The 72,089-nt window shown below is 38.8% G+C and overlaps 4 protein-coding genes across 4 annotated transcripts; 2 read left to right on the forward strand and 2 right to left on the reverse strand.

Annotated features, from left to right (window-relative positions):
* Positions 1 to 1,581: 1,581 nt before the first annotated feature.
* Positions 1,582 to 8,941, reverse strand: psen1 (presenilin 1). Its single transcript, XM_057343833.1, has 11 exons — positions 8,876 to 8,941; positions 8,002 to 8,065; positions 6,412 to 6,683; positions 4,595 to 4,736; positions 4,453 to 4,520; positions 4,070 to 4,290; positions 3,513 to 3,611; positions 3,318 to 3,404; positions 3,004 to 3,171; positions 2,724 to 2,842; positions 1,582 to 2,564 (listed from the first exon to the last, which is right to left on the reverse strand). Exons 2-11 carry the CDS (start codon positions 8,035 to 8,037, stop codon positions 2,409 to 2,411), a joined length of 1,368 nt encoding a protein of 455 aa, XP_057199816.1. The 5' UTR covers positions 8,038 to 8,065; positions 8,876 to 8,941; the 3' UTR covers positions 1,582 to 2,408.
* A 346-nt stretch (positions 8,942 to 9,287) lies between these two features.
* Positions 9,288 to 11,000, forward strand: adi1 (acireductone dioxygenase 1). Its single transcript, XM_057343834.1, has 4 exons — positions 9,288 to 9,461; positions 10,052 to 10,171; positions 10,240 to 10,419; positions 10,646 to 11,000. The coding sequence occupies exons 1-4, from the start codon at positions 9,336 to 9,338 to the stop codon at positions 10,760 to 10,762; spliced, it is 543 nt and encodes a 180-aa protein (XP_057199817.1). The 5' UTR covers positions 9,288 to 9,335; the 3' UTR covers positions 10,763 to 11,000.
* Positions 11,001 to 11,002: 2 nt separating this feature from the next.
* On the reverse strand, positions 11,003 to 29,578 carry trappc12 (trafficking protein particle complex subunit 12). The gene is made up of 12 exons (XM_057343832.1): positions 29,507 to 29,578; positions 27,097 to 28,322; positions 26,437 to 26,553; positions 19,232 to 19,345; positions 18,508 to 18,646; positions 18,070 to 18,182; positions 17,875 to 17,947; positions 15,518 to 15,591; positions 13,365 to 13,463; positions 12,407 to 12,510; positions 12,211 to 12,298; positions 11,003 to 11,890 (listed from the first exon to the last, which is right to left on the reverse strand). Exons 2-12 carry the CDS (start codon positions 28,300 to 28,302, stop codon positions 11,648 to 11,650), a joined length of 2,370 nt encoding a protein of 789 aa, XP_057199815.1. The 5' UTR covers positions 28,303 to 28,322; positions 29,507 to 29,578; the 3' UTR covers positions 11,003 to 11,647.
* A 133-nt stretch (positions 29,579 to 29,711) lies between these two features.
* On the forward strand, positions 29,712 to 52,518 carry eipr1 (EARP complex and GARP complex interacting protein 1). The gene is made up of 9 exons (XM_057344094.1): positions 29,712 to 29,845; positions 30,441 to 30,524; positions 36,625 to 36,757; positions 38,506 to 38,662; positions 41,625 to 41,724; positions 43,650 to 43,786; positions 47,914 to 48,081; positions 50,121 to 50,288; positions 52,339 to 52,518. Exons 1-9 carry the CDS (start codon positions 29,795 to 29,797, stop codon positions 52,511 to 52,513), a joined length of 1,173 nt encoding a protein of 390 aa, XP_057200077.1. The 5' UTR covers positions 29,712 to 29,794; the 3' UTR covers positions 52,514 to 52,518.
* Positions 52,519 to 72,089: the final 19,571 nt, after the last annotated feature.

Below are 72,089 nucleotides of genomic sequence, written 5' to 3' on the forward strand. Positions count from 1 at the left end.
CACAAAGTTATTACCCGAGTTTTGAAATTAAAACTTTAAATAGTAGCAGGTTTCAAATAATATAACAAGAGCGATACTTGACTTAAGCTGGGCTCAGACTTAAGGATTTTTGGCCCAATTTTTACTTGCCGATAACCACAGAAAAAAAATGAGCCAAGAAACTTGTCCGGTTCCAAAGTTCGGTTCAGATTATTTGGTAATGTGAAGCATTTACAGATCCAAATATGCAACTATTCAACAAACATCGGGGTCGCATTGATCATATTAAATATGTTTGATGCTTAAGATTTTAGACGATTACTATTTTCACAGTAGCCAATGAGAGACATGTGGTTTTAAACAAAGGGGCTGTTTTCCGGACAGGTATTAATACTTGTCCTAGACTAAAATAAATGTTAGAGCTGTCTAAACTAAAAACAAGTTGCACTGACAATACAAGTAATGTTTTTTGTAAGGCGTGTTTGTAAAAACTACTTAAATGTCCTAATTTAACAAAGGCTTAATCCTGTTTTAAGATGATCCTTTTTGGGAAACCGCCCCAAAAAGTTGTGAGCAGGAAAGTTGCTAGCGCACTAGCTAGCAAATGTAAACAATAATAATATTAAGTGGGTCACAATGTCAATTTGTTTACATCTGCTTCACCAAGAGACCACATGAGGCACCGAAACGATAATCTTGTTAATATCTTGTACTGTGTGATGCGTCACACATCTTCAACATTTTCAACTCTTGTAATGTGAGCAGGTTTGAGATTTACGAGAAGAAAGTTAGTAAAGATTCTACTTCAGTGTGTGAGATGCAACCAGATTTCATAATCGGTCTGAGCCAGGCTGTAGCAAGTACCACAAAAAAATAATAGAATCTACACATAGGTACTTCACCTTGTTTAAACTTGTATGTTTTTGTGGCAATCTCTGTTGCTTTTACCCATGGCATTACAGGACAATTGACAGCAGGCAAGACGCTGAAGTGGAATGCGAGAGCTCAGCTTGACGCTAATCGCTAAGATTCAATCACAAAGGAGAATCACCGTGCCAACATTCATCGCCAAGCAGTCGCTATGGAAATCACTACTACTATTAGTTCCAATTGCACATTGTTGGGGACCTGTAAGAGGGGCGACTGTCCAGATGATAGACATCCAAAAATAAATACTACATCAGAGGACAGAAAGAATGAAGAATAGATAGAAAACAACAGACACATGGGAGATTATGTGTGTGACCAAAACAAGCACTAAATATAATTTATGTCGATGTTATTTTGATAACTTCAAATCTCATCTTGCATGTCTCATGACAAAATGTAACTTTGACCAAGTAACAGTACATTTTTACTGTTTACAGGTTGATTTCACTTCCCTGAAATTTACATTACTTGCCTGTTTCAAAATGAGTTGCAGCAAATGTTTCTCAACTTTTAGTTGCCAAATAAAGCATCACTTTTACAAACCTTTGAGTTTCTTAACTGTTCTTTAAACACCCCGTATTTAGCACTGCCCACTTATGATTGGACAATCCAAAATGTTGTTAGTACAAGGTATAAATGGACCAATGTGAAAACAAAGAAAAGGTAACGAAATAGTCACAATTGCTCAAAACGAGCAACTTCTTTATTTGTGAATCTATGATTTAGTTACAAAATTTTTGCAATTCCTTGAATGACAAGCGACGAGTGTGCTATGAAATGAAACATCATTCATCAACCGTTTCCATGGTAAGTAAAAAATAAACGACGAAAAAAATGAACAAACAAACAGTTCTTGCACAGTCTCCTATCGTGCACGGACGTTAAACATGAAGGGAGTTTTACGGTACATTCCAAAATGACGCTCCGGCATGTTCTTGAAGAGCAAAACAGCAGCTTTTAAAAGCATGTAATTTCATGCTAGCTTAACCAAAACAGTTAACGTGAGATAGCTTTCATAAAAACATGGCTGGATTGTTTCACAGGAAGCAAAAGCAATCAGTACCTACCTGTGTGTTTGAAAAGCTGAAACATTCACCGAGCTGTGGGTTAATGCTCACTACATCACAGCCGGAATTTACATAATGCCTAGGGAGTGAATCCAAGATTTGAAGAAAGCAAGCTGGTCCCATTCCAAATACCAGAGTTCATCAAACTCATAATAAAGCGATAATGTCCTAATCATCGTCAAGCATTCATACACGTCAGATGACATCAGAAGGTCTTTGATTTTTCCGAACAAGTGATTGTTCGGCGTGTGTTCAAAGCAAATGTCCGGATCGGTTAAGTCACTGGAGAGGCACTGCAATTATAAAGAGTTATTCCATGCCAAATCGGCACATCCAGTCAAATATCCAGAAGCAATGGAGGTGTCTACAGGGTGAACTTTCCCTGCCGGGGATTGTGGGTATTTGCTGCAGTGTGGAGTGCATCTCTCCGGACTAAATGTAGAACTGATGAACAGCCAGCTGATCCATGAACGGACGAACCAGGTTATCAGTGGCGAAGTAAAACACCAGGCCGAAGGTTATGGAGATGGGCAGAGCCGGAAGGGCCTTTTTAAAGATGGCGAGGAGCAGGAGGGTTAGACATAAACCCTGAGGAGCACAACAGAACATGTTAAAACAATCAAATGGGTTGTCTGAAATCGTGTGTGTGTGCGTACTGTATTTATTGTCATGTGTATGTATAGTATTGAGAAATAGTCGATTTCAGACACAGGGAGGGTTTTCTCTGAACTATTCGGGGAAACTTACAATGAGAATGGCCACAAAGCAGGCAAGGGTTGTGTTCCAGTCGCCGCTAGCTGTGGCTGACGCTTTACCCACCAGCATACTGTAAAAGATGAAGTCTCCCAAGCCCAGTTTCACACCCCCTGTAAAACGCACACACACACACGCATACAAATTCTGCTTGAAAATAAATAAATAAAAGAATAGATCAAATATTGTTTGCACAATTTTGTGAACGATAAAAGGATGTTTGCACGTTTGAGCTGTTGTCTGGGCACCAAACACACACGCAACAGATACTCACTTTCTTCATCATCGTCCGCAGGTGGAGGACGTGTGGAGGGCATCTGCTGGATCTCTTGTCTGCTCTCCTCGGTTGACTGGATCGGGCCAAGCTGATGCTGCTGTTGATCGACCCATGAAGGCGTGAAACCGCCGTCATCTTCCGGCTGGGCTGTGGGTGCCATGCCGACTACAGGGGACAGATAGAGGAGTCAGAACAATACAGACGATAGGAGCGTTTCATTGGCCATCCGATGAACAGATGAAGACCCTCTTCATTGCCTGATCTTCTTAAATACGCAACAAATCAAGCTTTTTATTTGATTCTGGACTCACCTTGGCTCTCCTGTTGAGGAACTGGATGACTGGAGTTATTCCTGCTATCTGTAGTGTCCGCCATATTAAACAACCACACCATGGTCGCTAATCATAAACAATTGAGTGCAAATGAATCAAAAGCAGTCGATCAATACGCAATGTTAAAATGCAACGACGGTTAAGAAGACAGAAGGGTTGATGGACGTATCTCACAGGAATAGATGAGGGCTGGGAAAATGGGCTCGTTCCTCTCTTGAGCCGTCTCGACAAGAATACGCAGAGGTCCTTTCGGACACAGCACCGCCAAAAGATCTACAGAAAATAGAAAAAGAATTGGGCTGTTGTACGTAAAATGCGAGAGCAGTTCATAATAAATTTCTAGAATTATAGCTCAATAGGTTTGACAGTCGGTGTGTCGGATACGCCAACTTCATTTCCTTTATTCACTCTCATGTGGTTGAAAACCTGTATATGGTATATGTGGTACACAAAAGAAGATATTTTCTTAGGTATTGTTTCCATACAATGGAAGTCAATGGGGTCAAATGTCGTCTGGTTACCAACGTTCCTCAAAATACCTTCTTTTCCATCATACAGCTTTAGAATGGCTTGAGGTGGACTAAATGATGAAGGAATGTTTATTTTTGGGTGAATAAACCCTTTAATCTGTCTAGGGATTGGCTTACTGTATGTGCAAAAATACAGAAATTCAACAATTCATTTTTAAATCATACAACGGTTTTGTAACTTTCGTGAGTAATGTAACTGACCATAGACAGAAATAGCAGCCAGGATGAGCCAGGCGGTCCATTCAGGGAGATATTTGATGAAGACCAAAGCCATGAGAGCGCTGATCATGATGAGATACGCCTGCTGGAGCCGCAGCGGACCTTTCCAGTGGATACAGATCATTCCCACCACACCGAAGTTCCAGATGATCAACGCCAGCGTGAAGTAATCCAAGGCCACGTTGTACGTCTTAAACACTTCCCTGACGAGAAACAGAGGTGAACCGATACTTTCATAACTGTACGGCTGCCACGACAAAATGATAAATAGATGATGACATTAGTTCATATTTAATGATATAGTTGCAACAAACTGATGTCACAGAACATTTAAGAAGCCTAGAGCGAAAAACGATGCATCTCACCCCAAATAAATGAAGGAGAAGAAGAACAGGAGGAGAAGGTTGGAGAAGAACAGCCAGCCTTGAATCACCTGCGGAACACCACAGATTATAAATCTACATTCAAAAGGAATCAATGAGAGGGCGACATGCCAAGTGAACAGACCTTGTAGCATCTGTACTTGTAGAGCACCACCAGCACGAGGGTCATGACCACTATAACACTGATCATGATGATGGCGTTGAGCATGGAGTTGAGAGCGCGCTGACCCACGGTCTCGGTGTCCTCACGGAATGGAGTATAGATCCTGAATAAAAGAATAAAAGGGTCTTAGTTCCTCAATAAACACAGAGAAACTAAACGCAATGTCTCTTACCAACGAAAGCAACACTGTCTCCGAACAAGATGCAACGTAACGTTGCGACAATTTCTAAAAGGTACCGTATACATTCATGTGGCGCTGTGTCTGGTTAAGACACAGTGTAAGAGTATCATTCACTCATTCAAAAACATATATTTAAACACTAAAACATAATTATCAAGTATTCAAAAACAAAAGCACACAAATGTAAAGAAAAATATGTTTTGGGCTGTAATAAACAATCAGGACCTTTTCAAACATGTTTTGGGCTGACATGCTTTAGTCCAGATAAAAAGATAAATGATCTGACCTCTGTTTTACTATAATTTCATATTGAACATTAATTTTAAAATACGCACAGAATTGTGAATGTTTGTTCAATAAACAATATCATTACCGGCAAAATGCTCATAACAATGTTCATTACCACAATGTTTAGCATTGCTGAATGCAGACCATTTTTTGTGTCGTTGGTCATTTCATTGATGTCTCTATCCATATTAGTGTATTGTTACACTCCTACTAATAAGACCTGTTGCTCCGCATTAAGAATTCCATGGAAGACTTATTAACCAACACATCTGAATCAAGTCAGGACGTGACCGATTAACATTTTGTGTTTGGATCGGATGGGCATGAGCAACCCATCTCTGTCAGGTGTAACGCTTAAGGGTGGTCTTAAAACCACTGGTGCAGAAATCAGAAAAGTGAACAGCGACAGATGAGTTCAATATCTGATGTACAAAGCATCTCCTCTGTTAGCCAAAAGAAAAAAAAAACGAAATATCTATTATATCTATTATACTTTAAAAATGGACAGTTCTGGTCCTAGATGCAGATTGGTCATGACAACATTGCGACTGTTTTAAAATGTAATGATACCCTCAGCTCATGATTCAATACAATAAATAATTAAGAAACAACAGTGTCACAATATTTTGAACAAAACTAGATAAGATTTTTTTTGTATTGCAATATATCATGCCACAATATATTGTTTCACCCATTTAGAACATGATATCATGCTTATTAAAGTCCCCGTGAACCGGAAATTCCGGTCGTTTTTACTTCCGTATTCTGACACATTTCCGACTGAAAAGGAATTTCAAAGGAGAAAATGATTGGGCGTGGCTTGCGTTTTTCACTTGATTGGATGTGTAAAAACAGCTGACAGTTGAAGGGGAGGAGTTAACGGATGCTCCAGCCAAGCCGTATAATTTACGTCATTTGAGATAGATAGTCATTTCAGGGCGGAAGTGCATTTTCAGATTTTAACTGAAGATTATGAGGGAACGTGAATTTTTAAAAAGAAAATGACCCACATTGATAAGCCATTTACTATAAACGCTGCAATATTTCATAAAAAATTAAGAATTATCATTTTTTATTTCACTAGGACTTTAAGATAACGGCACAAAACACAACAGTCAACTTTTATTTACATATAATTTTATAGATACTTTTACATCTTCTCACAGAGAGCTAACACTGTTTTTTTTCATATTTGATGAAAATATGTGTCCTCATGTAAAACTTTTATATACTATATTCAATCAAAAAAATATCATAATATACAGTAACTCTTGCACTATGTCAGTGTAACCCCAGTGATGATACTCACAGCTGTTGTCCGTCTTTCTGCGTGTAGAAACTAACGGATTTGATTGTTGCCACGACAACCACCATACACAGCGTCACGGGGATAAACAGCATAATAACATGTTTAGCTCCGTATTTGAGAGTCAGTTCCTCATCTTCATCTTCCTCACTGTCATTGACCACCTGAGGTGGCCGTGGGGTCGGCGGCTGTCCGTTCAGCTCCACCTCATTCCGGCCGGGACCCCCTGCGCCGCCTGTCTCAGCGTGCTGGTTGGTCTCGACTCCATCGTTTGACTGCACAGAGAGAAATCCAAGAGTAAATGTGTGTGCTTGTGTTTTACTGTGCTTAAAGCACCATTTACACTCTTATGAAAGTGCCACGGGTCAGTGTTTACATTTACATGAGGTCTACCCGACAACTGTTTTACTTATAGCTGACTTTTAAACTGTGAAGTATTTAGCATTCAAATGAGGAAATGAAATTCCCTTTCTGATGAAATCTATGTACACAAGAGCAAGGGTCAAAGTCCTCTATCGTCTCAGCAGAAATCAGGAAACCGAAAGCATTTTTATAAAACCCTTCACGAAGCTGCAGCGGTGCCAAAGTTTTACAGCTGTGATTATTGCATGTACGCTTCATGAAGTCAGATAAGAGCGAGTGGATCAGCCTCCAGCTACAAGCTGTGATAAATACTGTATTTGACATGCCCCACCTCATCTCATTCTACACGGGTGCGGTCAGACGTGCATGTGCTTTTATATGGCCTTATTCAACATCTTTTTCTTAATTTGCTCATAAACTAGCGTAGAAATATCAGCTAGGACATTTTCTTTCAGTAGATCTCCATGCACACATAACAATAGACAGGAAACATCAAAATATTTACATTTACGCATTTGACAGACACTTTTATCAAAAAAGACTTACAGTGCATTCAAGCTATACAGTTCAACATGACGGTGTTCCCTGAGAATCAAGCCCATGACCTTTATGCTGCTCTACCTATTAAACATCAGGAACGCCTCTGGGCTACAGGAACGCCTCTGGGCTACAGGAACGCCTCTGGGCTACAGGAACGCCTCTGGGCTACAGGAACGCCTCTGCGCTACAGGAACGCCTCTGCGCTACAGGAACGCCTCTGCGCTACAGGAACGCCTCTGCGCTACAGGAACGCCTCTGCGCTACAGGAACGCCTCTGCGCTACAGGAACGCCTCTGCGCTACAGGAACGCCTCTGCGCTACAGGAACGCCTCTGCGCTACAGGAACGCCTCTGAGCTACAGGAACGCCTCTGAGCCACAGGAATAGCACAGAGCTACAGGAACATCACTGGGCTATAAGCTATATGAATGCCACTGGGCAACAGGAACGCCCCTTGAGCTACAGGAACGGCAGAGAGCTACAGCAACATCAGTGGGCTACAGGAATGCAACTGAGTTACAGGAATGCCAATGAGCTAAAGGAACGCCTCTGAGCTATAAGCTACAGGAACACCTCTGAGCTACCACTCAGGCAGAAAAACACTGTAAACGCAAAAATGACATTTCTCCGATTTTTTCCTCTTGAAATAAACTTTTTACATCACAGGGAGTCATACAACATACATACATACCACATTATTAACTGCATTCTCCACACTATCAGCCATGGGTGCAGAAACAGCAGGAGCTCTGGATCTGTCAGAATTGAGAACACAACACAAATCATACAAAGAAGCAGGTGAACTAATGTAACATTAAAGCCTGCGAATAAACTGAATACGCATTGCAAAAAAAGACTGAGTAAAGCAAAAAAATAACCATGGTTTTATTATAGTATTTCGGGCAGATAAATTACCATTTGTATAACCATAGTTTTACTACAAACTCACTGTTAAACTATGGTTTATGTAACAAAATGATGGTTAATTTGTGGTCACAGTGGTTTTATAACAAATAAAAATGACTGTTACTAATATATAGTTAAACCACGGTTCATTTCCTTAAGGGATGATGGTGTTTGAATATATACAATACAATGGTACAGAAGAAATACTTTCATATACCATGGTAAATGCCTGGTGGCAATATTTATTTAAAGTACATAATGCTTAAATACCATGTAAGTCATAAAACCATGAATGTCATAAACACCATTGTACCATGCACGAAAAAAACATAGTTATTCAAAGAAAAGGCTTTGCACCAATCTGACTGCAAGGGGAAATAATATAACATAAAACTGGGTGAAGTCAACTTCATTGTGTGTTTGTAAAGAAAAGTTGATCATGAAATAAACGAGAAGAGTTTAACAGATTGATAACAAAGCAGCTTCAGGCTAGTTAGCCGCCCGAATATCTCTTTAAATCAATATAAATGAAAGAGATCAGTTATAGGGTAATTACATTAAAACGAAGAAAGGTACGGTCGTGTACATAAGCGCCATTAAATGTAAAAATACGAAGGGAATGTCTATTAACATCACATAAAGGTGAACGTAAGACAAACCTTGAGTCTGGATTCACACCGACCAACCCCGATACTGTGAAGACAGCCGCGATGAGAGCGACTTAAAGGTCCTAACTGTAAACCTTTCAAAATAAAAGTCATGTTCAGGGCAATAAAAATCTACTACTACTACTCGCGCTACTTAAATGTGTCAATACATTTAACAATATTAATGAATGTGCTAAGAAGATGTTATGCATTTGTTTTATATTTAAAACATATATACATATGGCTAACAATAGACATATGGTAACCACACCATTTAATTTATAATGAAACGGGAAGCAGTGGAACATCAATAAATCCTACTGGACAAACGTCTAAAACACACTAATAAATAGTTACACAACTAACGTCTTTCTTCGAGGAGGGGGGACATTGAATACATTTGAGTACGGACCCTTTTATTTTGAAAGCACTTCTCAACTCAGACTTCACGCATGTCGTATCAACTGTAAACATGAGCGGGATAGAAGCATGGTACATGGATGAGTCTGAAGAGGATCAGAAACTTCCTCACAGATTAAACCCGAACCAGCCCGTGTCCCTCAAACAGCTCGAAGAGATCGGAGTTTATTACTGGAAGGTTCGTGCATCAGAAATCACACGCACACCACGTGACCTTACCTGACGTAAAGGGCACCAGCGTATTAAAGAACGTTATCTGGGTGAATTGAAAATGTCAAATATCTAATGAAATAGACGTTTGGAATATGGTTACCACGGTAAACATAGTTTTCACCAAAATACCACAGCATCATGTCATGAAATCAAAATCGAAGTACTAAAGTTTCAGATTTATGCGTAACCATGATTTACAGTATTTACAGTAAGAGTGTAAACATGGGCTCATTGCAATACAAGTGCAGTAGCCATGGCTTTTTACAGTAAGAGTATAGTTATTGCAGTAAAAGTAATTATTTTTGTCAGATTCACAGCTAGCAATTTTTTTGTTCCCACATGTAACCCAAAAAAACCCGAAAACGAACATAAGTGGAACGTTATGTGTTTGCTGTGACCGCAGTAGCCTACTCATAGTTTGCCCATAAGGGTGTCTGTAGTAAAACTATACAAATGTTAATCAACCCAGCAAACACAATATGCTTCTCACAATACTTTCCATTTGATTATCATACGTAAAATACATATTTTCAATGGTTTCACTCTTCTGTTTAGTTGAATGCTGATATTTATGAAAATGACCCAGAACTGCAGAAGATCCGTGAGGAGAGAGGTTATTCCTACATGGACATCATAACTATTCACCCCGACAGACTTCCCGATTATGAGAACAAAGTAAGCTATTTTGAATGAAATAAATTCTCTTACGTATTCTGTCTAAATGTATAATTTCTTCAATCCAGGTAAAGATGTTTTATGAAGAACACCTCCACTTGGATGATGAGATCCGCTACATTCTGGACGGGCAGTCTTACTTCGACGTGAAGGATAAAAATGACCGATGGATTCGGATAGCTGTATCGAAGGGCGACCTCATCACACTCCCGGCGGGAATTTACCACAGATTCACCGTGGATGAAAGCGTAAGACTCGAAGATCAGGATTTGACATGCTTTTTTGTTGCGGCTGCCTGCGAGACAGTTTACTAGTCTGATGGTTAAAATCAAGTCCCATCATTGAAAATAAATCACATTAAAGACGTGAAACAGGTTGTGCTTTAAGGAATGCTTTGAAGTACCCCATATAACCCGTTGAAACATTTGTTTGTGATCAGATTTACTCATGTTTCTTATTTTTCATTCACTGTAGAACTACACCAAGGCAATGCGTCTGTTTGTGGGTGAGCCGGTGTGGAAGGCTTATAACCGCCCGGCTGATGACTTTGACATCCGCAAGGCCTACGTGAACTCTCTGAAGGGCTCCTAAAACTTTCAGAAACATTAACACTGACAGTGTTGCTAACACACTACTTTATCAATGATGCCGAGGAGAAGTGTCATTCACAGTCCTGATTTACAATCATGAATAGCATTGTGACATTCAGTTTCAGTTGTGACTTCTTATGTCGTATCTGTCAATACTAATGGTAGAGACATGATTTTTTACATTTCAGTGGGATTGTGTGGAAGGTGATAGTTCAGTAATTAAAAGAACTTGAGAAACACCTGTGCTTCATTCATGTTTTATTTTTCTCTGGTCAATATCCCCTGATATTTACTCATTTCAGTGTGAGTCACTGTTATACTGTATATTACAGACGCATCCATGTATACAGTATGCTGCCAATATTTATTGACTTGTTTTTGGATCAATTTAAATAATAAAAAATTATAATGATAATACAGTATTTAATGAATTGATTATTGATTAAAATATTTGCACTAAATAAAATAATTGGCCAAAACGCGTATAGCACATTACACCACAGGACATAATCTTTTTTTTTCATATTTCATTTCATAACCATCCCTAATAAATTATGCCGTAAAATCTAGTTTTTTATGCATTTATTTTCAAATGTACCCTTCAAAACACAATACAACTGAAAACATCTTACAATCTTTAAAAACGATCATTTAACACATTTCAAACATATTTTAATATCTTAATTCGTGAAACATTGGAAAGGTGCTTAACCCCTTTTCTGTTTTGTGCACCTTTGGTCCTGTCTGTACAGAGTAGGATGTACGGTACATCTAGAAGCTTCAAATGTAAAAGAACATTTTTAGCCACAGCTTGTTCGTTCACGTCTGTTCATTCTTTATTACGCAACGTCCTGGGTGCTGGATTGTGGCTCGTCTCTGTGGTGTCTCATACTAGCTTGAGGCACTGGATGTTAAAGCTGTCTCCTTCTCGGCAGGCTGCGGCTTCGAGCAGAGCCTGTTTCTTTTGCGTGCTGCGCGAGGACTCCAGCTCGTACATGGTGGTGAGGTTGAAAAGCACGCTCTCGTGTAAGTACAGCGCCGGGTCTTTGTGCACCAGACCCTCCAGCTGACCCAGGGACTCCTTCAGCCTCCCCAAATACAGCAGACACACGGCAGCGTTGTTGTTTGCCTGGAGAGTAAAAACAGAACAAAGTAATAGTAAAAATAGTAACAGCACCTTTGGGTAGGGGGCGCTGTTACGCATCTTTCGAAAGAGTACGGCATATACAGATCCAAAAAAATTCTCGTTCTCAATTCGATTTTGCAATTTTCTCAGTATTTATTTGAAATGTTGTTTTGAAGCATTTCATCGCTACGCCAATAATTTATATCCACAATGCAGGATCTCCTGCAGTTAGCTCATCTCCCTGCACATACACTCAAGTTATAACTTGGGACTAAAATATGAGACAGATTGTCTGGATCACTAAAAAAAGAGCGAGTGCTTACCACTGGATTCTTGGGATCAATTTTCAAGACACTGGCAAAACACTCGTGTGCATCCGTGTAATTATTCTGACTCAGATGAACAAAGGCCCTGGTGACAACAGAACATTTCCATGTTAAAGCACATCCACATAAAACACAAACACTTGGTTAATAAACCAAGGATTTCACTACCAAAATGATTGTGAAAATGTCGTACCTGTTCATCAGGACTGAGGTGTCTTCATTAGGTGATTTTCCCTTTAATTCGCAGGCTTTTTCAACATCCAGGAAATACTTCTCGGCGGTTCTGATGTCCCCAATCTAATGTTATGAACAAACAAAATGTCAATTACAGTCCAGTGTGTATTTTTTATCAGGATCTATTGACATTAATATACATAACTATGCCTTCAGAGGTGTATAAAAAGCCTTTTATTATCTTAGAATGAGCTATTTTTATCTACATCCACCGCGGGTGTCCTTGCCATGTTGTTTTACGGACAAACTGCTCAACAGAGTGCGTTTTATAAATACGTTATCTCCTTCGGCAAAGAAGAACATTTTTTATGACATCTTAGTTCTGTGTCAGCCACCGGAGTGCTTTGAAAGGAGGTGGGAGGGGTGGAGTGAGCCGTTGGTTGCAATTCACAACCTCACCACTAGATGTCTCGAAATGTCATACACTGGACCTTTAAACAAAATTGGCTGTTTTGACTCTTTTTTTTTAATTCTGAAAGAAATTGCGGGGAGGGCAAGACTGTCCCAAAAACACACACAAGTAAACAGAGGAGCTGGATCATTTATAAATAAAAAAACACAAGAACAAATACATATCTTGATAAGCATAACTTCCTTCCTAAGAGTTCCTTGTGACAATAAATACTCATCTGTCAATGATTAGAATGTTTCTGTTCTCTTTCGATCATAAAGCATTGAAATCCTTTGAGAAACACAAACATTACTATGTTTTTTATCCAGCAAAGCAGCTCCCTTGTTCATTTATATCAAGTTATAGGGCAGTCTTGCCCTGTCCAACATGGCGACCTGATATCGCAGGCCAAAGCATCTGTATATGTCTATGATCCTGAAGACTTTGATGAGCTTGTGTAGGTGTGTTGGGTTAGTTAGTGGCAAATCTCCAGAACTGGAGTTCAATAGTCCTGAAAAGATCTCACTTGTAAGAAAATGCGTCCGATTCCGCTCAGGAGCTGGACTTTCTGCTCCGGCTCGTATTCGATAATGGACTGATACACATCCACTGCGAGTACGTAGTCCTTCATGCGATACAGAGAGAACAGGGAAATCATGTCACATTCTGTAAAACAGCACCTTTAAAGACACAGTTCATCTAAACATGAAAATGTGAAGCCTATATTCCAAGCGTTCTGATGTCATGCGACGGCTTCGTGTAAATTTCTTCCCCTTTGCTGTAGTTCTGGGAAAGTTCACCCAAAAATGAAAATTCTGTCATCATTTACTCATCCTCATGTAATTTCATACCTGTATAACAGAGAAAGATATTTGGAAGAATGTTAGCAATTTTCAGTTCTGGGACATCATTGACTACCATAGTAGGAAAAATTAGATGGTAGTCAAAGGTGCCTAAGAACTGTTTGTTTTCCTAAATTCTTCAAAATATCTCATTTTGTGTTCAAAAGAACAAAAAATATTTAAAACAAAATTCCACTGTGGTAGTGGATGATGTCCCAGAACTGAAAATTGCTAACATTCTTCAGAATATCTTTTTCTGTGTTAATCAGAACAAAGAAATTCACGCAGGTTTGAAACAACCCGAGGGTGAGTAAATGATGACAGAATTTTCATTTTCAAATCCTATTTGTATCTGTGTTCGGAATGAAATAATTATAAGAAAAACAGCGTGCTGAACGCATTACATCAGGTTTGAAACATGATGTATGATGGTCATAACTAATGGAGACTTGACTTAAAGGTGCAGTGAACTGGCCGTTTTTATTGTTTTATACTATTGTCTGATGTCTACTTATGACGTCCGCGTGGTTTTTACATTCGAAAACATCAAAATCAATAAGTAATCCTCTGTGGAGGCGGTGTTCAACCTGTCATAGATAGGTGCATTCCAGGACCTGGCGTTCGCTGAGCCTGGTGTCAATAACAGATGCAATTTCAGTAACAAGGGCGTCTTCAGTTCTGACACTTACAGGATGTTCGTGTGAATACGATTCCCTCTTATATAACAAAAGCTCGGGTTAAAATTGTGGTCCTAGTTCACTGCACCTTTAAGGCTCATACGCCTTCAAAAGACTATGGACAAGATATCTGAAGAAAATAATAGATATGTCATATTTTTAACAGCATAAATATTAATAAATGTACAAAGAATTGTCATTTTTAAGCAAACTTTATTTTTTATTATAGCTTTTGCCACACATTTTTTTTTGTTGCTCAGTTTGTTTTTGTTTTTAAACATCCTTAAAAAGACATTAATTTACTTAATAAGTAAATCGATACATATATTGATTTTATATCTTGCTTTTAGATTATTTAATAGAGTCATTGAAATAAGAAAGCTGTTTGCCAATGAGCTAAATCAAAAGGACAAACAAGATTACTTTTCTTACCACACTGACAAACAGCTTTTTCATATTTTAAGCATGAAACTAAATGGTGCTAGATATATATATTTGAAGAGTTTGGTTCCAAAACGAGATAACTCTGTTGTTAAATGTTTCCAAAAATCATGTTTTTTATTATGTTATCATGTTTTTATTGTTTGTTATGGCTTAAATCAAAACAAACCAACTGCAGTTTGATTGATATGAATTGGAATGCACAATAAAAAACATGATTTTTTGATCTCATTTTGGAACCAAACTCTTCATATACAGTATATATATATACATATCCTGTTTGCAGTGAATCTACTGTAGATATATTTAAAACACATTTTCAAGTAAAGGTACAACCCAGCAACTGTTATTCATTTGAATGTTTCTGTGGTTTCTTTGTTTTGTCTGGATAATCATCTGTATGTTTGTCTTTCAGTCTTTAGCCAGCAGGTGGCACTGTGTATCATTATAACGGCACACAACAAGATTTCATTTCTGCCATCCACTACAATCCAACCAAATACTCTATGTACCTTATAACCTTATATAACCTTAATCATCTATTTATAGGCAGTTAATCCAACACAATCCTATACTCCTATGCTTGAAGGCTACGCTTTAACAAGTCATCACCCTAGAAGCAAATCATCAGGAGAATGTAAACATGCACATGTAATTCTTGTCAGATATTCATGTGTAACTGAGTATAAGTGGTAGTTTTCTGTATGACGTCCACATACCTTCATCATCAGCAGACAGTTTGCCATGGAGTACATCACCCGACTCAGACGTGACCTCCACAGCTGGATGGAGGCTGGCAGAGAGAGAGAGAGAGAGAGACAGAAAGAGAGCGAGACAATGAGTAAATGGAATAGAATTGGAAATTGCAGTGTTTTCTGTCTCTTCACCGCTTCCAACCCCTCAATTATTTGTCTTATAGCACTGAAGACAGTACAATCACATTCCTTGTTGCCCTTTGGCTCACTGTAGACTCGCTCTGATCTCGCGTCTGTTTGCGCAGTAACACACTTCAGCTAATGTCTGACTAGCAATGGTGTGTGAAGACAGAGCAGATTGAACATGTCATTGCATTTCCTCGTCCTCCTCTACTCTGACACATCAATGATGCCGCGATCACGTTCCTCGTCTCCTACCATCTAAAATTCTCTCTGACCCTCATAAGTGCCCTGCATAGGCTGCAATTGTAACTTTAGCTTGCTCCACAACACGTGAAGAAGTCGATCTAGCATGTAGAACTCTGATGGATAACTCAAACCAAGATCACTTGCTGCAATCTAAGAGCATCACAAGAAAACCGGCTACAGAAATGTTAGCCCCAAATCATAGGTGACCTCTCGTGATGTTAAAGACAGCATCATATCGAGTCAAATATTTCTGCTCTTTTTTTCCATAAGAGAAAGACATTTTAAACATAGATCTGATAAAAGGGAATTTTGATGAAAGTTATTTCATCACCACTTTCGCTGCAGTGCATTCTGGGAGTAAAGCTAACCCACACAACTGCAAATTTCTGTGTTTGAATGCTTAAAAAGTCATGAAGTGTGAAGCTTTGAAGTCCTGGAATCTTTCGTAGGCCTTACAAAAAGACAACGTGAAAGTTGAATAGATCTGCTGAAAATGGCACCTATAGAAATTGGAGTTATATGCATTTCATTAAATGTAAGGAATTAACGTTCGCTTTATGGACCTGGGTTATTACCCCGAAAGTTCACAGAATGTTATTACCTGTTCGGTTTTAAATGGAATTTTAATCATGTAGATTCAACTTCATGTCTTTCCAAAATCTACTTCCTGAGAGGTGTTACCAATCCAAATGTACTCTCATGAAGGCACCGAGTGTCTGAATTCACTCATTTTCACTCGGTGCCTTAAAGGGATAGTTCACCTAAAAATGAAAAATCTGTCATTATTTACTCACCCTCAGGTTGTTTCAAACCTGTATACATTTATTTGTTCAAATGAACACAGAGAAAGATATTTGCAATTTTCAGTTCTGGGACATCATCCACTACCATAGTAGGATTTTTTTTGGTCTGTTGATCACATAATGAGATCTTTTGAAGAATTTAGGAAAACAAAGAGTTCTTGGGCACCTTTGACTACCATTTAATTGTTCCTACTATGGTAGTCAATGATGTCCCGGAACTGAAAATTACTAACATTCTTCCAAATATCTTTCTTTGTGTTCATCGGAAAAAAAGTAATGTATACAGGTATAAAATTCCATGAGTGTGAGTAAATGACAGAATTTTCATTTTTGGATGAACTATCCCTTTAAGTGTTATTTTTTAATAATTTGTTAACATTAGTAAATGCTTTTGCTAACATGAACTAAGAATAAACATATTTTTTAAGCATTTATTAATCTTTTTTCATGTGAGTTAATACTAATAATACCCATGTTTATGTTAACTTAAGATTGAAAAAAATATATTAATAAATGCTGAAATTAACGTGACTTTGGTTTACAATATTAAATGCTGTACACGGATTGTTTATTGTTTGTTACATATAAGCTAATGCATGTTAACAAATACAATCATATTGTAACGTTTTAAAATCAATAGCGTCAAAATAAATCAAAACTATGTTATATTGGATTTTTTTAGTGTAGTCAGAAGAATATGTGTAGGATTTGCACAAATGTTCATTTCTTAAAGTGATAGTTCACCCAAAAATGACAATTCTGTCATCATTTACTCATCCTCTTGACTTTCTTCCGCAGAACACAAAAAAAGATATTTTGAAGAAAGTTGGTAACCGAACAGCACTGGACCCCATTCACTGTTATTGTATGAACACAAAACCAATGCAAGTGAATGGGGGCCAGTTAACCACATTCTTCAAAATATCTTCTTTTGCGTTCTGCGTAAGAAAGAAAGTCATACAGGTTTGAAATGACAAGAGGGTGAGTAAAAGATGACAGAATTTTCCTGTTTGGGTGAACTATCACTTTAAACTGGTAGTTTATGTACATGTAATTACATTATATAGGCTATGTACAGTATTTTATACTGTACATGTACAGTAGGTGTGCTCTGAAAGACTGTCAAAAGTTCATTTGTGCGTGCTGTACCTTCTCTATTTTCCTGAGTGAGGTTGACCATACTCCTGTCCTCAGCGAAACCCTCCTGCAGGTTACTCAGGATCTGTGACAGGACCACAAAACAAGTTTTATAACACTAATCACAGCTGCGCTAATGACATTTCAGAGCGCTGCAGAGAAGCTACAGCCGGCGGGGTGGAAAGTTCACGGCTCGGTCGCATTCACCTTCTGACAGACGCTCTTGATTCCGTGCAGGCGGTCCAGAGTCTCCTGTGGCTTCTGCAGGTACTGAGGAAGCTCGGCGTGCAGAACGCGCATGGAGAACGGCACCATCGATCCTACAACATCCAAGTTAAACAGAAATGACGCTAACATATAGAACTGTTTATTTCCATCACTTCTTTCTTTCTGTTCAAACTACACAGACTCCATGGCTTCAAGCTCGGCGTTGATCAGGTGGTCCTTTGATTTAATCACGGTTCCTGAGACCCGGTCAAGGTCAGTGTGCGTGTCTGAAGCTCTTTAGATGTCACCAGACAGGAACTCCCATCAAAAATCTTAGGTTTTAATACATTTTAATACAACTCACATTGAATCGTGTTTCATCATAAAATGCACAAATCTAAATAGGTATCAACATCTTGATCATTTCAAAACGTTCACCTCTTCGTCCTGGGTATACGGTGGGGTAATACTCATAGTAGAGGTTCGGATGTTCCAGATTCCCGAAGGGCTCGATCTCCAGTTCAGCGTTCTGGAAAAGGTTCAGCTTAACCAAAAGAGCGAGACGTACAAACCACAGCTGCAGACAGAAAAAGAAAAAACAACATGTGCATTAAGTTTAGTGTTTAAACGCTGTTTGATCACAAAGTGTCAAAACAGAGAAGCGTCTTCGCAGCAGAATGCGGCGAGCCACACGGGGTTGGCACATGAAAGCAAGCAGATGCTTTGATACGGCTGACTCCAGAGCCGCTGGGATGTCGATGGGTTGCTATGGACCGAGAGCTTCAACACTGACGGCTGTGTACTGCTGCAGGACGCTTCACATGTGCCAACTTAACCCAGTCGACATTCCCATGTTTAAGCATCAAGCGTAGTAACACGGTAATGATTTTAACTTTGTGAGAGCAATGATGCACTTTGTTTTGTAACTAAAGTCACAGTACATCGTGGCCTTTTGCACTTTGTTAATTTCATTATGAATGCATAGAATTTTAATTGATTGCATTTAACACCCGTAGTGTCAAATATATTACAGGGTGACCTCAAGCTTACTCTACTGTTGCATAATGACAAAGCTGTAGCCAAATATGCTCTGTTTTACAAAAACAAAATGCCAATCATCCCCTCTCCTTTAAAACTACAATACAGTTGGTGTTTTGCTGACCTGTAAAGAGTCTGTGGTGTGATTGCTGGGCTGTCCGCTCTTGCCGTATCCCTGGCCGTGAGCCGTCAGCAGTCTGCCCGTCAGGTCCACGGCCGCCCTCCAATTCTTAGTGCTCTGATGAGAGAAGATGAACGTGTTAAACAAACATCTCGTGATGGAAACCCCCACCTGTGCATTTACATTTACATTTAGTCATTTAGCAGACGCTTTTATCCAAAGCGACTTACAAGTTGGGTAAACAATGGAAGCAATTGGAACAACATTAGGAAAACAAAAAGCATAAGTGCAATAAAACATGTCTCACAAAGCCTACTACAGTGTACAGAAGTTTTTTATATATATATATATATATATATATATAGATAGATAGAGTAGAAAAGATATTGAAGTCAGAAATGATCGGTCAGGTGCTGACGGAAGAGATGTGTTTTCAGCCGATTCTTAAAGATGGCCACAGAATCTGCTGATCTTGTAGCAGCAGGCAGATCATTCCACAAATGTGGAACCGATCCAGAGAAGGTTCGTGAGAGCGATTTTTTACCTTTTTGGGATGGCACCACAAGATGTCTTTCGTTTGCAGAGCATAAGGATCTGGCGGGTACATAAGTCTGCATTGGTGAATGAAGATAAGGGGGTGCCGAACCAGTGGTGGTCTTGTAGGCTAGAAGCAGAGTCTTGAATTTGATGCGAGCGACTATAGGGAGCCAATGTAACTTAATGAAGAGAGGGGTGACGTGTGCTGTCTTCGGTGTATTGAAGACCACTCTTGTCACTGCATTCTAGATCATCTGTAGAGGTTTGGTTGTGCAAGTAGGAAGTCCCGCCAGTAGCGCATTGCAGTAGTCCAGTCTGGACAGAACAAGAGCCTGGACTAGGACCTGCGTAGCATGCTCGAATAGGAAAGGTCTAATTTTCCTAATATTGTAGAGGATGAATCTACAGGACCGAGTGGTGCTGGCAAACTGATCTGTGAAGTTTAGCTGATCATCGATCACCACTCCCAGGTTTCTGGCCGTTCTGGAAGATGTGATGGTTGATGAGCCCAGTTGAATGGAGAAGTTGTGATGGATCTTAGGGTCGGATGGGATTACAAGCAGTTCTGTTTTAGCAAGGTTCAACTGCAGGTGATGGTCCTTCATCCAGAGCGAAATGTCGAATGCGTGCAGAAACAGTCGGATCGTCAGGCTGCAAAGACAGGTGGAGTTGTGTATCATCCGCATAGCAGTGATAGGAAAAGCCATGTTTCCGAATGACAGAGCCAAGGGATGTCATGTATACAGAAAAGAGCAACGGCCCAAGCACTGAGCCCTGAGGCACCCCTGTATCGAGATGTTGGGACTCAGAGACCTCACCTCTCCAGGATACTCTAAATGACCTACCTGAGAGGTAAGACCTGAACCATTGCAGCACCATTCCGGAGACGCCCATAGCCTTGAGGGTCGACAGGAGGATGTGGTGGTTAACGGTGTCAAAGGCGGCAGATAGATCCAGTAGGATCTGTAATGATGTCATATATCACTGGTGTTTATTACTTCACATTTACTGTAACAATGTTATTTCACGTTGTCTCATACGTGTGTTTATTAGTATCTCCGTCACTGGTGTCCATCTGTCTCATATATGAACCCTTCTCAGTCTCGCTTCTCTATTTCAGTCCCTCGTTCAGCTGGCTCGCTCTTTCCCCCGAGCTCTCTCTTCCATCCGAGACCCCGGAGACTTTAAATCTTCATTAGAGCAGGAAATGAAGCCGAAAACCACTGGCGGGGAAATGCGCGCGAGCGCTATCCGCCAGTGAGATCAGACATAACACAAGTCAATGGCAGGGGAAATGAGGCTCTTTCTGATCTACTGCCCATTCGGGGACTCCACAAACGTCCCCACAAAACAGATCAGGGATTCCTGTTTGCACTCTTTAAGGACATGCCAATACAAACCTACGATGCAGAAAACACAGTTGAAGCCAGAGTTCTCATAATAGAGATATTTCTGCGATCATTTCTTCATTCTCACAATGTATGAAATCTTTTTTCTGCGGAAGGCAGGAGTGATATTGTTAAAGGAATAGTTCACCCAAAAATGAAAATTCTCTTAAAGGGGTCATATGGCGCAAATACGTGTTTTTCTGTGTCTTTGGTGTGTTATAAGTTGCCCATGCATGTATTAGACATGTAAAATTGCAAAAAGTGTCGGAACGAAAGATGTATTCTAAATAAAAGTGAATGCTCACCAAGACCTGCCTGAAACACCTCGTCTAACCACACCCCCACAAATCTACGTCAGTTCGTGGTATGATATGACTAAGACCGCCCAAATGTATACGCAAGTAAGGTGGGCGTACCTGTGTCAGTACAATTGAAGAGGAACCTGATGTTCCAAATATGGTAAGAGGCGTTACATTTCCGTCACAAGCTTGCAGTATTCGACCAATCACTACACACTGGTTAACTGGCCAATCATAGCACACCTCGCTTTTCAGAGCGACGAGCTTTGTAAATAAATTTACACGTTTCAGAGAGGCGGGGCAAAGAGGAGATACAAACATGCACGGTATGTGTAAAATACAGCATTTTTTAACCTTAAATAGTGTATACACATTACACTACATCTAAAACAAACGATAATATTCGTTTTAGCTGTGTCATATGACCCCTTTAAAATAAACTCATCCCCATGGCCGCGATATTCTAATACTGCTAATAATAATATTTCAGAGACTGTTGTGTAGTCTGTCAACCATCCTTCGTTCGTGGAGTCACTGGAACTTTAAATGCTTTCACGTATGTGCTAAACTGTTTACTATGTTTATTTGAGATCAGTCTCCACAGAAAGGCCATCTGTATTCTGAGCACTCTGAATCAAAGTGACCTTTGTGAAAGCATTTATGGAAACTCATCTGCAATCAGACTGATGCTGTATGTGGTGAAGGTGATGCTCTACAGTCAAACACCACTCAAACGACACAACTCAAGCCCAAACAAACCAGACAAAGCAATGTCAATAGAATTATACCTCCATTATACTGTATAATATTTATACAGTGCTATGCAATAAGATTTGGACAGAGACAATGTTTATATCAGTTCTCAACACAATGGATTTCAAATGAAACAATTAGAAAAGAAGACGAAGATTCAGTGGCCAGTGTACAAAAACAGAGGTCATTGCATACACATTACTCATAATAAAGAACAATAAACGTGTCTCTTTGTACAAATACAAATGCAGGACTTTGTCAAAAATGAAGGCATCTAGCTGATGAAGCTAAGACTGCACCAAAGCTTCATGGCCCGAGAATACCTGTGAGGAACACCTACAAGACTTCAGCAGAAGGACAAAACTACACCACCAGCACAACCTTAAACCACCATCCACAGAGCCTGAGGAGCTGAGAAGTGATGCATCCCTGATGGGCGAAGATTATTCAAACTTGACATCTAAAATGAATAAATTCTTCTACAAAAACCCCCACCCTGAAGCATCATTTAATTCATTAACTGAAGTCAATGAAACACAGACAGAAGTGGGAGTTTACCACAACATGAAATGTCTATCATTTTGCTGTCTCAAACCAGAACAATGTTCTTCCTTTCATGTAGGCATGTGTCGGCCCCAAAAATGTCCATATTATGATAATCGCATGAATTTTATCACGGTATACAGCAGTAAAGCCGCGGTCACACTTGACTTTTCGCTCCATTGACTTCCATTCATACGCATGCGACAGACCGGAAACGCAAGCCCGTCCGAAGATATTTCGCATTTCAAGTGAACTCTGACCTGCGAATTCGCATCAATTGAGTGCGTGAGACCAATAGAAGATCAAAGAGTCACAGCGTGACCTCTCAGTACAGAAATGTAAAAGATGGAAGAATCCCTTTCACTCGTTTTCGCAGCACCATCCGAATGAATTTCGCATGCTCAAAGTCTAATCTGACTCTGACACCCCTTTTTTGAGGGTGGAGCTTAAAAGTGGACAAGCATAAAGCTTGCCCACACCAGGACGATAACCGTGCATGCTTATCGCGGACGTTTAACATCACGACGTGGTGGCGCTCAAGCACAAAACAGTCTTGCCGAGCACACATTGATTCCAACGACGAAGAGGAAGTAAACGAAAGATGCATCGAGAGCAAGATGAATTCTTCTTCTGTGTGACAAGCAAGTGTCAGAAGCATAAAGTTGCGCAGCGCCACCTTGTGTACCAGGGTATTTCTGTTTTTCATAAAGCGCCATCTATGTCAGGGAATGAATTTGCACGTTCACTCGGCTTATCGCTTGGGTATGAATGGCAAAAAACGTATTGAAAAACGTTGTCAAAAAGCGCGCGCGATTATCGTCCCGGTGTGGACAAGCTTTTATTGTGGTATTTGGTTCAATTTTTTAAGTTATTCTTAATTATGTTTTCCACAAACTGATATTAAAAATGGAAAATTAAATAAAGTATGTACAGAAACTAAAACTTTAAAACTATTTCACAAATAAATTGTGATTTATATGTAATTAAATAATGATTTATAGATTACTAACTATGTATTTAAAAAAAACGTAGGTAAACAATTATGATAATATGTTATCTAGAATTATTCACCATATTCTGAATCAAGATAACAATATTTTGCAAATTAACTATTACAACTAACACAGACTACATGCAACACAAAGAGACTACAGTCACTTTAAAAAACTGTCAATAAAATAAATAAAACATAAATACATTAAAATACTGATTTATTAATTGTTTCATGCCATGGAGAAACAGAAATCATGAAGGTTATGCAATAACATGAAGGTCAGAAAATAATGATATTATTTTTGCATGATCTCTCCATAACTACTTACCACATTGGGGTTTCCAGGTAACACACATTGCTAACAGATCAAATGCTTTTTTACACATATAACGAGCCAATGCACATGGTTAGGGGTGTGACATCTGCACCTACTGCACTTAATGATATTTTGGAAGCACATTTGGGTCTCTCATTTCAATATTTATATATGGTTCTTATTGCCTCACTGCATACAGAGTTTAATCTGTGTCTGTAGCCTCTCTTGTACACACAGCTGTGCCGTGAGGTTCAGGATCTGTGAGATTAGAGCTCATGCTTTCACGAGCAGCGCCTTCATTCTTAATGCACACACACTCCAACTCTCACACACACACACACACACACACATACACTTGTGTGTGTATCCTTGTCTTTTATTGAAGGACGTGAGCACAGCAGGAAAGGCTGTATATCACAGAGCTGTCTGTGTGAATCTGACGTTTGTACTCAGAGGGAGAGCAGTCAGCCGGTCATTTTGAACCCCTGAGGTTACAGCTGGCACAGAGTCAGAGTCATAAAGATAAACTACCACCTCCTTACCAGCATAAAACATCAACTGTTCTTCTGCAATTACAGTAATAGAATTAGATCCTCTAGTCCTCATACAATTTAAGTTTTCCATTAAAGTCTACCTTCACTATACGCATGCATGACTTAATCGTGGTTTTTTTTTTTGGTCGAGGTTTTTATTTTAGCTGTTATTAATTATGAACATATTGAATACTAACATTAAAAACATAAGTTTTGACAATGCACAAAAGACAACAAAATGATTTATTTTGTATTAATAACATGTATGTATTTATAATAAATGTATCTGCAGAAAAACATATTATAGCCTTTCTTACAATACCACTTGGTGATGTCATTTTGTTTTACTCTCTATTATCTAACATATGTTACCCTGGACCACAAAACCAGTTGTAACAAGCAGAGCGGGACGAGGGCCGTGAGGCCGGTGACACGAGTGATAATGAGCGTCAGCTGCGTGTTACACCGGTCTCGCATCAATGTAACAATTTCCAAGTAAAGGGGAAGGAGGCAGGAACCGGCAAACGTTGAAACCAACTTTTAATAAAACAAACAAACAACAAAACGAAAGCAAAGGGCCGACAGCTCCCTCACGGTCGACTGCCGGCCACACAAACAAAATAAAACATAACATAAGTCCAGGCCTGGTTCTCTCTCGTCCTTCACTGCTGTCGCTCCTCCTTTTATGCTTCCGGCGCTCCTCCGTGAGAGATGCGAGACCGGTGCAACGCGCAGCTGACGCTTATTATCACACGCTGTTCCCTCACGGCCCTCGTCCCGCTCTGCTTGTCACACCAGTCATAAGTAGCACGGGTATATTTGTAGCAATAGCCAAAAATACATTGTATGGGTCAAAATTATCGATTTTTCTTTCATGCCAAAAATCTCATTAGGATATTAAGTAAAGATCATGTGCCATGACGATCTTTTGTAAATTTCCTATCGTAAATATATTAAAACTTTGTTTTTGTGAGTAGATGCAGCAAAATCCCTACATAAATGGCCGGAAACACACCAACAAACTCTGCTTGCTGCTGCCGGCTCTTTGGGAATTACCCACTCAAGTTTGGTATCTATGTAAAGCTTAGAATTTCTGCTTTCGGGTTCATCTACCCTCCACAACGTCATGACAGCGCTGAGCCCATAGAGAGCATTATTTCTTCTTAGCAACGGCCTGCTACAGAGCCTCTGTTAGGGCTGGGACGATATATCGTGAAATTCTTATGCTTAGTTTCTCAATGAATAGCGGTTAAATGCCGCCACATCTGAAAGCCAGAGGGCGCTCTCTTGCAGAAACTCCGAATATGGGACATAAAAGAAGTACCATTTACACACATGTGCATCCCAATTCGCATACTATCCATCCTAAATAGTATTTGAAAATGAATTGGTATTATGTGTATATATGTATGCAAACACAGGTGAACAAGACTTCTAACCAGTGACCACTGAACAAACAAGACGAATGAAGCAGTGAACCTATTGAAGTGAAAACAACCACCCCCAACCGAAACAACCTACAAGACCTGACGGAGAACAACCTGCAGGAATCAAGAAAAGAAACAAAAGCCCCACGACCAAAAAATACAAAGCACGATATACAACACAGCATGAAATAACAAGACTGGGAACACAGGCTTATTACAACAGGCTTATTTTGCCTCAACTATACAACACACAGCTCCTGGGAATGCTGTCAAACTATAATACAGACAAGATCACCACATGGTAACATAAACATCCTAGAGATCAAAGGCACACGGTCTGTCTGCATCGACATGAGAACAACATGAGAAGAACATGAGAAGAATTTCATTGGTGGATAAAAGAGTAACTGTGACTTACTATTAGTTGCTTGAGACCCAGAAAGTTCTGCTCGACTGAGTTGGCTGAGAGCACCTGTCTCTTCATAGCTGCCTGCTCACCCAGAAAGCGCTGCATCAGATCCTTCACGGCATCACCCTGTAGTGAAGAAAATCTGTGTGAATATTTTTGAGACTTATTTGGCTCCATATCTTTTCAATATATATTTGCAGTCCAGATGTGAATATCTGCTAAAACTTGTTGACAGCTTTTGGAAATACACCAGATGGCCTCAAACCTAACAGACATTAAATAAAAGCAACAATTTTGAAAGTTGCAGAGTTATTTTAGTTTCATTTAGTTTTATTAATATTAATTTTCGTATTTATGTTAATTTTAGTTACATTTTTAGCAATTGTGCTATATGCTTTTGTCCTTTTATTATTTATTTGTTTGTTTCTTATGTTGCTATATAAGATCATTTTGTTTATTATTATAAGTTTTAGGCTTTAAACCAATATTTTTTTTGTTTAATTTAAGTTTGTCCAATCATTTTTAGGCCTATTTTTTATTTATTTCAATGAACAGAAACGTTCTCAAAGTTTTAATTTGAGTAAACTAAAATAACCTTGGATAGCTGAATGAAAGTATTTTTTAACTTCATTAATATTCTCTAAATGTCATTTGCAAAACTGGACCGACCTGCAGGTTGTCAAACTTGAGTCCAGGCATGGACAGATGCTCTCTGTCTAACTGGACGGGATTGACCTGGTGCGTGGCCACCGATATCAACACTCTCCTCGTCTCCTCTGAGGGAAGCCATGCGTCGTAGCGCTTATCCACCTCACTGGTGCTCAGAGCGCTGGCGAATGGGTCGTCTCCACCCGAGAACACAGCCTGGAGCTTGCTCATAGATGCCCCAGGCTCCACTGAACTAGCCTGAGGTTTTGAAACACCGCCCTGAGGAGCCGGGCTAAAGTACGTGCTGGCGGGTACAGCCTCCTGCGGCCCTGGGGTGGGCACGCTGCCAGGGCCAGACAAAAGCTGGGGCTCTGGAGGGACTGTCGCCTTAGGCGACTCCGCATTCGGGTTACTGATGGATATGAAGGAGGTGGAGGTTGTAAAAGAATCGAAGAAGTCCGAGGCTGGGTTGCCCGCTCCGTTATCTGTAAAGAACTTACTGAGGCTGGGGCTCGGCTGGCACACCTGCGGGACGAGTCTGTTGGGGGTTTCTGTGTTGCTGATGGTGAAGCTTGGAGACTTCACTAGGATGGGCTGGAAGCCATCAGGTATCAGGGCTTGAGCTTTGGGCTGCACACCCTGGCTGAAGATGGTACACACTGGAACTAGCTCATCTTTGGGGGTTGTACCCGTATCCTGAGCATTGGGACCCTCAGGGCTGGGAGTGTCAAAGGCCGCCTGGGCAACGGTTTCTATTTTGTCACCTGTTTTAGCAAGCTCCTCTTCAAATAAAGACGCAGAAGCCTCCTCAGGTTCCGCAGCATTGACAGAGGAGGCAGTGTTGGTGTCATCCTCCTCTTTTCCTGCGTCTCTTTTAAGTCCTTTGGACTCCAGTGCCTCATCATCCTCATTCTGTCCCAACAGCGTGTCAATGGGAACAACATCCTCATCCTCACTGTTGGGGGAATCCGAAATCATCACGCTCTCCATCATCTGGTCGTTTAGCTTGTCTATTATGCTCTCAGAGTTAACGCTGTCATCCTGCAGTGAAGTGAACGCTTCAGCGTACAGGTCGATGCTCTCTTCTTGGAAGGGAACTTCTGGAGCGGTAGACGGGCCTAAAAGATCTATTTGGGGCGGGTCGGAGGCCTCGAGACCGTCAGGGTCACCCGCTCCATCTATATCAAGAGTAACAGGTCTCTGTGCCGGGGCGTCACTGTTGTCCATGACACCAGCCTTACTGTTCCCTATGATTCAAGTCGAACAGAACAGAAGTCAGCGGATCAACGAATAGATAAATGGACAGACAGGCAGGTTGACTGATAAGATAAAAAGTCTTAAGTTAGACTTAAGTGAGACTGATACAAAGACTGGTAGGTAGGTAGATAGAGTAGGTGGGTAGATAGTGATGATGCAAAGATCAAGAATGCATTGCATAACATTACTGATCAAACAAATCAACAAGAAGCTGTACAGCTCATGATTAAATGATCCCTCATCTGTAAGTCGCTTTGGATAAAAGCGTCTGCTAAATGACAAAGGCCCGGTTTCATAGACACAGCTTAGCTTAGGCCAGGACTATGCCTTAGTTGAATTTAGATATTTATGTCGCTTTTATAAAAATGCCTTAGAAGAAAACATTACCGGTGTGCATCTCGAAACAAAACAATGGCAAAGATATATTTTAAGACCATTCTGGGCAAGTTATATTCAGTCCATTTTAGTCTGGGACTAGCCTTAAGCCTCGTCTGTAAGCTTATTATTAATCAATGTATCAACAATTATTTTTCTAAGTACAATGGAACCGTGAGCGTGTACACATTGGAGGAATAATAATGACCCTCCATCACCTAACAATCATGTTAATAAACTACAAAACTTAAAGTTTTGTGCATTAAAACATACCTATTCATATTACATATTATTCCTACTATTTCATATTTTGCCATAATTGATTATGCACACTTAAATTTAGATAAGCGAGATTGTGAAGCCTTTCATTTACTACATTACTTACATGACTAAGATTCAATTAATTACTTTCATGATGACGAGAATTATGAAAAATTTAAATACATGTAAAATACAACAATAAAGCCATTCTACTGGTCTGGCAAAAACTCACAGGTCAGTGATGGCCATTTACATACAAATAAGTACCCTTACGAAAATAAACCATGGGTTTACTAAAGTAATAGTCTAACTATGGTATTTGAAGAACCATTGTAACTACAAATGTATTATGGTGTCACTACAGGCTTAACCATTATATTTGTAGCAAAACTATGATGATACAAATGGCAATCAATATAAGAATAAAAACACGAGTTCTACCCTTTACCGAATTCACAGTTCAGACCCTGTCAATGTTTCGCAACACGCATGTACAGAGCAAATATAATGTTAAGTAAGAATAACATATCAGTTTTACCTTTGGTGAAATAAAAGCTGAGATGACAGCGGTGTAAACACGCGCATGCGCACTGACGTCAACTAGAAGCCCTACGGTAGCCGAGCGGTGTCAAACATCCTCGCTACGGAAGAGCTTTGTATTCTCGAACAAGACTTGCGTTCGATAAACCCCAAACACACTTTGACAGAGACGCGTGTTACGTCCGCGTTCATGCGCTGTTTGCGTAAATCCTCATTTCAGTCTCGCGGAGCTGTTGTACGTTGACAGACAGGAGGATGTTTTTACTCTGAATTTAAAAATAAATGAATGTATAAAATGGAGGACGACGCACCGGTTATTTATGGCCTTGAGTTTCAGGTACTGTGGCTCTTTTTACCTTTTTGTTAAGGCGTACATCTTATAAATATTAAGGAAGTCTATATGTGGGCAGTTAAACTGGTCCTGTTTCACTGGTAATGCTGGTTATGGCTTAAAACGCAGTGTTTATTTAACATTAGAAATTGAGATTTGAATATATCATATCTAGCATGTCAAGTCTATCATAGACTGTTAATATGGTAAGTTGTACTATAGGACTAATGTGTGTTAATGTGCATGATGCCTAGTGAGTTACCTGCCTTAATAGCATCTACCTAAAACACCTTGTTAGCGTTTAGGTGTCTACTAAGCTGCCTACCTAGACAGCAGCATTGGTCTGCAGTTTTGGGCATTTGTAGTGAGCTGCACACATAAACACACTTACAAATCTAAGTGAGCTACGTGTAACTGCATGTGAACTACATAAACATTACTTTTTTAGGCATTTAATGAGCAGCCCATGTAGACATGGTGCTGAGATCTTCCCATAATGCAGTTTTGAGTTTTCCCCCAAACTCAGTCGTGATAAATCTTGTAGTATTTCTCTTTGTACTAATAATGCCTCACCTGAAATCATCTTCTCTGCATGTGTCAGGCACGTGCTCTCACAGCCCAGACAGCCGAGACAGATGCCATCAGGTTTTTAGTGGGAACACAGTCACTGAAATTTGATAACCAGGTGAGTGAATATATGAACACATGGGAATGTATTTTCTATTGAAATGTTATACTGTGAAAGCAATATGCACAGTACTGTAGATCTGCACTCAAACTCAAAAGCAAGGCTGAAAGATTTCACATCACCTGCGTGATTAGATTTGATCGGAAAACCTCATATTTGCTGGTTTACCAGAATAATTTCAGCAATAATGTTGCATGTATGAGTTTGATGCTTGTGTTTGTGTCCTAGCATTTGTTTGTGTTGTTGCCGCTGAAACCGTCTATAATACAGTCTGTGAAAGCCAGGCTAAAGTTTTAAAATCAAAGTTTGATTTCCACCATTAATTTCACTATAATTATATAGAATCTTTGACATGGTCTTACTCAGTCAATATAAAATGTTATATTTTCACGGAATGTTCCTTGTGTAGAAAACGGCAAATCACCAAAAATGACTTGGTTGGGTTTTCACAGACTGTGTCACACGAATAAAAATATGCATGGATAATTGGCAGCTGGGCAATGATTGACACATTCATGACAGTATCTCTATAATAAATATTTATGATTTATATGCTGTATCTAATGCAAGTGCTGATTTTATCTGATTGGCTGGTTCGATTAAACCATCAGAATATGAAGGGGCATGAGTATCATACAAAATGGAACTTGGTTAAGATTTTGATTTGAAAAATTGTTGGACTAATAATGATACATTAGTGTTTCACTTTTGTTCTCTAAATAGAGTCAGAGTTGGTGTTGCAGAAGGTCGCAACAATTTTAACCGATTCCTTTACACGTCACTCAAGCGGCTCATCTTGTCTAAGCAGGCAATTCTTGTCCAGTTTAAGCTGCAACAAACACTAGATCTTTAGCCACAGCCAAAGATCAGGCTATGTGTGCCTGTTAAAGGGGTCATATGACACAGCTAAAACTAATATTATGGTTTGTTTTAGATGTACTGCAATGTGTATACACTATTTAAGGTTAAAAAACGCTGTATTTTCCACATACCGTGCATGTTTGTATCTCCTCTTTGCCCCGCCTCTCTGAAACACACAGATTTTTAACAAAGCTCATGGCTCTGAAAAGCGAGGTGTGCTATGATTGGCCAGTTAACCAGTGCGTAGTGATTGGTGGAATACTGCAAGCGTGTGAACGGAAATGTAACGCCTCTTACCATATTCGGAACATCAGGTTCCCGAGCAATTGTACTGACAGGTGATAAAATGTCATCGGTACTTTCCTTATCAATTCGAGCCCGAATCTGATCAGGAAAATGAAGATGATCAAGCCGATACATCAACTTTGCCAGCGCAACTTGAGTAGGATGTAAAGGATTGGTAAGGTTTTTAAAATATATATTATGTTAAATAGTTAAAAACTATAGCTAACTGTTTTACCTTTCATATACGACGTTCTAAAGATTTGCCGTTAGTGATCCACCAGTGTTACGCCATGTCTCGTCGCGTCTCAACAAAGACAATAAACCCCATTATAAACACGACATTTGTTGCCTCTAGTTGGAACATAATTACTGATTATTAGGACTTATGTTGTCTTTTTTCACATTGCATGTGTGTCTGCATTTGCAGATCACACAAAGAAACAACATGCGCTACAAACACACGACAAACTCAACTCGCCTTGTCTCATCTTTTGGAAGGGCAAACAAAGAGGCTTTTTTTCGCAACAAAACACGCAGCGTCTCCACGACATGGCTGCGGCGGCGATGATACAATGAGATTTACAAGTACACCCACCTTACTTGAGTATAGATTTGGGCGGTCTTCGTCAAGTCATACCACAAACTGACGTAGATTTGTGGTGGTGTGGTTACGCGAGGCGTTTCAGGCAGGTCTGGGTGAGCATTCGCTTTTAGATAGAATGCATCTTTTGTTCCGATACTTTAATTTTTGCAATTTTACGTGTCTAATACATGCATGGGCAACTTATAACACACCAAAGACACAGAAAACACGTATTTGCGCCATATGACCCCTTTAAATGTGTGTAAACTTCAGTGGTTCTCAAACTGGGGGCCCCAAGATGGATCCAGGGGGGCCACAGTTTTCGTGGCATTTTATGATGTATAGAAATGTAATATTATTTTATGCAATCAAACATCAGACAAATAAGAGCACAAACCAAAAGAATAGATGTTCCATCATTGTATAACTATATATATGTTTTTAGTTTAATTAAAATTCTATGTTTAAGAATATATGTCTTTACATATTTGGGGGGCAACAAAGTGATGCACTCTTCACAAAGGGGGCCTTACAACAAAAAAGTTTGAGAACCACTGGTGTGAACACACACTGCAGGTTTGCTGTTAGATTCAATAACAGGGCCGTCCTGTAATATAAGCCGATTTGCAATCTCTGTGTTACATTGTGACAGATTCATAAAACAATCTGCTCTAAAATGTGTCTTGTTAAAAGTGACCTTTTAGAGGTATTTGGATAAAAATCCAACTTTTTCTAAAATCAGGTCCCTGGTGCATCTACCAACTCTAAAAAGGTGAAAAGAAGAACCCAATAACTTTTCTCTGCCAGCATGTAAGAAATCGAGCCGATCAGATTTCGCTCCCCCTGTGACATAGGAAGGGGTTCTTAATAAAATATTACCGCCCATTAATCTGCACGTTTACACCCACATAGACATGTGCCCGGTTAACCGCGGTTACCATTAAATCCTGCTGAAACCGAGCTGGCTGCGATAATGCAAAATATTGATTATTTTATTGATACGTCGCTTTGTCCATGAAGCACGGCTCTGGGATCAGTAGGAAATGCCGCTCGATCTAAAAGCAGTGCGAGTTTGAGTCACTTATAACGTGTATTTAAAAAAGCAACACCCGTCAAACATGATCATTATAAATATACTTTATTATCATGAAAATACCTGAGGAGGCTTGAGGATCAGTGATGAAAACATGTCTTTAGGCATTTCCTAGAACTACGTGTGTTATGGTCTTCTTCTGCAGTGCGTATTTGGAGTTTCTGCACGAGAGCGCCCTCTGGCTTTCGGATGCAGCAGCATTCTACCGTACTGCACTCACAAATTGTGCATAAATCACGTGATATATATTTTCGGTTAACCGGGCATATGTTTACACCCACAGCATGGTCATAGCATGCACTACACCAGTGTGTCCCAACCCTGGCCCTCGGGGCAAAACTCCCAGAATCTTTGAAATGTTCCCCTTATGAACACTACAAGCTGATGAGTAGAATCAGGTTGAATCTGAAACATTCTGGGAGGTGTCCCCTGAGGACCAGCATTGGGAAACACTGCACTACATTTCCCAGACGGAAAAGGGGTGGGGTGCGCAGTAACTCATTAGCATTTAAATAGACATACGCCAAAACGGTTTGCTGTGATCACAAGTGTTTTTTGACAAGGCAAAAAGAGTGGCGTTTACACAGCCATTTAGTGTTTTTAAGCAAAATATGTTACAGACATCAGCGTTTCCCATACAATGCATTTACTTGGGCGGTCCGCGTGCGCGTCCTCATCTTACGTGTTCGCATGCACTGTCTCTTCCAGTGAGCTCCATGTGTGTGCGCGAGCCCTCGGCCTCTCGTATTTAACAGTCACTTGCATTTAAAATGAAAGAAGCGTTCGTAATACAGCAACACATTGTTGAGAAAGGGCAAACAGCATATAGCCGCTCTTTAATGTAGATGTACTGTATTGTGATTTTGTCCGATGATGTTGCGTTTATAAATCAAAATTTTAGCAGGGGTTAAAGTGACTGCTGGTGGCATCCTGTTGTAAAATACAGCCATGTTCAGACTTGACTTCTTTTTTGAAGCTGCTAGCGTCTGTTTTACATTATAATCCTATGGAGTAAACCGTGTTTTCAAAAAACGTCCTGAGCGCTTTTTTAAACGCCAGCGCCAGTGTCTTTTTCTGCAGGTAGAAAAAAGTTCAACTTTTCTGAAAAAAACGCCCTACGTCAAGCTCCTTTTTCACAGCTAAACAGTGACGGAGACCTGTCGTTTCCATAACAACATGCGAGGAACGTGATTGGTCGAGAAGGCTCAAGCTCGAAAAAATAAAATTGCGGCCGAAACGCCCGTTGGAGGATGGTTTTGTATAACTCTAAGTTTAATTTTCACTTTCAACAACTTCTGATTGCATTTCTATCGAGAAATTAGTATTGTAGTTTTTAAATATGTGATTAGTTATTGCAAAGACGCTCTCTGTTTATAATTCAAATAGACGTCATTTTGTTCATGACGTCACCAGCTGCCTATGTTTCTCTAGACTGCCTTCGTGCGTGGATTATGCAAAATTATGCAACCAAACGCTGCGAGCGTTTTTTTTTTACTAAAAAACTTTTCAACTTTTTCTTGTCCAAAAAAGTGCTAACACTAACAGGACGTGATGACGTCACAAATATGCTAATTACTTCATGACGTCACCAGCACCTCAAGGCTGTCAAAATCCTTTGGGAAACACTGGACATTTCACGAAGACCCTAATAAAGAATACCTACTTGTGGAAAATGTTCATCCGATGAGGCCTTTAACAGTTACTCATTTCTAATGTTGGGATTTTTTAAACAGATATTATACTGTAGGCGTTGGCCTCTAGCAATTATAATAGTCCAGTGATGAAGAAACCATTACACATCTTCAGCTTTCTTTGCTCATGGTCAAACTCTTTCAATATAGAGTTCCCACACCCCTGTTTTTAAAAGATCAAATAAAAAGATATGATATACTTCACTGGCATCCTCTTACTTACTTTAAGAGCTCAACGAGATGAAAAGTGGAGGTCAACGTCTCAAACCCTTCCACCTGAGCTCCTAAACCCTCCTTCGGTACAAGAGAAGGCTGATAAATCAAGAGCGAGTTTCTCTCTGCCGCTCATTACTGAACCTTCCATCGCCTCCAATTATCCTGTCCGGTCATCTGAATTTATTTGTATTGCTTCCCTCCATAAAATTATAACGTTGCCTAATAATTCTCCTCCAATGCGCTCCATCCAAGGTTAATGGTTTCTTCTCCAACTTTCCGCAGCCTGAACCGCAGGGTTGCCCTCACGTATTCATGCGCTCTTTCTCTTGCTGGGCTATTTTTGGGTATAGCTAGTTAATATGCAGTTCACTTCCTAAAGCCTGTGTCATTTGGAAATAGTTTGTTTCCTGAATTTTCTCCAGGCATACGACTGTTGCTATCATTCATTTTCAGCTATTGTCTACTGACTGTAAAGGTGGAGAGTGATTTGTTTTGGGAATCTTATGAAGCCTGCAGAGAACATTTTGCATTTGATAGAAACAAGAAATACAATCTGAAAAGAAGAAATACGAAATTATGTTTTGCATGAAGGAAATGAAGCCTGTTTTTAGAATCTTTATGATTTGCATGGTTTTTATGCCAAAATAATTATTAGTTATTATGTGTTGGTTATTCAAGTATTGTATTGTTTGGATTTGTCACAAATTTGAGATAAAATTAGCTTGCCATTGAAATGTTTTACTAAAGAATGTAATCTTATTGATCCAGTGGTCTATAAATAGACTTCATGCATGTTTTGGGGTATTTTATCCTTTTAAATAATTTTTATGAATAGTTTTTCATTATTTTTACATTTTGCAATGACCAGAACCAACTGGTCCAAAGCAAACCGGTATGACTTTCTTCTTCAGAACACAAAAGAAAATATTTTGAAGAATGTTCGTAACCAAACAAGATTGGACCCCATTGATTGACTTCCATTGTATGGACACAAAACAACTGAGACATTTCTCAAAGTATCTTCTTTTGTCTTTTACAGAAGAAAGAGTCACATACAGGTTTAGAATGACATGAGAGTGAATAAATGATGACAGAATTTGGGGTCACTGTAATGAAACCCCTAGAGTAGATATATAAAATATTACCCAGAATGCATTCTGCCTCTTTCAAATGCCTTACTTTTATGTATCGAACTCGAGTTTAAAAGTGACAGTATCTTCAAAGTTTGAAATAAAAGGCGAGCGTGTGAAGTTAACAAGCGTTTGAGAGTTAATTTAATGTGATATTCAAGTAAATATCTGTGAGTGAAGCTCTTTGATCTGCCGTCAGGACTCTCTCCTCAGCAGTGTGCTCTCCTCTCATCCGCAGATTCACATCATTGACTTTGATGATGAGAATAACATGATTAATAAGAATGTCCTCCTGCACGATGCTGGTGAGATATGGCACATCAGCACCAGCCCCGCAGATAAGGGAGTGTTGACCACATGCTACAACAAGAGTGAGTTTATCTCCTCCTTTCATAACTTCCCTTATATCTTCCTTTCATAACATTTCAAAACAAACCGAGCTGCCTGCCTAGACGACATCATCGGGTTTTGAATGCACATAGGTTCTGAAATGTTCTAATCGGGCAACCAGTCGTTGACATATGCAAATAAAAATGCATATTTTAACAAAAATTTGGAAAATGCTATGTAAAGAAGCACCTCAGATATCGAATAACGCTCACTGTTGACTCCATTAGTACTCTCACAAGCTTTGCTTTTATGTTTCATCATTTTAATTCATTTGTACATCTAATGTCACAGGTCGTAGTTCATAAAATGCAGTGTGGCTTTATATATGCTGCGAGTCTGCTCTTACAGTTATGTTACACAAACCGCCATTAAAGGAGAATTCCACACATTCTAGCACATGCCTCGAGGCAATTTCCAAACTTACACAAACATGAAGGGACAATTGAAATTGAAAAATGTAATTAAATCCCATGTTTATATGAGTAAGGCCTGTGGCTCCTGCCGGTAAGTGACAGTTCAGATAGCAGCAAGCGAATCTCCTCTCCGGGATGTGACTTTTTTCATGTCTCCTTCTATCTTCATTACGACAAGGCCAATGTGCGAGATGTCATAGTGGAGTTCAAAAGAGAAATGTAATTACCGTGACATTCAAGCTAATGGAGTAGCCGGGCGGCTCGAAGTCTGCCCCCATCATCACCCTGCCCACCCTGATCTGAGAGCAGCCCTTATCCTGATGCCGTTGTGCGCTTGTGCTCCATAGCACAAGCGGTTAGAATTCACACAGCTTTTTAGTGCAATATCAAATCTGAAGACTCGAAGCTTATCAGTGTGTCACGGTTATGTTGTACATCATCTGGATGCTGGTGATTCTCCTGGTTAAATGAAACGGCAGGGGGCCCATGACACGCACATGTTGAATTCAGTTCAATAAATCACTTCTTCAAAGAAAAATATATTTACAATGATCTCAATGGAACAGCCACAAGATCTTAGAAAAGTGATTTGTGAACACTTTGCAATAAGGTGTATTTGTTAACAATAAGTTAATGCATTAGCTAACATAAACTAACATTGAACAATACTTTTAAGGCATTTATTAATCATAGTTCATCTCAATTTCTGTATTCACAAATGCATTTTTAAAATCAAATGTTGTAACTGTTAACATTAGTAATGCACAATGAACTACAACGGGAATAATTGTATTGACATTAACTAACATGAACAAAAGACTAATAAATGGTAAAAAAATTATATTGCTCATTGTTTATTTTTATAATGGTTTTCATAATAACCGAGAAAATGTGATTGTCATAAATATAAGTCAGTATATATAAAAAGTCCTAATTGTCCTAAAATGGAATTTATTTTCATTATGCAAAATATACATATGTTTATTTATTTGATCTTTTGTGACAAAGAGTATTTGTGGCCTTTAGAGGCAGTATACGGAAGTTAAGACAAACATAATCCTGCAGTGATCAAATGGCACAGTATGTGCTTCTAGCAGACAATCTTGGTCTTGCATGACCCAATAATGAACACATATCATAAATATCGTATCAGTTTGCTACAGTGTGTTTGATTATATTTAACTTTACATCAAAATGTACTTTACGTCACACTCTCTGTCTTTGTTTTAATGCCTCATACCATTAAGTTGAATCCATAGATAAGTTGTTTTGCACATATGTATCAGATTGTGTTGTGTGTGTTGTGTATCGGGCAGCGTCTGAGAGTCGGGTTCTCACATGTGCGGCGGTATGGAGGATGCCCCCGGAATGGGAATCAGGCAGCCACGAGTCCCCCGATGATTCATCCAACAACCCGCAGACCTTGGAGCTTCTCTGTCACCTTGACAACACGGCCCACGGCAGTGTGGCCTGGTATGCCGCACGCTATCGATTGAACCCTACAGCATCCCCGTCTCTCTCTCTCTTCATAGCATTCCTATTCTTCTTCTCGTTATTCTTCCATTGCTCCTGGCTTTTATTTCCATCACTCTCTTTTGTGCTCCGTCTCTCACAGCCTTTTGCTTTACCTCCTCTATTCAATCTATTCTTCTGTTCTTTTCTAGATGTTACAGAAATTTGTTACAGAAACGTATTCTGTATTTAACCCACCCGTCTGTTTGGTTTCTCCCGCTGCCTATTTCTTTTGTCTCAGCCGCACGCTTTATTTCATGCACCATAATTCACAACACAGAATACAAAAGTATGTGTGTTTTGAAGGATTTGGGAAATGGCAGCCCTCGTACCGACATCTGTCATACAGTATGAAAGATCTTTCGCGTTCAGATCGTCTGCTTATTGCTGTGGTAGATAAAATGCTGAGTTAAAGCTTTAATATGAAATCTTATCAAAGGGATACTTCACCCAAAACTGAAAATTCTGTCATCATTTACTCACCTTTCAGTTGTTCCAAATCTGAATGAGTAAATGATGACAGAATTTTCATTTTTGGGTGAAGTATCCCTTTTATAGTTATGTAATTGTTTTACTTACTGAATGCTGAGATTCAATATCATCAAAGTGTGGCCATATTTCAATTTCAGTTTTGCTAAATAAGCTTTTGAGTTTGCTGTTATTCTAAAATGTGGAGCAAATATTCGTAAAAAAAAAAAATAAGTGACCCTAAACTATTAAAAAGCAGTGTTTATCATATAACTCAAGTATATCAATTAGTCTTCATTATTCTCTCCTCAGTCTCCGTTCTAAACAAAAACAGGTTGACGTTCCTCTTGTTTGCTCCATCATTCATCTGTGTGACAGCGGACACATCAGCAGCAGATGCCAAACACAGACACATAATCAAAACACAGTGTTTGATAAACAATATGATAATTGATCGATCGGTATGCCTGAATCACCATAAACCCTGAATAATGTGCATGTAGCGTGTGATTTCTTAGCCGTGGCATCCGTGATCGTGAGAGGTTTGGTGGCTTTATGTGTTCGAGCATGTGTTGGCCTGAAGAGGAGAAAAGGGATGCGGTTGCGAGCGTAGTTTTGAAATTTTTTGAAATCCGCATACAGGTTGATGTTTCTTGTGGTTGCTATTTTTCTCCTCTCGAGACGTTTGAGAATGTATGCACTGCAGTATGTGTGTTGATCATACAGGCGTTTGCACGCCAACTTCAATAGCTATGAGAGTCTCACATGTAGGGGGTATTTGTGTTTTAAAGCAGCCCTAACACACGCGGTTTCTGCCAATCTCATATTAATCTTGAGTACCTATAGAGTAGTATTGCGTACTTCGTATCTTCTAAGAGTCTTTAGTTTGATCACATTTATAAAAGATAGATACAGCTGTACGATTATTTCCGAAAGCTTACGGCACGTGCGGGGGGAGGGGTAGGCTGAACTAAAGCACGTGCGCACCCATTGCCAACAAAACACAGACATCAGTTTCACTCACCGCATGCGGTTCATGTCCGGCATCTTTTAGCGCTGGGACGGCTCCATATGTCAGTATCAAACGATCTCCAAATCCAGCGTTAAATCCACCGTTTATATAACATTCATCACCCAAATGCAGTGAACAAACAAACAGCTTATATTACATCCGTGTCCCTAGATACTTTCTATCGTAAGGGGTATTTAAATGTAACAAAACATGTCAAATGAATCATTTATTGTATTTTTTTTTAGTTTGAAATGATTTTGCATAGTTCATTATACTTGTTAGTTTAGGGTTAAGTGAGTTTTGTTTATTTTGCTTAAATAAATGACATGTTATGGAGAGACTGACATGTTTGTCAGAAATGTTACTTTCAGCTAACATTAAATTAACTTTTTTTATTTTCCCATGAAATGCAGATCCTATTGTTAGTAATTTGTATATTGTAAAAACTCTATTGCAAACTCTATTGTTCCTTTCTAACACCTGTTCTAGATGTTCTAGATCAGCTGTATTTGTCTGCAAACATCACATAATGGTAAAAATTAATGGTAATTTTACATGTTGGTCAAACAGGAAAAAGTCTGAGACATTGAAGTTCAATATAGTAAATGTTGCTGTCGTTTCCGAGATTCCCTGTCGTCTCTCATCGCATTTTAGGTTCCGTTGAACAACACTGTCTTAGAAAGATTTTTTGTTGTCACCTTCAGCATTTTACGTTCTATGGTTTTTCAGAAATGGCTTTTTAGAATTATTGTTTTATTTGGAAAGCGAGTGGACGACTCTTGATCAATGGCAATTGAGCACTTTGTGGCCAACGGAGCGTTTGTGAGAATTTGTGCACGGGCCGTGCTGAGCGTCTAGCGATGGCAGTGTGAGACGGGCTAATGGCCGCGTGATGGGTTATCAGAGCCACCGCCGTGAGATCAATGGAAGCGCGAGAAGAAACCAAAGCAAACTGCGTTATATAGGTCAGTCAATACTTTCGGTAATGATGGAGTAATCTCAGTGGTGTTCGGAGGCCAGTCGATGCAGACACACCTCCTGTTTTTTGTTCATTTGCTCCACATGAGAGCCCCCCCCACACCTCTCCTCTTCATCTCTTTAAACCTTCAAATACTACAATCAAATATCTTTCTGGTTAGTTTTATATATTTAGTGTAGTGCAGGTTGAAGTGAAACATTGCAAAGATGTGTTTGAATCTTAAAAGAATAGTCACCCAAAATGGTGACCACATAACTTGACCACAGCAAATTTTATTCCCAATAAAAAAAGTCAATTAGAAAGTCAGTCACGTCCAGTGACGCATTCATGTAAATCACAAAACTTTGATGGCCCCTAGATTAATTTCTTCCATGAATATTTGAATGTTTAATTGATCAGATTAAAGAACGGAGCCTTTACACAGTTCCTGCCGTGGTCAATCACCTGTCACCTGTCTCCTGCAGTGTATTATGGGAGCCCATGGGTGACGGGAAGCGTGTGATCTCTCTGGCTGAAAACCACGTGCTGCTCTCGGACCTTCAGGAGAGCTCCAGCAAAGCCACGGTGAGATTCATTATTTTATAATTGCTGTGGTCACGGGAGGCATGACGCTCGCACACAGCAGTGAAACTCATTTACAGCCACCAATACACAGTATTGATGCTTAGACTATGATCTGAGCTACTAAAGACACAATATAACATGGATAATGGAACAGTTAAACCAAAAAAAGTATTTATGTCATTATATACTCTTACAGTATAATTTACATCTGTGCACTAAATTCAAATATGCCGTCATATCAATCAACTTCATATGTTGTTGGTTCTTGCGCGTCTTATGATGTAATACGATATTTGATTTCTTTTCCCAGGACATGCAAGAACCAAAAAAAGATTTGAAGCTATCAACATCGTCATATTTAATAGCACTCATGTCGGAGCCTTGTGGGCAAGTGTTCCGACATGTCTGACCTGAGTCTCTCCCATGTCGCTTTCCGTCTTCTCTCCCACTGTACCATGTAAATAAAAGCAAAAAGGCCAAAACATTTCAATTAAGAAATAATTTAGCACTCCTGTGCTAATTTTGATTCCTCACAAACATACTGATGTCGTTTGGATTACTTTATTGATGGATTGGATGATGGATTACTTGCTCTGAAAAAATATTGACAGTTTTTTTAGATTTCGAAATCTGAAGTAAATAATGAAGGTAACTAGTGACAAAGAAGAAGGTTATCAAACATCCAAAAAATGACTCGGCATTAATTCAAAGTAAAAACTAAAGACCTAAGTGTGGTCTTGTCAGCAAATGAGACCCCAAAACCGTTTTCCATGGATTAGCTTGTTTTACTAAATCATCGCTGAAAGTTTCATCTGTATGAAACGGCTTTGTACATGAATACTCGGCTGCAGTCATTACTAATGAACTCCTCTCAGACCGCCACTCGTGAGTGTCACGAGCCTCTGAGAACATAACCTTGACTCGACATTCTTCGAACCGCCACGTGCAAAAACACTCCGGCTCTCAGCGGACACTGGAGAAAAGATCCGGGATCGACATCACGTCGAGCGGCTCCGTGAGCCCCCGCTAATGTCAGCTTTGCATGCAGAGCGAGAGGAGGTTATCGAGTGGCAAGACCTGCTGAGTGCAGCACGCCCATTAAAATGAGAGAGAGAGAGAAGAGGAGGGGGATGCAAAGAAAAATTAAAAAGCGAGAGAAAGGATGTTGGGGAAGCTCTGGGCACTGCTCGATTCCAGTGGTGTTGTGAGGAATGCTAATCTGCCTTCACGCCGCCCCCACCATCACAACACACAGCCATCAACAGCCTCCCTCATCCGCTCATCCCTCTGTTCTTCACAAGAGCTCCGGTTGATGTGTTTATCACACGCTTCCTCCGTCTGTCAGCGTTTTATTCGCTAAAACCCAAAACCAAAAAAACAGAGCAAGCAACATTGGCCCGCCTCTCATCTGCATGCAGCTACAATGACAAACCTGCTAAACCAAACATAGGGTGCATCGCATAGTCGACTAATAAATAGGAAGCAGAACAGACGATTTTGAAATGACCCTCTAACAAATCTGTGTGTGTTATATCAATGAATAAATGAACAAAAACAATTCAAATCCTACTAAGACGGATATGTCTGTCACTTGCCGTGCATCACTGACTACGCATAAAATTCTGTAGACATCAATAATATGCCTCACATTCTCGAAGAATCCATAAAGACCCGCAGCAAGGTCAGTCCAGCCTCAGAGACATTTTTTCCATTAAATATCCAGCCTAAACAGTAGACTATTCTCCAAAAAGAGCCTTCTCTCCTTCACTCATGTCAATATTCAGTCCTTTCAGCCCGTATGCACCGATGTGTTGGCAGAACGTGGTGTGTTCTGTGAGCATCAAAGGTTGTGAGTGGGCTTGAGTCAGTTTGCTGTTGAATATTCAGGCATTGAGTTGCATGTCTATCGATTGTGTTCTCCCCAGATCTCCAGCAGCGCCACCCTGGAGGGCAAAGGACAGCTGAAGTTCACCACGGGCAAGTGGAGCCCACATCACAACTGCACCCAGCTGGCCACAGCCAACGACACGGCCATCCGAGGCTGGGATCTGCGCAGCATGAGGTACGACTCGAGGGAACATCGTCATTTTTGTACGGTGTGGACGCTCCGTTAGAATCAAGTGTAACTCGTCAATGCACCAAATGCCATGTTGGGTTGTAACGGTGTCAGTATCGCTAGGGTTGGCCTTCGTTAGCCTTTTTGTTTTAATAATAAACCACCCAGCAACACCCTAGCAACTGGCTAAACAATGCCTAGCAACCATGGCAACACCTTAGCAAACACACAGTTATTGCCGAGCAACCCATTAGAATGCTAAGCAAGTGGTTAGCAACACCCTATAAACATCCTTGGAACACCTTAACAACAGTTTAGTAACACCCTAGCAACCACACAGAGCTGTTAAATCAGTGACATGTTTGTGTAAATGTAAATACAGAGGACTAAAATAGAAAAATGAATGTCTATGGAACTCCTTTAAGAAGAGGTTTTGTAGTTTGTATTCTCCTCAGGATTTGTTGTGTGGAGTCGTAATGAATGCTCACGTGAGCTCTGTGGAAGATTAATAATCACAGCGCTATTGATCCCTGAATAATACAGCATCAGGCCTGATGGAAAGAAATGAGACGAGAGAGAGAGAACGAGCAGACAGGATAAATAAACATCAGATGATGATGATTGAGATTGTGTGGTGTTACGAATAAAACCATACGTGCAAACTGATGCTGGGAGGGTAGAGCTGATATTCATATAGAAAACTTGTTTATAACGACAGGAGGGAAGAAGAAGGATAGAGTAAAAGTATTATTTATTTGACATAATATTACAAAATTGATGCATACTGTATGTTTGGCATTATTGTAGTGCCAGCTTGAGAGTCAAACTTTGCAAACTTTTATTTTATTTTGAGCCAACCTTTTGGGACATCCTTTTATTGTCATAGTACAATAGATGCTGAAAGCTGATTTAATAGAAACATTCTTGTTTTTAGTTAAACTTGAGATATTGCTTTTCATAGCACCATAAAAACACATGGGAAATCCACATACAGATTGTTTGCGTTTACACCGTGTCCACACCGGATGCGACGTGACAAAAGACAATAGAACCAATTGGAACCCATTATCATTTTTAAACTTTGTCCACGCTGGATGCGACACGACACGACAAACCCATTCAGAAAAAGGCATTTGTTGTGTAGTGCCGCTCTCGTCTGGTGGAGTCACTGGGTGTACATCAAAATATTATAGTAAGCTGTGAAAGAAAAAAGCTATAATTCTCATGATGAATGTAAAAACAAAAGGAAACTGTCATGTTTCATATTTCTGTTATGCAGTTTATCATAGCAGAGTATGTATTAAACCAACCTTTAATTTGATCTTTATGTCTCTGTGTAGCTCTGATAAAGAGCGTTACAGTAGAAAGAATGATCGAGGTCATAGTAGTGCTCTTATGATAAATGCCAACTTGAAATATCCTGCTGAGGATGAGACTGATTTACTTCTGAATATTCTGGGTGAGAGAAAACCTGCTTCAAGTTTCTTCATAAACGACATGCACCGAAATCTACAAAACCACCAATCATTCTTGCGCACTCCGATGTATTTGGTAAGATACGATGTAAAACGCATAGAAAACTCTACTAGTGTGCCTCCAAACAAATGCTTGGCACTGGATGTGGTTTGTGAGATTCATGGCATTGACATTTAAAGGGATTTTTAGATGTAAAAAAACTCACTTTTCATGTTTTCATGTTAATAGTCCAATCTTATTAGAAAATTGATGAAAATAGGAATGATGATCTATTATGTCATAATGTCAAATGATATTTCACTGTATTCTTTCAATGTTGTACAGCTGTTTCTTCATCTGCACACAAATTTCCTCTTGACCTTTCAAAATATGTGCCATCCATCTAATAACCCGTAGCCTTTAGACTCCATCATTTCCCATATGTTTCTGATCGAAATCCACATCCTTTAAAACCGCCTTCTGGACCGAGGCAGACACCAAGGCCTCCAACCTCTCTGTTCAGTGCCTCGCTGTTGCCATGGAAACAAAGGTCCGGCTTCACGAGCGTGCCCGATCCGCTGAGCCACATCCATTTATCAGCGGGTCCCGGCTCGCTGCAGTGCGGAACAGCGCTTCATAATGACTTCTGCCGGCAGAAAAAGGGACGCGGGGATGCAGATTGCTTCATGCTGTGTCCTCGGGCGTATGGATCAACGCTAACTAATCTGGTTCATTTTTGTGGCGTGTGCTCGCCCGGGCTTTGCCTGATCGGATCCCAATTTCGCATTTACAAGCATGAAGGACTTAGGAGCAGTGCGGTTAACCTCATTTCTTGCTCCATTTCCTTGGCTGGGCTGGTGCACCTTGTTTCTTAACTGGGAGAGAGAGCGAGTTTGGTCTACCAGAGGTCTCCTCTGTTTGGGAAGGCCAGCTAGGGTTCCATGGATGCGTGCCGTTTCTTTTGTTCCTCATTTGATGGCAAAATGCACTTTAAAATGTGAAGTACAAATATTGAAAAAATAATTTAGTATTGAAAGTTGCGTCTGTGGAACAGAGAAACTTCACCAGTGAGCTCAAATTATTTACAGAAATTAAAACAATATATATTTTTATTTGTATGCAGTAAGAAGCATTTAAAACAAATTCCCAAAAAAGCTACAGGTCAAAAAAGTTCAAAATGTATTGACAAAATAATTTTAGTTTAAATAAAAATGATTAGGTACTAGATGTTAAATTTAGGTTTTACTTTTAATTTACATTTTAAAACTTTTATATATTGTTTTATTTTATTTATTCATTTTTGTTCATTTTAACCAATATTTAATTGAAATTTGAAGGGGTTGATGTGCTTTATTTTTATATATATATAAAAAATCTATAAATGTGTGAACATATTTCACCTCATGCTCTGAAATAAATGGGTCTGTTTTGGTGTTGCGTGTCGTTTAAAGTTCCAGTGAAATAAAAAATTACAATGCCTATTTTTCATGAAATATTGCAGCATTTATTGTAAATAGTTTATCAATGTGGGTCATTTTCTTTTTAAAATTCGTGTGCCTTCGTAATCTTCAGTTAAAATCTGAAAATGCACTTTAATACACTCCATCTTAAATGAGGTATGTTAGGGCGGAGCATCCGTTAACTCCTCCCCTTCAACTGTCAGTCTGCTGCCAGTTCCATTTCACAATGCAACGGCTGTTTTTATACATCCAATCAAATCGCAGAGAAAGTTGAAAGCCACGCCCACTATTTTTCGCGTTCGAAATTCCATTTCACTCGGAAATGCATCAAAATACGGAAGTAAAAACGATCGCAACTTCCGGTTCACGGGGACATTTTTGCGTAGGAAATGCTTTGCACAAACACAGAATACAAAAGGCATCGCTGTTATGTACACAACAATATACAGAAATGCCAAATATGTACAAGATAATAAGACAATACAGTGATGAAAAACAATAAATTATAAACACATTATAAAGTGTCCAAGATCATTACTGTTATTACACATTATTGGCATTGGGCTAAAAACTATTCCTGAATGTCGTAGTGCATAGTAAAGAACTCAAGTACACGAGTACAGTACACTAAATTTCTGTGATGAACATGAAATCATTAAATTATTGTTAGATTAATCGGTTATCAGAATAGTTGAGGATTAATACTTTCCTCACTGCTCCATATAACCACATGTTAATTTCCAGCGGCAATGTTGGATGTGACTCGGGTAGAGACGTAATTGAAGAGCGCCGCTCAAATTTTTCACCTCCTGTTTTAATGAGCGTGTTAATTGTATAATGAGCGCGTGACCAGATAGCCAGTTAATGAGAGTCGAAAAAGCCTGGAGAAATGGCGTCCATACAGATGAGCCTCGGGTCCTTCAAACCTTACGAGATCACGACTACACAGCCATCCGTACACAAGCACCACCTTTTACAAGAGATCTCATCACCTTGCGGAGGACAGGAGCGGAATTTATGGCCCGTCACACTTTTATACGACGCTTGAAGGAGGTTTGACCTTCAGACCCAAACGTCCAGACTTGCTTTTGATTCACGACAAAGTCTCTCTCTGTAGGATTTTATCTGTTGGTCTTTTTTGTATGTATCACTGCGTATGGTCTGTTTTCTCATTTGCATTGATTGAAGGGTTTGATCTGATGGCTTTGTCGTTCACAGTCAGATGTACTGCATTGAAAACGCTCACGGGCAGCTGGTACGTGACTTGGACTTCAACCCCAACAAGCAGTATTACCTGGCCAGCTGCGGCGATGACTGCAAAGTGAAGTTCTGGGATGTGCGACACATCAGCGAACCGGTCAAATGCCTGGAGGAGCATTCTCATTGGTTAGACACGCACAAACATACACACTGGTGGGAAACTGTTCAACTCTGACACACTTTATACGCATTGGAGACTATTTGTGCACATATATTTTAGGTCGAGTACATTTATTTCTATATCGCTTTTCACAATATTGCATTGTGTCAATTACAGTAAATACAAAGAAGCGAAGTCCGGGCATAAAAATGGTGTGAAATATGTAGGATATATAGCAAACAGGCAAAATGTCAAAGCAAAGGTCAGAATATCAAGATGCTTACCGTGGGAAAAAATGAATTGAATGTTGTATTAATAGTGCCAAATAAAACAAATTCATTAATAGTGCTGGGTAAAAAATATAGTCATTACATGAATAACAATACATTTTTCGTTTTTCATTTACTGACAAACATCCTCTGTTGGACGAAATAACAGAAATGTAGCCAAACACACAGGACTAGTATTACTCAGTTGTGGTGTCAGACATTTTTATATTTGCATAGCACACTATATCAATATCCTTTTAAGTAAATCAGTAGTAAATGATAGTAAAGACACTTTTAAATGTTAAAGAAAAATGGGATAACTTGCTAATTAATGTGATGTACAATATACGATAATGCTTAAAACTAACACTTCAAATATGCGAACAACATACAGTACAAACAATGTTGTAAACAAACAGTGTGTCTTTCATTCTCAGAGGAAAACATGACTTTCGCCAGTCTACGTGCCATTCGCATCCACTTTAAACTTTGACAAAACATAACTTATTGAAGTATTAAAATCATTCCATTATTGCAAACCATTACAGTGTGCAGTTTGCTATATGCACATTAGTGATATTTGACCAGTTTTGATATTACATTGTACATCTCTAACATAAAACTGTTGTAATTAAAAGTAATTCATGACCAATTAGTAAATACATCATCAACATTGTATTTAAGTCACGACATACGAAACATCACTGTCACAAAAAACGTGCCGACATATTTGTCGGCACGTGAAGGAGGGGTGAAGTGAGCCGTTGGTTGCAATTTGCAACCTCACCACTAGATGATGCTAAATGTCATACACTGCACCTTTAATTTAAACTAAATGAACAGATTTTAAGCCAAACTCGCATAGATTTAAACTCAATGTTGCTTTATCAGAATTGTTGAACGTATGTAGAGTATGTAATGCAAGTACATCATAAGAAACTGTAAATTACTTTTTTAGGGGAAAATTACTCTAACGACATTTAGTGGGAATAGTTTTACGCGCCTCAAAAACTGAAGGTGCACTGTGAGATACCTGTAATTCAGCTCACTGACTATCCGTCTTCTCGCGTTCACCTTAACAGCCACATTTATAATTGTCATTTACTTATGGCAAAGATAAACTTTGCCGTGAGCTTTCAAAGTTGTGAAATCTGGAATCTTCCTATCAAGGTCTGCCTTTGCTGTTTCATCTGTATGCGTGTGAGGATTATCTTGAAATATAAACGATAGCATTTTAATTAGTGTCAGTGCGTGTGTTTTATCTCATAGTCGTGACTCGTGTGCGTTATAATGCTCAAGGCTGTGTTACTGGAGCTCTATCTCTGTGCGTGTGTGTCTTTATAGGTGCGATTCACTGTATGTAATTGCCTCACAATCACACGTATGGCTTTCTCCACGGCCGGGCGGCTCACAGACCCGCACACCAATCACAACCCGATAAAATATCATCCACGGGATGCAATCTCTCAGATTGATAGAGCCTCCGTATGAATCACCGCTGTTTTGATCCCATTTAGATAGGAAGACCCACAACAACAGCGTGTTTCTCATTCGCGGTGGCAGGAGTTCGGCTGAGCCTCGGGGTGGGAGGTATTAGGGAATATTTCGGGATGGAAACAGATTAGTTAAGAAGACTTGACTGAGCCAGGTTTTACCGCTGACAGCTGAGTTATCCTCCCACAATCCCCCGCCTCGGATCCTTTTCTGAGCCTCGCCCGAGGCGTATATAGACGGGGAGGGAGGAAACACAAAAGCTGATGTGTCTGAAGATGATGTTGCGGTGGTGTTGGTTTCAGGGTGTGGAGTGTGAGGTACAATCATTCTCACGATCAGCTCGTGCTCACGGGCAGCAGTGACAGCAGACTCATTCTGTCCAACATGGTGTCCATCTCCTCTGAACCGTTCGGACACCTGGTGGATGACGATGACCTCAGCGACAACGAGGAGACGCAGCAGGATGACAAGTACACATCACTTTCAGACATCTTTCTTTCTTGCTTTGTCTGTCGATGCTTTAGTTCAATTCAATATTTCATTTGGTTCACTGTACCATCACTGCACCAATGGTTGGTTTTAGTACAGCTGAACTCATTTCAGGTTCATTCGGTGCGGGGGAGTACAGTTCAGTTCACATCGGTTCTCAATTTTAGTGTGATGGGATTCAGTTCAACTCAACTCAATTCAGTATGGCTTAATTCGGTTCATTACAATCGAGTTCAATTTAGTTTCATTCAATTTGTTTATTACTGCAGTACATTTACAATTCAGTTCAATTCATTACGATACAGTTGATTGATTTCAGTTCGGTTCAATTTCAGTTACGTTTCATTTGCAAAGCCGATCACTGTACCGTTTTAAAATGATTCATTTCACTACAGCCGAGCTGAATTCAATTCAGTGTAATGTACTGTACAGTGCAGTTCGGTTCAATACATTTCAGTTCAGTTCAGTTCAGTTTATAGTTTAATACAAATAAATGTGGTTTAGCTCAATTTCCAATTTAATTGAGTGCAATTTCACTCCTGTTTAATGCAATATAATGTAGCTTATTACAGTACAATAAAAGTATACAGTCTAGTACAGTTCAAAGTAATTTTAGTGTAGAACCGTTCAGTTTAACACAATTTCATTCAACTCAATACTATACAAGATTCAGTTCATTCTAATCAAGTTCAGTTCACTTCAATTTAGTTGTTGATTCAGATTCATTCCTTCGGATGTCATTCACTGTAAAAAAAAAGAGTTAAGATAGGCAACCTATCACAAGCACGTTTTTGAGTTAACTCAACAAACAGAGACTGAAGTCCGTCCAACTTAAAAAATGATGTTCAAGTCATTAGTTGTCTCAACATAGTCAAGTTTATCTAATGAACAACAGAACAAAATCTTTTTTGTTGGCTGAACTTAAATAGAGATTGGTTATTTAAAAATAAGCGATTTGTCTTTTACTATAATTGTACATGTTTTCTCCCTCAAACTTTGATCAAATAGCTGTGTAACAGTTTGTGTTGAGTGCAGTTAAACTGGTTGTACTGTTGTGTCATGAACAGTGTTGGGCAAGTTACTTGGAAAAAGTAATTAATTACTAGTTACTCATTACATATTCAATAGTGTAGTTAGATTACAGTACAAATTACTCTCTCCAAAAAGTATTTCATTACTTAATACTAATTACTTATCCTACATCAACCTTGATTAGTTAAGTGATTCAAGGATAGATATGAAAGGGCTCTTTAATTAATTCAAATAAATCATATTAAACTACATAAAGTAGTGTTATTAACTGACCAAAGTATTACAAATGTGAGAAGTTAGACTTTGAATTTTGATGTCAATTCCACTATTGCACACACATATATTACACAAAGTATTTAGTTTAATTACATCAGAAGTAACTGTAATTAAATTACAGGAACATTTTGAGTAATCCCTTACTTTACTTTTTCAAGGGAAAAGTAATTAAATTACAGTAACTCATTACTTAGTAACTAGTTACACCCAACACTGGTCATGAAATTACACCCCAACATTGAACACACAACCCTCAACCATGGTAACAATCAAAAACCATCATTCCTTAAATAAAAACTCTAAACACAACAGATAACTAACAGTAACAACAAGATTAAAGCATATATAAAGACAGTGAGAACTAAAACACTAATCTTTAAAAGAAAAACAAATAAGAAACACAGAATTGAACATGCTGCAATGCGTTTTGGGAGCTTTTAAACTCTTGCAATGTTGTTTGTTCAGAATACACAGTTTGGTAAGTTGGGCAAACTTTCTGACGCATTTTGGCCCAAAACTTGAGAATCTAAGTCCGGTCAACAAAATAATCTTTGTTAGAAACATGTTTAGGCTCATTTTGTTTAGTATATGCAAAACAATCATTTGACTCCTTTAATTAAAAATTCAATGTTCAAGTTACTTCTTGCGAGTTGGATTTTTAACAGTGTTCTAATACATTTGTAATTACATTAGTCATATTCTGTACATTTGTGTTGTGCGTAGGGTTAAAGAGCCTCTTCAGGACAGCATTATTGCCACATATGAGGAGCACGAGGACAGCGTGTATGCGGTAGAGTGGTCTGCGGCAGACCCCTGGCTGTTCGCATCCCTCAGTTACGACGGTCGGCTAGTGATCAACAGAGTCCCTCGAGCCATCAAATACAGAATCTTACTGTAGAACAGGTGAGCTAAAAAACACACAAAAAAGTTGCTCAACTAAAGACTCGATATGCTAATCGTCTCCAAAATACAAAGCACAAGCAAATATTGGGCGAAATAATGGGTCTAATTCACACTTAATCAATAATCAGTTCTTACTCAGTATTTATGTTGATGAATCCGGAGGGAGCGTGTGTTCACGGTTGGTAATTGGCATAATACACACCCAATCCATCTCCATGTAAAGGCTTTCTGCACAAGCTCTCCTATAGAGTCATTCCTCACGCTGCAGGCTCTTTCACTCATGCCAAGAGTGTGTCACAAACTCAAGATTCTACCAAAAATACAGTTTTATTAGGGTTGAATGATGCCAAGACGCTGCTAATCAACTTTATCTATCAGCTCAAGGTTAGATGGTCAGCATAATGTACCTCTGTTAAAATCATTAGGCATATTATATGGAATTTAAAGGCAACACACAGCAAGAAGAAACATGCAGGGAAAGTTTGAGGAAAATAGATCTACAATCTATGAATGGCTGATGCATCAGCGAGAAAGTCAATGTTTACAATGAGGCATAACATATAGACTTAGGCCCGGTTTCACAGACAGGGCTTAGCTTAAACCAGGACTAGCCCTTAGCATATTTAAGTAGCTTTTATAAAAATGCCTTAGTAAAAACTACGCTAGTGTGATTCTTGAGACAAATCAATAGGACTGACATGTTTTAGGATCTGTCATTGAACGTTATTTTCGGTTAAGACAGCTCAAACTTGCATTTTAGTCTGGGACTAGGCTTAAGCCTTGTCTGTGAAACCGGGCATCAATGTTTTAAAAAGCTTAAAATGTTAATTAAATAAAAGCGTTCAAAAGTGTTGAAATGTTTATATATTCATTTAAAATGTAATATTTATGTTTTACGTTAAAGGCTTTAATATATACATGCATACTGTACATATTTTAGATGAACAACTAATTAAATATTTTATATAAATTCATGCTTCTTTTACTGAGCAAATCAAACTTTAACAAAATCACTGCTGAAACTGATCAAAAGTTCGAGTTCGAATATGAAAATAACAAATATTCATTTATTTTATTATGTATGTACATACTGTAAGCGTATATGTCTTTTCCTTTATATATGTTTTCTTTTTTATTATTGATATGTAAAAGAGTTCGGACTATTTTTACTTCATAATACCATTGCATTTTGTAATACCGCAATAAAAAGGTTTATTATGAAAATGTATATTTAAAAAAAAGTTTATTAATTTATTAAAGGCTAAAATAAATAAATCAATATCGTAAACAAACAAATAAATTAAATGATTTTTTTCACTGGGCAAATAAAAAATAAACAAATTTTTTGAATTTGAAAATAACACATTTGCTTTGAACCTCAGATGTCATAACTCAGGCATGAAGAAGCGTTTGTTCATCTTCTCTAGCTCTCATTTGCTTTTTTTTCAGAATAAACCCTCTTGTTTCGGGTGTGACCCGTACATACGGAGAAGAGAGACTTCATACAGGACTGATTCTCCACGGTGTCAGATATCTGTCAATACTCTATATATTTGTCATGTTGTGATTTATTGGACTTTTTTTCATGGACTGTCTGCTGCTGTGGGAAATCAGAAGGCTGAAGATGAAATATGATGACGTGTTTTATCATATATGCTTTAACAAAAGCAATGCTCCGCGGAGCTGTCAAAAAGCTCCTAATTACCCCTCTATGTTTCCTACAAAACAGCTTTAATTAAAGAGCCAGACATCTCCCGCTTCATTTTGATGTCCTTCCTTTCGTTCTGGTCTTATCGCTCTCTGAGCTCCGGCGTGTCTGAGGGTTGTGGGCGAGTGTTCATTAAAGCGGTCTCCAGCGACAGTCCGTTTTAATTGCAGCTCGACTCGCCGCATCTCGGGCTGCCGGGGGACGGCTGCGGTCCGATCCATCAACAGCAGGGCCGCAGGAATGATGTCAGCGGCAGGCCGTGTGATGTCGGTGAAGTGAGGCGGTTGTGTCCATTGACTGTGTGAAACAGTTTTTGGATTGAATTATGAGGGTATAATCTCTGTCCGACGGTGCCTCCAGTCATGTACAGTATATGTGTATCTGTGGTATTTAAATAGTTTTAAATCTATTGAATCTATTGAATATTAAAACCGCAGGGTCACCGTTGGGCAGTTCCCAGCAGGCCAAGGCCAAATTGGATTCGGCGGCTGGCAAATGAATGAAATAACATTAGATTTGATTTCATAATTTATGTACGTCTCTTCTGCAGGAGAGCGGCTCTTGGGAAGCTCAGGTGATGATTACCTTCACACGAGCACTGAACAGCATTCATAAGTAACACCCTCAGTAAGAAAAGAATGAACTGAGGAAACCGGGTACAGGCCTTGAGAGCGTAAATATAAAAATGTTTGTGAGCTAAAAGGAGTTTTTAAAAAAAAGTTTTTTATGGTAAAAAATACATTTATGATTACAAACCAACACTTGTAGCCTATAGTCCATTTAAAATCTGAACGCACATTGCATATTTTTATTGGAACTTAAAGGTACACTAGGCGATTTTTGGAGAGGCAAGCTAGCATTTAGCATAATATCCCACATGACCTTCAGAGTGCTCTCTTAAGCCACGCCTTCTTTAAAACACATGAACATGGATGATTGCCTGCCCGTGCATGTCAAGCGGAATATCGACTGATAAAAATAGAGGGCGTGGCTTGTTTTTTCCTTACTGCTGGATCTGGAAAAGTAGGGGTTGACAAATGTTCTGCCCGAACTGTCAAACGGACGGTCCCAGAGAGGGATTTTTTTCATTGAATGTGGACTTTAATGTCTTAAAGCTGCAGTCCGTAACGTTTGCTTCAACAACTTTGCAGTATATTTATTTAATATAATATTTAATATAGTGTTGTCAAAAATATCGATATTTCGATAAGTATCGATACTGAAGAATCTGAAACGGTTCCAATACCCATGTCCCACGTATCGATATCAGCTGCGCGTTTCCGCTCTCTTTCTCTTTTCCGACAGTGAGTTAACACACACTGCACGTGAACGCATAACAACAGAGCCCCGCCTCCTCTCACAGACTTGACTCGTTTGTGGCAGTTAAATCGTGTTTATGTTAGAAAAGATGGCCAGTCTCAGTAACACATCTGGCGTGGTGCACACTCGTTACGCTTCCCGTGTTTACCATAGCGATCCATGTATGTGCGCTGATCAATAATTTTATCCACTCGTTTCATTCGCCCTGGTTATATGTTGTTTATGTTAGTACAGAGTCTCCGCAACAGTTCTCATGTTTAATGCACACGTTTCTGTCTTTATGTGCGCTCATCAATGATTTCATCCACTCTTCTCGTTCGCTCTGGTTAATTTGATGTTTGAAATAATGCTGGTGCGGGTAAAGTCTCCGCAACAGTTCTCGCGTGTGATACACGTTTGCACTTCCGTGTTTACCATAGCGCTCTATGTATGTGCGCTGTTCAATGATTTCATCCACTCGTCTCATTCGCTCCAGTTAAAAGTTGTTAATGTTAGAAAGATGTCCAGTGCGGAGTCTCTGCAACAGTTCTTGCGTTTAAGTTTGTGCGCTGATCAATGATTACAGTATGGGCCTATGTGAATAAAAGCCAATTTAGCCAAATAAAAATGTAGGCTATTAACTAACATTAACGAACAATGAATGAGCAATACATTTGTTCAAGTATTTATTAATCTCTTTTAAATGTTAGTTAAAAAATACAACTATTTATGTAAGCTCCCCTGTTGAAAAATCCAGTATATGCTGGGTAAGGTATGTTTTGATCGATGCTGGTTTGATCTTAAACCAGCTAAGAACCATCTTAAATCAGCATATGACCATTTTAAACCAGCACATGAACAGTTTAAACCAGCAAACCAGCATCAAAACATACCAAACCAGCATAGGCTGGTTTTTTCAACAGGGTCTGGTCCATTAATACTGACAAATACAACTTTGATTTTAAATAGTAAATGTATTCGTAAAATTAACATTAGATTAACAATTAATAAATAATGTAAAAATATATACCTCATTGTCTAGTCTTGTTCAATTTAACTTCAAAATAAAAATTAAAAAGGCCTATATTGCTATTGCTTATTAGGGCCTTATTGCTATGGCAGTTTATTCCCCGTGGTATCGAAAATGGTATCGAATATCGATTTTTTTTTAGGTATTGAATCGAAGTTAGAAATTCCAGTATCGTGACAACACTAATTTAATATTTTTAATCTTACAGAATAAAATCTTATAGATATTTGTTAATCATTTTAAATGTTCTGTTGGTTGTATTTTGTTTAATCGTTGTGTAACTAAAAAAATGAAACAGGAAGTTCTTCTGGACCAGCATTGTTTACTCTTATTAGTTTACTCTTTTGCTTCTGTTGTATTATTATTCTTAACCAATGGGAGTCTATGGTAGCCCTATGAACCGTATGTAGGAAAATGGTGAAACTGGGCACACTCGTACAGGTGGTACTCATTAGTCACGTGACCAAGTATGGGGTCTCTAGCGCTCAATCTATAGCGCCACCAGCAGTTCAAAAATGCACTTTTCAAACGGCTGAAACTTTTGAACCCATTGCTGTACAAAAATTCTACTCTGCACACGTCATGCACTCATCACGCTCATCGCATTCCATGCGTTACACTAAGACTCCGCCCATTACAGTAGCGGCCTTCTTGAAAAGTACAGAATTGCGTTTTTTAGAATTGCGCTACTAGTCCTAGAAATTGTGACCGATTGTCACGAAAATTGGCACACCTGATCTTTGGACTGTGCCGCATAGAAGTGATGCTCCAGAATTGAGATTTTCGCTATTGCTCAAAAGTTACGACTTCACAAACTTTTCAAAGTTGACCCAAAAATATATTGGAGGCTGTAACTCGGCCAATGTACAGATTGCAGCTTTAATATTCATTGTCATTATATTCAGACACAGGTTAACCAACTAATTCTTTGTTGTGAGAGTTTTTATCTGTTCTGAGCTCTAAGCAATCTGAGAAAACACTAGTTACATAAAAATACCGTGCTGTCAGTGTTGTCTAGTTAAAAGAAACAGTTTCATGTAGTGGATATAACACATCAGTATTCATGCAAGATGCACAGCATTCGCTGGTTATTTGCTGTGAATGTGGACAGAACCATTGAGTGACAAATGATACACAGATGGAGAGAGAGAGAGCGTTAACGTAAGCCTCTCGTTCAGTCCCGTGTGTTCTCCTGCGATAAAGACAATAGAGTGTGCTGATCAATCCTGAGCTTTGGCTATTACTATAAAACATAATGACTTCAGCTATTACAAACAGTGTGATCTTGTCTCCGAGCAAAGCTTAAAGTGCATTACTTTTGTTAGACAAAAACTGCCTTTGTTGTTTATTATTGGGCTGTTGTAAAGGAATAGTTCACCCAAAAATAAAGAATTGATACGTAACATTCAGTAATAAGGCAAGAAGAACCAGGGCAGCGTTTGGGATGGTAGGAATATTTTTTAAGGTACTGCTAAGATCTACTGTGTCGCTTCAATCACAGCAGATGCAAATGCTATCGGTCGTAATAAACAGTTTCTTTTGTATGCGTTTTGTGAACTGTTGATGAAACAGTCAGGATTGACAGAAAACACGTTTCATTCCGTTGCTTCTTTTGTTAGGCTTCCCATTATTCTCTGCGACAGCTCAAGAATGATAAAATACCCAGATCAATTTCCCATCAATTATACACCACAGCATAAACCTTTGCCATTCATTCGGTTGCATAATGCACTAAGACAGTTTCCCGTGAAAAAAAGATAAAACAATATAAATTACCCAATGCATCCTTTATTTGTAATTTGAATACGCAACAAATGGTTCTTAACACTCATAAGCTGGCTTTCAGGAGCACTTTGTTTTTACTTTGTGTATTTTGTAATGTTTTAACTTGATTTACTCTTATAATTCTTAACCTTTGACAAGAACACTCGGTTTGCTCAGATGCACACGTCATTGTAGCCTTATTTATATTATGAATCAGGGAGAAGCACACCTCCAGTGTTGAGAATAAGGAATGGTACACTGTAAATTGTAATTTTCTGGTCTGTAATTTGATGCGATTTTTTTACCGTATTTCACTGTAAAATATTCCCCCCCAAATTGTTATGTTCTGGCTTCTGGGTCGCAAGTAAAATACAGTAAAAAACAGTTTTGTCACATAAAGATACGTTTTTCATGTTGTAAATTTGCAGTCTTTTTCTGTAATTTTCTGTTTTTTACCGTATTCCACTTTAAACCCCCCCGAAACTGCAATTTTCTGGCAGGTGCAGGAAAAATACAGTAAAATAACAGTTTTGTCCCGTAAAATGATGTTTTTCTTGTAAATTTGCAGTACTTTTCTGGAATTTGATGGTTTTTAAACAAAATGTAAAAAAACCTGTACAGCAAAATTCCGTACAATTCCCAGTTTTCACATTATACATGAAAAATCTGTAAAATTTTGTAAAATGACATTTTTTACTGTGTATGTTACTGTGGGCAAGGGTCTAGTTTTAAAGGAATGGTTGCAACCTCATTCCTCAGATGTCATATCACTAGATGCTCCCAACATGAGGAATGAAGGCATTTACTGCCTTCCACAGCCAATTATACCGTATGTTCGTGTGTTGGCAAAAGGCAAATTTTAAATCGGCAGAATGATCTTGACGTGAGACAAAAGCATTGGCTGAATGTTCTCCAAATGATGACTGAGTGATTTTACTGGTTAAGAGTAGTTCGAGGAGCAGTACCGATTACAGTATAGAGTACAGATTTTGCCATTGATAAGTGACTTATATGTCTTTTTTTACTTCTTGAAAAGCCACTGATGTACTACATCATGCTATTGTGCATTAAAATGAGTGACATCTGACATTGATTGTGTTTACATACACCCCCATAATGCCATTATAAAGAGATTTAGGCAATATTGTAATTATACTTAACCTCACAAAACACAATATGATTAATATAACCACGATTTGTAGCAAATAATCAGAAAAAATACAATTTCATGTAAACAAGATTCAGTCCATTCTCTGACTTTTTCGCATTTTGAGGATGCACACTGAAACAAAATTGTACATCGGTTGCACATATTTTCCTCAGCATAATTGATCTACGTTCAAGTTATCCATCAGTTTTTATTTTTAAAAGTTTCATATTTTCATTTAAAGTTCTCAACTCAAATATTTTTAGTTTAAGTTATATACAATTTTCATGAAGATATGACTGAACATGAAAAAATCATGTTGTGACAATTAAAAAAAATGTGTTGAATTAACTTAATTAACTAAATTAACTGTTTAAATTAAGTAAACTGGAGTAGCAAAATTCCCATTTTTCTGTTCATGTAAAGTCATTGTGTACATAAACAGATAGTGGCATTTATCTAACACAATGTCTGCTGTATTTTCTGTGAGGTGGATGTAAAATCCGTGCGCTAAACTTTTGGCATGCACGGTTATCACAACATACATGTATGCGGTTTGTAGATTTAATAATCACTTTACTGCCATGCAGGCTTCATTTAACATATGCTCTCATTTGCATTTTAGTTGCATTTGGTGTTTTATGTACAGCAATTACTGGAGTGTGTATTCACGTTGTTGTAGAACGCGTCTTGCACATCCAAATGTAATTGATGCAGTAATTATTCAAACACATTCAGTCTGGGCTGGTATGAATGTTCCTCCCACTCTCCCAACATCAGCGAGTTTATTTCAGCCCCCATCATTCCTCTCTCGCTCTGAGGTTTGTTATTACCTCCGTCTAAGCCACTGGCTCCATGATTCGAGAATTACTAAAAGCCTTCACAGGTTGAAGCTGGTTTATCGCCTGTGTGTGTGAGCTATAATAAGAAGCTGTCCCACGCCTCGCTGTTCTTTGCTCCTGCGTGGAGTCCCTTTTTCCTCCAAGACGGAGGAAGTGACCTACATAGCCGCCACATCGCTGTTATACTGCTGTAGTTTGCATTTCAGGCGAGGGTGGCTGAATAACAAGCGCCTTCTATAAAGGCTACGATGTTTTGAGGTTAGAAGCTTTCGGGGTTCTGCTGTGGTTGCTTTTAGTCAGCTGTTGTTTAGAGGTATATTTAACAGATTTCATTTATTTGTGAAAATAGAATACCACAGGTTATGGGAATTACGTGAGTTTAAGTTGCAGATATGATTTCACAATCTAGACAGGAGAGAGAGATGCACAAACACATACTGTATGTACACCGAGAAACAGTACTTCAGTTTTTAGTTTTTTTCTTAATAAATTTTACTTACAAAACTGTGTGCAAAAACATGGCACAAAATTTGCTTAAGTAAATTTACTGCAATCAAATTTGAAGTAACGTTTAAAAAATTCTCAAAAATGAGAATTAGTTTGAGTCATTATACAAAAAAAATTTCCAATTCCAATTGACTTTCAAAAAAAAAAGTTTGCCGGTAAGCATGAATTCAATAAAAGGGTGCAATAATGGCAAATACTGTAGTGACAGAAGAAGAGGTGGAGGGTGGCCTTATAAAAAAAATTGTTTCCTTCTTATTTTATAATGTTTTACTGTTAATAAAAGCTCATGTATTTGACAGTTCGAAAACTCCCAAAACAATCCCACAAACCACTGCAAGGACACACGTCCTCTAATCCTGTGCACTCCTAACAACAGCCTGTTTTGCATCTTTATCCCCGTGAATGAATCTGCATATTGTTTGCATTTCCATACACACCTCGCCGAGGATTAATACGGGTTCTGTTGAGTAAATGAGCTTAGACTCGAGCTAACTAAGAAGAATTCTTATACATTTTAATTCAAGATCCACCGAAATGAATGCGAGCTAATGCAGGTTGTGCAACTGAAAGCTGTTGTGTTAATTCCACATAACAAACTGGAAATGATCGTCATGTGAATGTTTGTGGGTCTCTCAAGCACGCGCACTTTAAGGCGAGCGGCTTAATGGAATCATTTTTCAGATCCTTGACGTGTACCGTACCGCCTCGCTTTATATTCCAGATGAGCGGAACGTATGCGCTACTCCTGTAAATGGTTTTGGGATACGAGCGGAAAGTCTCGGTCGAGTATCGCTCACATATTTCAGGAGCATTAATCTAAAAAGCGACTCTCGAAACACCAAAGTTTAAAACGCATTACATTTATTCATACTGTAGCATATCTGAGATGAGGTACTTCTGTCGGATGGCGTGTCAAGCGGGTGACAGTGTTGCGAGGATTGTTTTTAAACTTATTGCTTTCTAAAGCTAGTGGCTGGACTTACCTGTAATATTACAAATGCATTGAAAGTCCTGACGTTTCTGAGGGATTTTATACTAGAGCAGCATTTTCTTAGACACGTCAAGGTTGAACTGCAGAAATGCAAAGACAATGGAGTCGGGCGTTTGGGGGGCAGCAGTCCATAGATATGTGTACGTAGATGCCACATTCAACTGCTCCAGACATGTTAACGTGTCGGCCATCTTGGAAGAGTCGACATTTTACTCGCTGTCGCCACTCACAGCAAAGCAACTGTTTTCTAAGATGCCACAACATTGCACAACCGCCGACATTTTAATTCCTCAAGAGGTGTAAAAACCTTTTACAGGTGAGAATGTTTTGGTTTGTGTTTTGATATTTTTTAACCCTCTGGTGCGCCATGTTTAGGTGTCAAAAGTGACCTAAAATGAAAATTGTAAGTCATAATAATGTAATTTTTTTTAATTCAATTTTTTTATTGAATATTTCAATGGTTTTATGTAATATTTATGTAGCGCCCCCTCATCGACATGTTAATTGACCAATAACATTCCCCTCACCTATACATAGGCGGGTCTAAGCACTAATCAGCAAAATATAATCAAACTTGATTGCAGAATATATATATATATATACACTCACCTAAAGGATTATTAGGAACACCATACTAATACGGTGTTTGACCCCCTTTCGCCTTCAGAACTGCCTTAATTCTACGTGGCATTGATTCAACAAGGTGCTGAAAGCATTCTTTAGAAATGTTGGCCCATATTGATAGGATAGCATCTTGCAGTTGATGGAGATTTGTGGGATGCACATCCAGGGCACGAAGCTCCCGTTCCACCACATCCCAAAGATGTTCTATCGGGTTGAGATCTGGTGACTGTGGGGGCCATTCTAGTACAGTGAACTCATTGTCATGTTCAAGACACCAATTTGAAATGATTCGAGCTTTGTGACATGGTGCATTATCCTGCTGGAAGTAGCCATTAGAGGATGGGTACATGGTGGTCATAAAGGGATGGACATGGTCAGAAACAATGCTCAGGTAGGCCGTGGCATTTAAACGATGCCCAATTGGCACTAAGGGGCCTAAAGTGTGCCAAGAAAACATCCCCCACACCATTACACCACCACCACCAGCCTGCACAGTGGTAACAAGGCATGATGGATCCATGTTCTCATTCTGTTTACGCCAAATTCTGACTCTACCATTTGAATGTCTCAACAGAAATCGAGACTCATCAGACCAGGCAACATTTTTCCAGTCTTCAACTGTCCAATTTTGGTGAGCTCGTGCAAATTGTAGCCTCTTTTTCCTATTTGTAGTGGAGATGAGTGGTACCCGGTGGGGTCTTCTGCTGTTGTAGCCCATCTGCCTCAAGGTTGTGCGTGTTGTGGCTTCACAAATGCTTTGCTGCATACCTCGGTTGTAACGAGTGGTTATTTCAGTCAAAGTTGCTCTTCTATCAGCTTGAATCAGTCGGCCCATTCTCCTCTGACCTCTAGCATCAACAAGGCATTTTCGCCAACAACCATGCCACGCTCAAAATTGCTTAAATCACCTTTCTTTCCCATTCTGACATTCAGTTTGGAGTTCAGGAGATTGTCTTGACCAGGACCACACCCCTAAATGCATTGAAGCAACTGCCATGTGATTGGTTGATTAGATAATTGCATTAATGAGAAATTGAACAGGTGTTCCTAATAATCCTTTAGGTGAGTGTATATATATACTCTTCGTATATACTGGTGAACCAAATGAACAAAGTGTCATGTTAACTTCCAAAATAACCCATTAAGCTTTTAATAGGTGAAACTTGTAAAACAAAATATACATAATAAAAAGCTTCCCTTATAAGGGCGTCACATTTATTCATTGAATATGATCTATTTTTCATCCGATATAACATGAAAAATATATTTTCCTATTCTTTATTATGACAGTCAGGAGTAAAAACATGACTTTTTAGGACCATTTAGCCCTTTTAATCACACCCATAACTGATTTTTGTGTTCACATCTAGCAACTGCCACAAAGTCGCCGTTTTCGTACCATTCCAAAAAAATAAAAATCAGTTACAACTATTTTTTCATGTTTGTCATTTATTTCCTAGTCAGCCAAGTACCAACAGTGTTTATTATATGAACAAAATTCACTAATATGCTGAGAGCAAATCCCATCACATGACCGTAGGTGCGATCTATTGATTATATTGTTCAATAAATTCTTAATTTGTGCTGTGTGGTTTTATTCGAGAGTTTGTCATTGTACACTACAGTTTGCCATGTTTTTAATAAATAAATAAATACATACATTTCATGTAATTTCTCACTCTTACCACCCGTGGACCAATTATGCCAGCTGTAATGACCTGTGGTTATTCCAGCAGAGCTCTGAATAGCCATAAACTGTTCGTTCACTCACTCACCAGTTAGTTAGATCGGAGAGAAAGAGAGAGAGAGGAGCGGGAGTGTTGTGTGCTCTCCGCAGGGCTCTTCAGAGGACTTTAATTGTTTTATCTGACAGACAGCAGTGGGAATGGACTGCACTTTGCGCCCGCAGTGCACATTTGGTTGGTGGAGAATCAGACTGAGGCTGACTGCGTGAGTGTGTTAGGACAGATAGATGCTTTACTTCTTTCCAGAACACCTCACGCCAGCTGAAGAATTTCTGAAAGAAGACAAGAATAACACACATGAGCAAAGCTTATTGAGTCAAGAGCCATGAAAATGACTGCTGTAGAAAAAAACAACAGAGCATCTACAAAATATGAATGACTGCATATAAAACTATAATTAATATATGCTTTCGTTTGTTTGTCTGTGTATTTACGTATATACATATAATATATCTACAGTATGGATATGAGTATACTGTACAGCGTTGGGTAAGTTACTCTATTACTAGTTACTAAGTACATATTCAATAGGGTAATTAGATTACTGAGACAAATGACTCTCTCCAAAAAGCATTTAATAACTTATTACTAATTACTTTCTATATCCTACGTCGATCTTGATAAGTTGTGATTCAAGGATAGACAAGAAACGTCTCTTTAAATTCATTCGAATAAATAATATAAAACTTATATTATTCTTATTCATTCTTATTAACTGACCAAAGTATTACAAACGTGAAAAGGATACGTCAAAGCATTTTAAAGTTAGACTTATAATTTTGATGTCATTTCTACTATTGTATACACTGTATTTGGCTCAATTACATCAGAAGTAACTGTAATTAAATTACATAAAAATAAAAATAATCCCTTACTTTACTTTTTCAGGAGCAACGTAATTCAATTACTTAGTAGCTAGTTACACCAACACTGATATTGTATATATTTTTATATATCTTAACCAAAAAAAAATGTTATACAACCAAATAGGACCACTTTTGCACTTTTGTATATGCGTACGCATTTCATGAAGCCAAATAGTTTCCTGTTACAACCTCACCAAACGTGTCTCATTCATCAAAATACACAATTGAGAACACATTAACAAAATACTGAACAAAACAAAGTGAGATTATTAGAACGGCAGACGTTTAGGGGCGGTGGGTAAATCTATAATGTGAAAAAAAAAACAATGAGGGCAACATGGCATTCTGGTTTACTCGTGAAAACCATGTTTAGTTGCAGCAAACTGTATGCAGACGTGCATATCTAGTCTCCATACATCCTGTGATGTTAATATTGTGTGATACGGAGCAGAGCCAAGACCGGGGGGGGCGCCACTGGGGTGTAATTGTATATTCTGGTTGGGCGGACATATAATCAAAGTTCATTGCATGCATAATTTTGACATTTTTCTACGATTACAATAATTAAATTGACGGATCATTATTTAATAGATCATACAAATAAGTATTTAAAGACAAGTTTATTAATTTTTTAATTATGAGCTGGATATTTTTGGAGGGGCCCAAGAAAAATCCCCACCCTAGACCCAGCCCTGAGCAGAGCGTGCAAGAGTAATTCATCCAGTTATTTTGAGCATTATAGATTCTAAAACGTCTTTTGCTTTCCCCAACAATACCGTATAACGTTCCCGATGCTAAAATCAGAGTGAAATATCTTTGTTTCATAAGAAGAATGTAAGTTAGGTGTCTCTGAGCCAGAGGGGACAGCTGGTAGGTGCTGTAGACAAAGAACAGAAGCGCTTTGATAACAGAGTGCACGCTGAACTAATCAGGATGAATCTACACGTTATTACGGAAGTCTAAAGAACCGTTCCGTCTTCATCTAGACTCCTACAGCTCATGAGACTCTAATACTCTCTCCCCCTCCAAATCGTGCCATCTATCACCCCTCTCCCGTTTCCTCGGCTTCTTTAACGGGGTGACAGAATGTCAGAGGATTGTTAAATTATCAAGGGACTCGACGAGCCGGCCTCTTTCGTAGGTGCTAATAACCATCCCTTCTTTTCCTCAACCCCACGGCTCTCTCTTTCCCCCTCTTTATGCGTTTTTACAGTTTCACCTGGCTGCCGGCGGCCGCGTGCTGCGCTCTCATTATAGCAGGCGATAATGATGTGAGAGACAATGGAAAGTGATTGAGTCGCGGGTCAGGAGAGAGTTAATTTCACACCTACAGCATGCTTTAATTAAAGAAAAGAGGAAGGTAAACACACCTGTCATTGTGCACGCGTGTGTGTTTGTGTCAAAGTGCACATGAGTACACGCGTGTCATGTATGGATGTTACGCTTCTTTAATGCTGGTTTATTTCTAACTGGTTTTATTTAATGTGATTATCATGCCCTTAAGTGCGGCGTGAGGATGTCTTTGCTTTGCTGGTTGTGGAGTATGAGGTAAAAACACAATATACTCATTTCAGCCAAAGTACAGATAAATATAATGTTTAATGGAATGATCAAATCTATATTTAGAAAATCAAAATGTGAAATGTAATCGGATGTAAAGCATGTCAACAATAACCGACCAGAAACACAAGGGTATACAATCTAGCGATCAGTGAAAACAGGGAACACCTGGATATGCTGAGAGTAACAGAACTACAAATATAAAGGCATGAACTACAACAGGAAATGACTTGATGCAAAATAAAAGGCATGAAAAGCCATCAGACAGAGACAGGCCGTTTCTCAATTCCATGAACGCAAACAACGGACTTGTGTTCCCGTGGAGACCGGTTTTGCGAGGCAGCCTCGTAAGAACGAACTTGGACATGCCGCAGTGACTTCTGGGACTTCAAGTGGGTTCCGAATGCGCGCAAGGCTACATTCGATGCATCCTTGATATCGAGAACACATCCGGGTACTTTCATGCGTTCTCTGTTCTTGTGAATGACGTAGAGCGAGAACACGAGAACACAAGACCACTGACGAACGCATATTGAGAAACGGCCACAGTAAACTAGAAAGAAATAATTAAAGCCATTCCTGTAATAAAGAAACAAGACAAACATCTGTTCAGTGTAACACAAGAGATTTAAATCAATGTAATAAATCCATGAGGAATGCAAACAGATGCGGTTCTATAGAGATCAAAAGCCATAAACACCATCATTTTTGAAACACTAGTTGTTTATTTATGCATTCATTGTTTTGATTTTGTAAATATGAAAGGAAGCACACAATAACAGAATGCATTACAGACTGCAGAGGATGACAATTAGATTTTCTGCCGAATGTCTCTCTTCACTTTGATTAAAATGCAGGTGTTTACTGTAGATTGAGAGCTCATCACATCATACCATAATTACATTTAGCCTTTAGTGATAAAATCATGGTGCAGCAAAAATTAAAGCTAATTTGCATAACTTGTTTACAATGTTTGCTATATGTCAAACATTTGTCAAAATACTAAAAGGTAAAAAGTACAGGCACTTTTTTCCAAATCTTTTAGCAAGAATATCATGCCATTAAACATTTTTTTAAATGTTAATCTGGTTTGCAATGCAAAATTGTGAAAAGCTATATAAAATATATTTGAATTTGAATTGAACGTACAGAAATCTGTGTTTTTGTTCATTAGCAGTCAAAATAATTGTTGGCGACTTGTAGATTTTCCTAAGATATCTATCAATTTGTTTTATTTGACTTTATTTGACATTTCTTAGTGTAATGTGTATTTATATATTTAAGTACTGAGTAATAATAATTAAGTACATGTACTTATCATAGGGATAGCATTGGTTAAGGGTTAGTTATAAGTAATTATGCAAAATATATAGTAAATACTATAGTTAATACATGAAACGTGTAACAAGGGCACGGTAAAATAAAATTGTACAAATTGTTCTTCATTTACTTTATTCATAAAGTATAAAGTCCTTTTTATAAAATAAATAAGTCACAATTAAAGTGAATTTATTTAGTGGAAAGTCCATGAATGATATTTGTGGTATTAAATTTGCCTTATTAATGTTATGAATGGATTCATGTTGAATATTCCGTCCTGTTGGCAATTGGAGGACTTTCTGTTAAGGTTTTACGCAAAATATATGACACGTTACAGTGGGTTAAATTTTGATATCATTGTTGTTTGGATAAAATGTAAGCATTTGGTTTAAATCGATGCGTATTTGTTCTTTTATAAGGAACATATTATAATGATATAGATGTAACAGATTTACTGTGTTTGTATTTTTGTTTTACATATATTTATCTCTGTTTGAAATAAAAAAAATCTAATCAAAATAAAGATCCGGTTCAATTCTGTGTCTTTGACCGTTCAGATGGGGACAGGGGGCTGATAGCAGGAGCTCACTGATGTTGTGTGGGAGAAAGAGCTGTGTTGCCTGAACCGCAAAAGGCCAAAGGGTCACTGCAGGCTAGATTAATTTTTAAAGACTTCAGATGGAAGCAGAGGTTCAGTGTTGAGTGATAGGACAGAAAACGACAGCATGGATTTAACAGAAGCTTGACGTCTCTGCAACTTTGTGCAAGAAATTATTTTTGTAAATCTTGTATCAAAAAATTTAAATTGCTTAAAAGTAGGGCTGTCAAATGATTAATCGTGATTAATCGCATCCAAGTTTGTGTTTACATAATATATGTCTGTGTACTGTGCATATTAATTTTGTATTTATTAACACAAAAATATAAACATACATGTATATATATTTAGGAAATATTTAGATGTATTTATTTATATTTACCAATAATTGAAACTATAAATAAACGTTTATAAAAAAATTTTTTAAACGTTTTTCTTAAATATATGCATGTATGTGTATGTGTTTATTCATTGAAAATTAATATGAACACTACACAGACATATATTATGTAAACACAAACTTGGATGCGATTAATCGCGATTAATCGTTTGACAGCCCTACTTAAAAGTTAAACTTGTATTCTTGTTGGGACAAGCATTCAAGCATCAATAGATGTTACAGTAATGGATTATACGGTTTTCTCTTTTCACAGATGACTAGAACAAAGAATAAGGGTTTGGAGAGAGGGCTTTATGGAGGTTTCCGGGGAGAGCAGGAGATTGTTGGAGTGACTGGTGGAGGTGAGATCTATTGATTCATCCCTGCAGTTGGAATACTTTCACTCTTTCTTGCAGTGCAGCATTTCAGCTGCCTGTAAAAATACTGGGATTTACCACCCTTTCACTCGTGTGACCCTGAATGTATCTCTATCTGGCCTGATTTGTTCTGATATGGCACAGTCGGTGGTCTCTCCATCATGAGATGATCACAGACCAATGCAGACAGGAGAAGATGTAGACATGCTTAGTTCAAGACATAACCTACAATAAGCACAGTCTTACTTTCCTTATTTACACTGCAAGGTCTACTGCACTCGTCCCGTCTGTTTACATCAATGTCCATTAGTGCTTTTTAAAATCAGAAGAGGCCAGATGTCAGTTATCAATGGATACCTGCGTACTCAGATCTTTTTGTATGGATGTGTTTCGGATGTTGCTCATAAATCGAGGAGCCTCTCATTGATTGTCTGGAGGATATTAAATGCTGGATGTCAAACAATTTCCTGCAGCTTAACAACGATCTGGGAAAACGCAACACATGGTGAAATTGTGTATATTTCAGATTTTGATTTCATATGAAATATGATAGAAGAGCAAATAATTTATTTAGATAATTCGTATGAACGAATGAGTAAACGCGACACTATTGCAGAGTTTTTTTTACCTGAGGGAGGGGTTCAAGCAGACCAATCACAGCGCTTGTGGTCCACGTCGAATTGACATGTTGTTACATTTTTGGAGAGATGCGCGTCAGGCTACCATAGGCTACAGCATAGGTCCGACGCAGAACCATACATCAAACTTAAAGAGAGGGAAAGCTATGGGCGATTTATTTCACCTCCGCCGGCATGTTAAACATCAGCTATCGCTATTTTTCACCAATAAACAAGATAAATTTGCCAAGATCATTTCAGAGATGATAGACAAGATGTTGTAGAATAATAATTGAAAGAAAACCCAATTTGGATAAAAAAGACTTTTGACCTATTTTTTTATATTCCTGAAAACGTCCCAGCACAACATCAGACGGGTTTTCCCACATCACATCACAAATGGATTAGGAATTTGAAAAATAAAAAAAATCTATATTTTGTATGAAGACTTAAAGGTGCAGTTTGTAAAAACTGCCGCTAGAGGGCGCACCATCAAAACAACAACAATGCCGTAGCTTGATGACGCTGTGAAGGAGCGTGGAATGATGGGATCTGTTGTCTTCAACTCCACCGCTGATGGCCATCAATCAGACGGGAACGAGAAATCATGTTAGCGGATGAGGTAACGTTTTATAAATGTTGCGAATAATTGTGGTCCATAAATAAGTGACTGCTCGAAACAAGCTAGTGGCTTGCTAGACGCTAGACACCACTTCCGCATTTGTCCACGACACTGTTGTCATGCGGTTTTTACGTCAGTAAAGGCGGTAACAAAGGGTAACACGGATATGACGCCATTGCACAGCCCCGTGTCACTGTTTAGAATGGCGATTTTCTCACGATTTACAAGTAGTTGGAAACATTTGAGATATTGTAAGTACTAAGCTGAACAAAATATATAACACTAAAATTTCACTGCAAAATTGTTGCAAACTGCACCTTTAATTTGGATTATAATACATATAGAAACCACTAATATCCTATATCAACTATGAGATAATGCATGTCCAGCCGATTGTTATTGCCAAATAACCCCTGACAGGTGATTGGTCTTATATCGCCCTACAAGCTACAAGTCGCCTGTACATCATCATGTTTATTACACAGCTACTTGCCGCATGAGTAGTCGGACGAAATATTGATTTGAAATATTTATTAGCTCATTTTAAGCAAACTTAGACCTGACATGAAAAAAGAGACGGCGGAGTGATGGATCAAACTTAGGTAGTGCTGTAGATGACTCACAGTATTTGGATGAGTGGTGTGTTATCAGTTTTGACGGCTGTTATTGGAGGAATAATATACCTCAAAGTATTGCAGCTAACCAATCAGAATGAAGTGTTCCAGAGATAAGCGTAATCAACCAATTTTAAAGTTATTTTGTAACATTATAAGCCATATATAACATTTATGCATGGATTACTGAGCATTAGGCTGGAGAATTTGTTAGCAACCATATAGGGACATGCAGTAATATAGTCCAGCTTCTTCTTTTTGTTAATTTTTTTGTTAATTACTAAAATTAGCATAGGCAATAGCAGACTCTTAAGCAGATTATCACCTTTCACAAAAGAGTATCTGTCATCATCATCAATTTCATTTTCATCTTAATCAACGTCTTCATCATCATTATCATCATTAACCGTAATCAAAGTAATTATAGACACTAACACAAAAAGTTTTCAACGTTTGAGACAAAATGATGGTTTCCCTTCCTTTTAGACGTTTTACATAGTCAACAAACTTTATATTAACAGTCAAAACCTTTGGCTTGGTTCTTTTCCCATCTGGTTTGTGTACAGTATATGACTTCAGACCATCTGCAGTGCGGAGATGTTTTTGGAGCAGTAAATGAGGAGCTGTGGAAAGAGACCTGGTTTACCTTCGACTGCTCTTCTGAGCGCTCGTGTCAACCTCAGGTTCATTAGAGTTCTGTCTTCAGCGGGAGCCGTGCCACACATCCCATCACCGACGCCATTTTCAGGATACACTAGGGGTCCTGTTTGTCAACAATATCAATCTTATTTATTTACATTTATTACTGAATTTGAGCAGAATATAGTTCTTCTTAGTACCTTGTAGCATTTGTGCCCATGGACTGAGTTCCAGCCCTCCGTTGTAACCATCCATTTTCCTTTTCTGCCTGACGAAACGCTTTAATTGGACAATGTTGAGAGCCGGCAAAGTGCTGTTTGTT

Source organism: Triplophysa rosa, linkage group LG10, assembly GCF_024868665.1.
Source record: "Triplophysa rosa linkage group LG10, Trosa_1v2, whole genome shotgun sequence".
NCBI lineage: Eukaryota > Metazoa > Chordata > Actinopteri > Cypriniformes > Nemacheilidae > Triplophysa > Triplophysa rosa.

Excerpts from the sequence above, each read along its gene's own strand:
- psen1 (XM_057343833.1), bottom strand. The coding sequence starts at position 8,037 with ATGGCTGATAGTGTGGAGAATGCAGTTAATAATGTG. Across the intron at positions 4,737-6,411 it reads CAGAAAGACGGACAACAGCT|GATCTATACTCCATTCCGTG; the intron begins GTGAGTATCATC and ends TCTTTTATTCAG. Across the intron at positions 2,565-2,723 it reads GCTTTGTGGCCATTCTCATT|GGTTTATGTCTAACCCTCCT; the intron begins GTAAGTTTCCCC and ends TGTGCTCCTCAG.
- adi1 (XM_057343834.1), top strand. The coding sequence starts at position 9,336 with ATGAGCGGGATAGAAGCATGGTACATGGATGAGTCTGAAGAGGATCAG. Across the intron at positions 9,462-10,051 it reads TCGGAGTTTATTACTGGAAG|TTGAATGCTGATATTTATGA; the intron begins GTTCGTGCATCA and ends TCTTCTGTTTAG. Across the intron at positions 10,172-10,239 it reads TTCCCGATTATGAGAACAAA|GTAAAGATGTTTTATGAAGA; the intron begins GTAAGCTATTTT and ends TCTTCAATCCAG.
- trappc12 (XM_057343832.1), bottom strand. The coding sequence starts at position 28,302 with ATGGACAACAGTGACGCCCCGGCACAGAGACCTGTTACTCTTGATATA. Across the intron at positions 17,948-18,069 it reads TCAAGAGCGTCTGTCAGAAG|ATCCTGAGTAACCTGCAGGA; the intron begins GTGAATGCGACC and ends GTCCTGTCACAG. Across the intron at positions 12,511-13,364 it reads TCGGACGCATTTTCTTACAA|ATTGGGGACATCAGAACCGC; the intron begins GTGAGATCTTTT and ends TCATAACATTAG.
- eipr1 (XM_057344094.1), top strand. The coding sequence starts at position 29,795 with ATGTATAAAATGGAGGACGACGCACCGGTTATTTATGGCCTTGAGTTT. Across the intron at positions 29,846-30,440 it reads TTTATGGCCTTGAGTTTCAG|GCACGTGCTCTCACAGCCCA; the intron begins GTACTGTGGCTC and ends TGCATGTGTCAG. Across the intron at positions 36,758-38,505 it reads GACCACATGCTACAACAAGA|CGTCTGAGAGTCGGGTTCTC; the intron begins GTGAGTTTATCT and ends TGTATCGGGCAG.